We start from the raw sequence: 60,948 nt of genomic DNA on the forward strand, positions 1-60,948 counted from the left end.
TCTTTGTCCTTGCTCTTGTCACACTAACCCAGGTGTGTTATCAGACCTGGTGCTGTAGAAGCTCTGTGAGTTGACTGCACAGTGTTTCGCTCAGTTGATCTGTGTGATGTGAATGCTAGAGGCCTGTTCTTCGCAGGCAGCAGTGCTGGTGGCTGTCTGAAGTGAATAGAGAGATGAACTAACCAAGGCCCACAGGCTTCATCCTGTGCTTCTGTATTTGTGTGTCTCTGTGCAGTGATAGGAGAGAATCAGAGGAGGATGCTGGAGGCTGTCAGCTACTCTTGCCGCTACGCACTTGGACTCTTCTACAAAGCCGACACACGAATCGACATCCCTTGGGCAGCCAAGTACGTCTCCAGTAATCCCTGTATTCGCTTCATCGCCATAGATGATAAAAAGCGCAATTTAGGTCAGTGCCTTCATATTTTCCTCCTCTCATCTCCAACTCCCGCTCTGACATGTTTCATTCTGTTTCTCTACAATTTCTGTTTCTTTCACTGTGTTTCATGTACCAGGATCTGTTCTGATTCGTTTTTTAAATCCAATGTTGTTTTTTTTAATCCAATTTCCAAACTGATGCCAATTGACTTAAACATAATTGGTTTAAGACACTGACAGCAATGAATTAGTTTAGATGGTGACACTGTTTGCACATTTTTGGTTTATTTATTTTTTTATTTTTTGGTTGACAGCCCTAAAGACATTTCTGCTACCCTTGCATTCCACACTGTTCCTGCCGTTGTCTGTCCTTTTCTGTCCTTTCTTTGAATGACATTACTGTCTAATTGAGTTCGTCTGCCTTGAGGTGCCATAAAAGGGTTGTCTTAAAATTATGCTAAATTCTCATATGTGTATTGTGTGTATAATATGTGCATAATTTTGTGTTCATGTTTGAACATGCATGTTATGTAAGAAATAAAAGATGACAGACTGCTGAATAATTGAAAACCACTTGCACATGTGTTTATCTTAAGGTATTTGTAGGCTTTTTTCAGACACATTTTTGTGTGAATTTACTTACACTCTGATTACTTGTTAGTCAGGTTAAATCAACCTTACTTACTCAAAAGTGTCGATTATTCTGTTCCAGAGGCCGTTCCAAACATTAGACGGCTAAATTATGCTTTATAATGTACCTTGTTCTGGCTAGAGCAGCATCACATTTATCCTTCACAGAAGAGATAATCTCAGAGCACAATGTGATGATTTTTTAGATGGAGTCCAGGGAATTGCTGGTTGTATTTATTTAGCACTGGAAAGTACTGATAATAACTACTGAACTATTTTCGCAAAACTCTGTTAATGTGTACAATGACTTCACCCGTAGCCAGTAAAACTGGCTATTGTGTATTGTGCATTTTTTACCAAAGAATTGTCTTGCCCTTTCTCTTTCGGTTTGCTCTGTTTTTTCAAACACTGAACATCAAAGTCTTCAGTGCCACTTAGTTCATTCTTAAAGTGAACTTTTGCCTGTTTGGTGGTGGTGTGCGATATCTGTGAGTTGGTATAGCTGCAGTGTGATGTGGCACTGTCCTTCTCATCCAATATGCAGACCCCTTTAGAAGGTAGCCAACAGCAGCAGACTGTGAGGCAGCTCACTAGATTTGGAAACATAGCTCATAGTGTATTCTAGGTGTGTGTGTCTTTTGCTTTGGAAGAATTTAGATGTGATTGTGTCTGTGAGTTTTATCTCGCCAAGCCTGTCAGTTCATGACCATGTATCTGCAGGAGCTCAAAGGAAATAGTCTTGTGAAAACAGCCTCTGCACCTGTCACCTTTCATCCACTCCAGTGTTTCCGAGGGCAACATCATAATTAGGCGAACTGTTCAATTTTGCATTCTGCTGCACTGTTCTTTTAGGCCGTCACGCTCCTTCCAGCCTCCTCAGCCTTCACGCAGCCATGCTTTAATCTTCATTTTCATTTCTGTAATGTGTTTTGCTTGTAGTTCCAGTAAAGTAGGTCTGAGCCTGATCTCACAGAGCACCCCAAGCACTCTTTGAAAACTTTTTGGCAGGCCGCTAATGATAAGCTATTACTGTATTCCTGAACGTCTGGCGAGAACCCATTTGTGCCGTTCAGTTAATGTGGAATGAGCTAGATCGGTGCTGGGTGATGGTTTCCCAAAAACAGAATTGGTTCATAATTAATATGAATTTGATTGCATATGAAGTCTGAAACTTTCATTCTAAAATGTCAAAGAATAAGAACTATTCAGAAAAGATTCTTTTATAAAAAAGGAGTTTATGTTATAGTTACATTTCATGTACTGGACCATACTGGGATCGCTGTAGTTAACACTAATGTGTCTGGATGTGGGCGTTACAGATGTTAATGTTCTCTGGATGTGATTAATTGTCTGATAAATCATTATGTATGTAATTAAAGGAGGAAATTGAAGGAATAGTTCACTCAGTAATGAAAATTTTTTTATTTTTACTCACCATCCTAACCGGTCTGACTTCCTTTCGCCTGTGGAACACAAAAAGAGAATTGTGCCGATTTCTTTTTTCATTTTGCTGCGGATAGTCCCCATGGGAACTGAGTCTTTCAAGCTTCAAAAAGGATGTAAAACCCCAGAAAGGTGTAGTAAAAGTGGTCCATATGACTTGTGTGCTATATTCTTATATTCTATTAAGTGTTCTGAAATCCTATGAAAGTTTTGTTGTTGTTGTTGAGAACTTACTATACTCAATGATAATCCTTCCCTCTAGTAAACTGCTGCGAGTCATTAAGTTGCACTCGAGAACCAGATCAGTCAAATTTGTGAAAGAATCATTCAAGCTTGATATGTGAACTGTATTCAGTGAAAAGATTGGACTTTTCAAGGACGACCAGGCCTAAATGCATGGTCTACTTTTATTATACTTTGATAGTGCTTTTGATCTTTTTGTAGCAAAATTTGAAGCATATTCAATAAAAATGAAGGAGAAGAGCTTTTATCCTACAACATGTCTTCATTTGTGTTCAGTCTAAGTCAAAAAATGTCAATCAGGTTTAGAATTACATAATATAATCATGAGTAAATTGTGTAGGTGTGTTGAAGAATCTTTAAAAAAAAAGATGTGGTTTATTCAATCAGACATGATAAATTCATTCCACGAGCGAAGGGATTACCAAGTTAGTATTTGGCTGATGTTCTTGACACACTCCGTGTCTTATTTTCATGAACATATTTATCAAAAGTACCATTAAATTCTGTAGGGGTAAAAAGTTTGAATGAGAATAAATAACAAACTCCACTTTTAATAAATATGTAATGCATTTTCTTAACAGATTACATTTAATGATTACATGCATTACGTTTAACAGACAAAAAAAAATCCCCTTTTACCTTCTGAACTTTGTGACAAGATCTTCCCCCACCAAGAAATAAGTGACTCAACCAACGGGCACAATGCCAGCCCTCTACCCACGCTCCATGACCTTTCTCTCATGCACAGTCACATTCTGGCACATGCACACTTACAAATAAACACGTTTTTATAAAGGCAGTTCTCTCTCTCTCTCATGCTTCTTCTTTTCCCCCTCCTCTCTGCCTGGCACTCTGCCAAACGCGTAGATAGTCTGACTTCTCTGTAAATGGAAAATGACCATGCCTCTGTGTTTCAGGCCAGTACTCATATTCATACTGGTCAGCCAAAGTCAACCTTGACTGGTAAGAACAATAATTTCAGCTCTTATCACTTCGGATACTAAGCACTTTTTACAGAAACGACACTCCATAATTGTGATGTTAATCCTTGATAAATTTGGCTGATTTAAAGTGAAATGAGAATGTTATGTGGAGCTCTCTTTTAGGTTTAGCTAAAAGAGGCTTGTAAACTCTAAATATAAGCAAGTAAATACACTGAAAAAAATAATAATAATCATTTTCCCTCACTTGAACTATGCCAGCTTTGGAGCTAATATCTGAAATCTTTTCCTGCATTCTCAAACAGAATGTTCTTATTGTGCATGATTTCATATTAAGTATTTAATTCATTTTAAGAAATAATAAAAATATATAGGCTGTTAAGCCATTTGAATGGGATCAAACATCTAATTAAGTAATCTAAAAAAACAAGTAAAATTTTTAAAGAAAATAATATTTTTATTGAACAAGAATATCCTAAATTGATATAAAGTGGAAGGCTTTTGTTAACAAAAAAATATGTCTGAAATAAAACCTGTTCTTTTGAACTTCCTATTTTTGTTTTCTACAAAAATATTAAGCAGCACAACTTTTATAAACACTGATAATAATAATAAAAGTTTTTGGAAAAGCAAACCAGCATATTAGAATGATATCTGAAGGATTATATGACACAAAACTAACTGCTTTGTATCACAGGAATACAATTAATAAAAATATATATTAAATTAGAATATAATATTATTGTTTAACTGTAATTCTATTTTTAAAAATACGTACGCCACCAATTTTTTATGCCACCAAAAATCGCACCATCCCCAAACATTTAAATGATAGTGTACTTGCACTATGTATATATAAATTTGGTAACACTTTAGAATATGGAATGCATATTCACTATTAACTAAGAATTTTCCCTGAACAAACTCCTAATTTGTTGCTTATTAGTAGTTAGTATTGTAGTTGATAAATTTAGGTATGGCGTAGGGTTAAGGAATCTAAAATATGGTCAGCTTTTTGTACTTGCTTTTCACTTGAAAAATATATTTATCATATATTTATCTAACTTTATCTCAGACTCATAAGATAATAAGATAATCTTAATTTATTATTCCTTGAAGCATTTTATCAGCATCAATATTTTCAGGAATACTCAATTTATTTATTAGTCTAATATTATACAGGCATGAGCATAACATGTGAATGTGATTTGCCTGACCTTTCCACATTTATTCAAACATGTTTGCCATTTATGCCAGTGGTCATGATTTAAATGGCTGATCGTTCTCTGTTGGTCCATAAAACTTTACTAAACAGAATAGATCTTACTGGAGTATAAAGCCCCTCCCCACAGGTGATCCATAAAGTCAATGTGTTACCATGTGAATCTGCCAGAGGCTTTAATATTAAGTTTTAGCCAGTCTCTGTGGTCTTATTCAGACCTAGCCCTCATTCCTCAAGTGTTGATCAGTGATGGCTTTCAGCATCTTCATCCCTACTTCGAGTCATTGGACCAAATTACTCCAGCTGCTCAAACACAGTCCATGTTTATAGAGCCCAATAAAGCATGATTTCCTCCAATCATATAAAATATGTGTTTTAAAACACTGTCATTAGAGAAATGACTACACTATGTGCAAGGCTAATGTATAAAGCCTGGTCTCAGTCACGGGTCATGTCTCTGGCAATGAGCTTGGCCCAAAAAGCATTAGATCATGGGGTTTGGTGTGCCCATAGATGATATCACTGAGGAACCATTGTTACAGAGAAGGCTGGATACTGTTACTTAACACTATTCATGCTAACCTGCTACGATTAACAAATAAAGCTGGTCATGTCATTTCGCAGTGAATATGAAACAGCTAGCTTGATTTGTTAAAGGGGTATTTCACCTAAACTTTTTAAGTCGGTATGAATTTTTTTTTTTTTTTTTTGATTCATTTGTGTATGTGATTTATGGGGGGGGGGGGCATATTGTTTTTTTATACTGTACAGACTGTATTTTCTATCCCCTTACACTAACCCTACCCCTAAAACTAACATCACACAAAACCTTCTACACTTTTTGACACAAACATTAGTGTTATCGGCCGATAGGCATTGGCAAAAGCTCATAAATAGGCGTGTAGCTATAGCGCTTTTGACAAAAGTGTGAAGGGGTTAGTTTTTCCTAAAGTCACCAAACTTGGTACGTATGTTGTTCTCATAAAACCCAGCATCTTTTTAATTTACATTCATCAGCTATAAGGAAGTTGGCTATTTTTATTTCATGTGGAATTTTAGAAAAATATGGTTGATGCATTATTGCATACTCCTCCTCTGGGATTTAGCAATTCAAAACAAACTTTGTCAGCATGATGCCAAGATATTGAAGATGTTAAACTGCAAATGTTTTTTTGGATGTTTTGAACAGTGTTGTCATGGTAATTTATTAAAATAACAATTAAAAAGAAAACAGTAATTTTCTTATATCTTTTAAGTGCATTGTCTTAACTTCTCAAAATATTTTACATACCAAGAACAAGTAATTCTGAGGAAAAATCCTTTCATGAATTTCTGATGCTCTGGGGCATGACAGTCTATTAAAAACTATCAGACATTTCAGAAGACAGATGAAGTCTGTGATAATAAGGTTGTCCACTAGACAGAATCATAGGATAAGAAATATTTTAAACCTGCTCTTTCTCCTGTCTGTTTCCATTCATTAGAATGACAAATAAATGCATAGAATCATCTCTAGGTTACGTATGTAACCCTAGTTCCTTTGAGGGAATGAGACACTGCGTCAAACAATGCTTTGGGGCATAGGTCTTCAACCCAGCTCCTGGGGACCCACTGTCCTGCAGAGATCAGCTCCAACCCTAATCAAACAAACCTGAAGAAGATAATCAAGGTCTTCAGTATCACTTGTAAAGTCACAGGCCAGGTGTGCTGAAGCAGGTTGGAAGTACAGTAAACTTTGCAGGACAGTGGGTTCCCAGGAGTAGGGTTGAAGACCTATGCTTTGGGGAATGTGCTTAGCGTGAGCCCTCAGGGGCCACACCCACAGCTTCCACAACTCCGGGCGAGGGTGAATTATCGTGCCCTGCGCCTGTGAGAGTAGGCCTGTCCTGATCGGTATCTCCCATGGAGAGCCATCGAGGAGCAAGACCGGGTCTGTGAACCATACTCTGCCCGGCCAAAACGGGGCTACTAATAACAGACGGACCCCGTCCCAGCGTACTCTCGCCAGAACTCCCGGGAGTAGAGCAATAGGGGGAAAGGTGTACAGACGAAGCCTCGGCCAGGTCTGTACCATAGCGTCCAGTCCCAGAGGAACTAGAGAGAACCAAAGGGGACATTGTGATGTCTCTTCAATCGCAAAAAGGTCAAAAACTCTCCATATCTGCTTCACAACCTCGGGGTGAAGCCTCCGTTCCCCAGGCCTCTGCCTCAACAGTATTTCTGCTCCCATGTTTAGTTTCCCAAGAATATATACTGCTCTTAACAAGAGGAGTTTTATCTGGGACCACACAAGGATCTGGAGCTCCAGCATGTACAAGGGGCACGAACGCAGACCTCCCTGATGGCTGATGTAAGAGACCACCGATGTGTTGTCGGTGCGCACCAACATATGGTGACACCTTAGGTCTGGGAGGAAGTGCTTGAGTGCACGATAAACTGTTACCATATCTAGACAATTGATATGCCATGTCAGATGGCAACCATTCCACTGCACCCCAGCCAGTGAGGGATGCATCCGTCGCTAGTATTACACGGTGACAAGGAACTCCCAGCACCGGGCCCTGATTTAAGAACCAAGGTTTCTTCCACATGTCTAAGGCACGGAGTCGGCGCTGTGTGACCTTGATAGTTTGAAATGGATTGCCCCTCGTGGAAAATCCCTTGGTCTTGAGCCACCACTGTAGGGTTCTCGTGTACAGCAGGCCAAGAGGTTCACATTGGACGCAGCTGCCATCAAACCCAACAATCTCTGAAAATTGTTTGACAGTGAGTGACTGGATTTCTATGACTCTCTCGACTGAGATGAGGATCGACTCGATATGAGCAGGGGACAATCGTGCCTGCACCGTGGTCGAATCCCATACTACGCCTAGATAGGTGGTTCTCTGAACCGGAGAAAGTACACTCTTCTTGGCTTTCAGTCTCAAACCCAGCTCCCCCATATGTGCGAGAATGACATATTGATGCCGAGCCGCAACCTGCTCTGACTGAGAGTGCAATGCTGAAGGGAAGTACTCAATATTTGTAGGCTTCGCCACCGAAAGCGAACCTCAGAAACTTCCTGTGTTGTGGAAGGATGGATATGTGGAGGTATGCATCTTTAAGATCTATTGTGACAAACCAGTCCTCGGACCTGATCTGACCTCCAACATGCTTGATCGTGGGCATTTTGAACTTCAATCTCACAACTGAACGATTTAAGACCCTCAAGTCTATAATCGGACGCAGCCCCCCATCCTTCTTTGGAACTATGAAATACCGGCTGTAGAACCTGGACTCCCTGTCTTGAGGAAGGACCACCTTGATGGCCTCCTTCTCTAATAGGGTTTTCACTTCAGAGGCTGCCCTCTGAAACCCTGAGCTTCTGGCGTCAGGGCTTCTTGGCCGAGGACTTCTTAGCTTCAATAACTGCCCTCAGATCTTGCTTGGGCTTAGAAGACCTCGGCCGAGAACGTTTTTGGGTCTCGCGGTACGAGGAGCTAGGGTGCGGCTGGGGCATCTCCCGCCCAGATGCCCCGGAAGAGCGATGAGGGAGGAACTTATGGAACGCCGCCGCTTGTTTGCGGGCCTCCTGAAACCTGTCGACGACAGAACTGACTGCATCACCGAACAGGCCAGAAGGCTGAATTGGGCCGTCCATGAGGCAGACCCTGTCCCGCTCTTTCATCTCGTACAGAGCCAACCATAAGTGCCTCTCCGCAGACACCATCACTGCCATGGACCGCCGAATCGCTCGGGCGGTCTCCTTGGTGGTGTGGAGGGAGAGATCAGCGTTCCTTCTAAGTTCTGATATATCCTGGGACTTGATCTCCTCTCCCTCGTCTAGCTCTTTCAGCAGGTCGGCTTGGTATGCCTGTAACACCGCCATGGTGTGCAGACATGCACCAGCCTGACCTGCAGCCGGATACCCTTTGCCCAACCAAAGCTGACGTTGTTCTGAGCGGCTTGGACGGCAATGCCGGGGCCTTCAGAGATGATGCAGCACTGGGGGACTGATAGCTCACAAGCGTCTGTTCCACCCGGGGCATCACTCTATAGCCTTGCTTATGGAACGCCGCCGCTTGTTTGCGGGCCTCCTGAAACCTGTCGACGACAGAACTGACTGCATCACCGAACAGGCCAGAAGGCTGAATTGGGCCGTCCATGAGGCAGACCCTGTCCCGCTCTTTCATCTCGTACAGAGCCAACCATAAGTGCCTCTCCGCAGACACCATCGCTGCCATGGACCGCCGAATCGCTCGGGCGGTCTCCTTGGTGGTGCGGAGGGAGAGATCAGCGTTCCTTCTAAGTTCTGATATATCCTGGGACTTGATCTCCTCTCCCTCGTCTAGCTCTTTCAGCAGGTCAGCCGCATACCCTTTGCCCAACCAAAGCTGACGTTGTTCTGAGCGGCTTGGACGGCAATCCCGGGGCCTTTGGAGATGATGCAGCACTGGGGGACTGATAGCTCACAAGCGTCTGTTCCACCCGGGGCATCGCTCTATAGCCTTGCTCTCCCATCCCCACTATGTTGCCATAATAATCAGACGAGGGGATGTAGAGGCGGGCTGAGAACGGGCGTTTCCACGACTTGGCGATCTCTTCATGCAGGTCGGGAAAGAATGGAAGGCCCCGTCTAGGAGGTGGTTGACTCGCGCGCAGGAAGCGTTCTTCAAGCTTGCTTCGCTGCGGTTCGGTTGTTTTCTCGGCGGCCCAATCAATACTCAACCTGGCCTCTGCGCGAGTCACCACCTCCAAGAGCTCCTCATACTGTGGCGTGTGGGGTGGCGAATTTCTGTCAACAGACTCCACATCTACCTCCTCGGAGGAAGAGAGGCGGAGTGTCGATCCCTCTCCCTGGGTGGAAAGAACCGTAGAGCGTGCTACCGACTCCAGAGATTGGACACCGGATCTGGTGGAAGTGGAAGGAGATAGGGACTCGCCCGTCTCCATTCCCTCTGCCAAATCCACTTGCGAACCCTACGGGTGCAGCCACCGTTCTGCCTTGGCAGAAGCGGGACCAGCATTGCGGGAAACGCTGGCGAAGGCCCCCTCCTCGAAGAGGGCCCTCCGGGAACAAAGCAGCCGCACTGACATTCTCTCACACGGACAGCACTCCCAGGCTCCGTTCCCAGGCAGACCACGCATAGGCTGTGTATATCCCCGCTCGTTATACATCATGGGCAGGGAGGAACACATCACCTTCAATATGCTTTGATTTAGCCTTGCTCTTCAACATGACTTGGAGCTCTACTGGACAGACAACAGTAAATAAGACTCACAAGACAAACAAATGACATTTCATAGATCCTTCAAAGTTTTATATATCCTTTCTTTTCTGTGAGTGTATATGTTTCACACTCTTGATATTCTAGAGTAACCCTTACACAGTTGTGACTCGACAACCAGACTGTCAGAGGGTTAAATGCATGTGCCCACCATGTACTGTTTTCTTAATGCCATGGTGGGTGGTGGTGGCACCAAGGTTTGTGCCTTGCATCACTGCTTGCAGCTATATTTAAACTTTATAATTACTTGACTTTGAACTTTGACATCAGAAAGCTTGATAGAGAGGTTCACAGAATTTTAAAGTGGGGAACTGAAAGCACTACTATAATAAAAACTTTATTTAGTTATTTTTTTATCATCTCCCATTCCATTTCATCCTGGGTCAGTCCTTTATAATTCATGAATTATGACACATATAGTATTTTTATATTTGATTTATATTTAATTTATTTTACTTATTTTATGATCTGCTACATTTTGAATTATCTTTGTAAGAGTCCACTGTAATCTGTGTAATGATATATAACTAGAGTGAAATAGAGATGTTTGGCTTATTCAGGCAACTGCTAGTAATAGAAGCCTCCCCATTATGCAGCAGAAGCAATTCATTTTTAATTAAGCCAAGCTGATGGTGTCTTCAAACCGCTCCATTGAAACGAGATATTAATCAGTGATATTAAAACTTGTTTTCAAATATTAAGACCGGTTTTATTTTTCTTGTACCTTTGACAAATATTTAGTTCGTTTTATGCACAAGCCTCACTACATTTTGTTACATGTCTCCTTAAAACAAGAATAAACTACATTTAAGACACATTCCCTGTTTTACTATCTTGTCTAGTTTTGCTTCAAGTAAATAAAAAATATATTTTTTACTGAAAAACAGACAAAATACAGATTAAGAAAAAACTAGTTTAACTTTTTCAAAAGAGTCTTGATTGATTCACACACATAGAAATCCATATTCTCCCCCACTCACTTGGCTCACACACACACACACACACACACAAACGATCTTACAGTAGTACTTTATGCATTCACACACTGTGTGGGACTGTGCCCTTTCTCGCACAGTTGCATTCTCTTTCACACACACACAGACGTTCTCTTTCGAAGCCCCCACACTCTCTGCTCCTCTGTGACACACAGCACTGGGCCTCAGTTTGAGGTCAGAGGACATAGAACATCTGTGTGGGAGCACTGAGCTTGCTGAGTGCCAGAAAGTGCCTTTGCATTTAGACTGCAAAGGCAGGAACACACTTACTCACATACAGTATACACACACAGCTATGCACATGCCAGTTACCGGTCAAACATACAGAAAGCATGGAGCAGGAGTCGGTCTTACAGTCATTTGCCACATCACTATTTGCTGAGCATAAACTAACAACACACATTTGCACTCACCACCACATGTCAAAGTCATTGACTTCTCTGGACTCTAATGGTTGGAAAGACTCTTCATGAGTCATGACTTTCAATCTACTGTAAATGCAGACTGCTTTTTTTTTTAACAGACACTACATTGTTGGAGCAAAGAACATGTACATTGCTTTTTTATCACTCATGCTTAATAATACAGATCTTAAATTCAGAATTAAAAGTCAAAGTGGATAATGCACACACCACCTCAGTCATTACATCTGGTGTCGTCTAGATGTATCATTAAAGCTGCGGTAGGGAACTTTTGACGCTCTAGCGGTTAATAAACAGAACTGCTTGCATCTTGCGGAAGAACATTGTAGCCGGAACTACTTCTCTCTGTTTATGTCTATGAAGAATCACAAAGGTACTGGGTTACTCCGCCGCGGTACCCCCGAAGCAATCTAAAATAGTCTGAATATAAACACTTATTATAGATGTACCCTAGTGATTCAGGAAAAGCTAAAAACACAGTTTGGAAAACTGATTCATGGTGTACTCGCTTATTATATAAATTTTTCTACATTTTGAACACAAACAAAGTTACGGACCGCAGCTCTGATTGGTTGTTTATTACCGGGAGCGGATGACTTTCTGCAAATGGCAATAGGAGCACTGGAGGAGCCAGAGGAGCTTGATTTTTTCACAGATTATCTGTCTCATATTCTACTGTTAGGACATAATGACAGGTTTAACAAATATGTAAAAAATATATTTTTACAAAAGTTACCTACTGGATCTTTAATGTCATTAAAAAATGTGTAGGATTTAGGGCTGCCAGTTGAATGTGTTGACTGTAGTGTGATTAGTAAAAAAAACACAATAAGTAATGTACAATTAAAAATCTTTATATTTAAAGACATTATTTAGAAATAATAATGTGTTAAGAAATAAGTGTTAAAAATAATAAATAAAAAAGGACTAAAATAATAAAAAGTAACATAATTACACAAGTGACAAAAGTACTGTATCAGCAAAATAAATAATCATAAGACATTTTATTTTAAACATCAAGTAGCGACTTTACATGTACAACTCATTCAATGTAGTTTGGATTGTATTTTCTTGTACATCTTGTAGTTTTGTTCATAAAAGTGAGGGCCTTATTTGGCTTCTACCAATGGATGAATTTGTGCCTTCTCCCTTTTAAAATTGATTAGCTTATTTATTTTTCTACTGTAAATGGTTTATTATACATTTAGCCCATTAACATTTATCATTTTTAACAGATGTACAGACCCATTTTTGGGTCACTGCTATAAAAAAAAGTTTGCATGACTATTTCATAACGTTATGGTTATGTACGTGAAGTGTTTGTTCTACAACTTGTTGCAACAAACCTCTTAACTTTCCCTAATAGCTAATAATTGTTTACTTAAAGAGATAGTCCACACAAAAATGTACATTTTGCCATCATTTACTCTTCTAAATGGAATTCCAAAGCTTTTTTAACAGGCCTTTCATTTAGGGGTGAACTATCCTTTTAAAGAGTTTGTTGCAACCAGGACCTGCAGTTTGATGCACCAAAGTTCTGACACACTGGATCTTTAATGTGAATGAATGTACACCAGAGGAATGTGGAGTAAAGCAGATTTAAGGAGGTTAAGGAGTTCAGCCTTACTTACTTCAGCGTACCTCTGAAATAAACCAAACAATTTGTTCTTGGCCATGTTTCAGGCCAAATGTTTATCAATTGATTTACACACAGATTACCATTTAAAGATACAAGAGGGGAGGGGGAGTTTGGACAGAATGATGATAGTGCTCGGTCTGTAAGATGCCTAGTGAAAACTCCAGGAAATGGACACTATTTCCTTGACTCTAGTACATTGCACCTTGATGTTTATCTGTTGGAGAGTTGGGGCTGGCCGAAGCCTTTGTAATGGGCCATGCAGGGAATGTGTTTACTCTCAGTAGTCATTTACATGCTGCATTTCTACTTTTAAACATTGCACAGAGACTGTTCTAGCTGTGGCTCTTTTTGAGTTATCTGCAAATGTAGGTCGGATTTACAATGAGGATCTGTATCGTTAACTGCTGAATGTAGAATACATATATAATTTTAATGCATTATAGAGGCAGTTTATAAAGTAGATCAACCCAGATATTTAGTTTGGAGTGCAACATGTCTGTCTTCTGTAAATATTAATATATAAAAGCTACAGAGTTACAGCATATTCAAAATATACTGAGCAGCCACAAATTTTCTAATGCTTCACATTCAAAAAAAAAACTTTCAAGTGCTCAACTTTCAAAAAGTAACTTTAAAATGCTTAACTTTCAAAAATAACTTTCAGGTGCTTCACTTTCAAAAAGTACTTTTCAAATGCTTAACTTTCAGGTGCTTAACTTTTTAAACTATTTTTTAAGTTTAACTTTAAAAAACTAGCTTTCAAATACTTAACTTTTAAAATCTAATATTCAAATTCATAACTTTCAAAAAGTACTTTTCAAATGCTTGTATATAAATAACATATATTTATACTTTAACCAAGGGCTTTGACAAACTTTGCTTTTCTAGCTATAATTTGGGTAATGTGCAGGTCACACATACCATGTACTTTTTAAAACCAATCCACAGAGACAGCTAATATCATCCAAATTCGGCTCATTTGACCATCAAATCTATTCTTGACTCTGGTTGACCCAATGAAGGCGCCTACACTGCTATTAAAAGCTCTATATTTAACCAAATATATTAACAGTCCTCTCCCTCCCCCATCTCTTGTAAGAATCTCTCTTATGAGGAAACCAAGCTACAGAACAACCAAGGTCGTCATGCGCCTAGAACTGTGACTCCTGATAGTCTAGTGGTAACAGGATATTATATACATGTTATACTATTTATAATGACACAAGCAAAATTGCAACTGAACTCAACTGACAGCAATCTACTTGTAGATTAATGAACAGAAAAAAGCAGAACTGACATTTGATAACACTGTTTATGTTTCACTGAAAAAATAAAATAAAAAGAACTATTATTACTTCAAATAAAACTTTACTTGAGCTTTCACTGTAATAATTAATATAATTTCTTTAGGCTCAATACTTTTGAATTATGAACAGAAGCATTATTAATGCCTTTGCTGTCTCTATAACAGAATAGTAAGAATATTAGTCCTTTAAGTCCTGCATGAGTTTAAACCATCAGCATGGGACACCGCAAGTTTGGACGACTGGCAAAAGTCATTTTCACAAAACGTTGACATTGAAATGGATATATAATCTCATTCAATTCTAAAAGTCTTTGGTGGTGTTGTGCTGACAAATTCATGACATGTGGATAGATAGCCTGACAGCCATCCTCTCCTGTTGTGTCTTATAGATAAATGAAACTATTTGCACTTCAGGTAAAATAATATTGCCACAATATTTTCTGCTGTTGTTGAATAAGAGCCTGGAGTCATAAAGCCACAGTGCTGTTTTCCTGATATTGAGCTAACCACCAATAAAGGAAGACTTTGTCCATCTAAAGATATTTTGCTATGATAAGTTTTACATTTTCCACAAGCCACATTCAGTTGTCAAACAGGTCTGTTAGGCAGCATTCAGAAGTGTGCGGTATTTTAGTACAGTCATGCACTCAAACCGACTTGTAGTCCAATCGTTGATATCTATGATCTCTTGAGATTATTCACAACATCACTACTGACTCCACCCTCACAGTCACTGCCCAGATACATAGTAATATTTCTGTTGTAAATGAAGAAAGAGATAAAAGACACTAAACACTTTCAAAAATTATTGGTTTCAGTACATAAATTTCTTTTTGCCTAAGGTGCTTAGTTCATTTCTTTAAAATTTGCATGTGTGCGTGTGTGTGTTTATATGTGTACTGTATATGTGTATATAGCCCCTTTCACACTGTACGTTGTACCCGGAAAATTGACGGAACATTGCCGGGTCGCCTTCTGTGTGAAACCAAACAGTTTCTTTGATTCTGGGATTGGTCCTGGGTCGGGGACATAGTAACATTGCCAGGTTCAGTGCCGGAACGAGCTCTGTGTGAACAAAAGCCAGAACTAATGTCGTAAAGGGTGTGTCGTAGTGATGACGCACGTTATCACGCGACTCTTTTACCGGGTGTTTTGAAGACAGATTAATGTTTGCAACAAAAAAAATATGTGCAAACTGTAATGAAGCAGAGATCAGTTAGTTCCTCACTTTCCGCGCTGAATCTGAGATCGTTCACCAGCTTAAGTGAATTTTAGCGTGCCTAGCATTTTTGACTCGTACATTACACGTCACATCCTAATTTCACGTGTCTTTACGGGACCTTTACGGCTTGTGTGTGAACGCACGCACATATTCCGGGTAATCACTGGCAGTGTGAAAGTGCAAAAACTAGCGACCAGGGAACAATTGCTGCGACATATTACCCGTGTGTTTTCGCAGTTCGAATTGCAGTGTGTAAGGGGCTTCTGTCTATCTGAAAACAAAAGTAAATAAAAGTCCAATAATCATATCCAGTTTTATGCTGTGCATCACCCATAGAAATGTTCATAGTGATATAAACACAATACTTTCAATGTGCATTTATTTGCATTCCTACACACATCCCCACTCAAAGTCAAGTCAAGTCACCTTTATTTATATAGGGCTTTAAACAAAATACATTGCGTCAAAGCAACTGAACAACATTTATTAGGAAAACAGTGTGTCAATAATGCAAAATGATAGTTAAAGGCAGTTCATCATTGAATTCAGTGATGTCATCTCTGTTCAGTTAAATAGTGTCTGTGCATTTATTTGCAATCAAAGACAGCAGGCCCCTGTTCACATTTTTTAGGAGACTAAGGGTTAACAGCTCTGCTTAATATCAGAATAAAAAATGAGGTTGCATCAGTTATTGGACACTCAATCACTCAATTTTGTTTTTCTCTAATTAGGTGACAAGATTGGTGGCTGATTGCCCAGGGCAGATGATACTGCACTCCCAGCCTCTGCTGGTGTGTGGGTGGGTGCATCGAGTCTTCCCTGAAGGTCTGTGAGGTTCTGAAGTCTTCTCTCTGAAAGGGGGTTGGGAAAGTACGCCTTTATTTAGGGTTTTTGTTATGGTGTATGGCACATTGATTTAGATTTAAGGCCCTCCCCACAGGAAGATATATGTACTGCACAAAGCACAGTAGAACTGTCTAGCCTGTGTCTGCAGACATACATTTTGTTACAAAAACCAATTATACCATCTGTGCTGGATGCTGAGGATTAGAGGATAACAGAGCACTGTGCAAGTTCAGTTGTGACAGAGGCAGATGCCTCATACTGGCTTTGACACAGTGTTTTGAACTTCGGTTTTCTGTGTAGAAAATCGTATGTACAGTATGTGTTCAGGTTCTCTCAACCTTCACCTGTGATAGTCTCAGATTGATAAAGTAATTGAAACATGTTTAAGTATGTCTCTGTATGTGGGTAGTTGACGTACTGTGATGTAGCATGGTATATTCCATTTAAAACTTATGGTATTATGCTTTTATAACTAAAATTCATAATTATAATAATATATTAACTAATTATTAAATGATTAAGTTTTATTTGAAATACTACCCTAGTGAAAAAAGCCTATTTGTTTAAAATAAATGTATTTTATACTGAGTATGCTTCACATTTACATATTTATTGACATATCACTTTAACTTACTGATATAAAATTATAATTAAACTTTATCTTGAGTATTTCTTTATTGCAAAATGCAGGTTTCTTAATATTATGCCTAAAACGTGTAAGTGTAATATCACTATTAACAAGGATTGTATGATCTCAGTCTTTAAATGCAGGATATTTAAAGTGTACCTGAAGTATACTTGCAATAGTTCCACTTTAGCACAATCAAATATACGTGAGTATATCTTTAGATGCACCTCAGTACTACATTCGCACAAATTGCACAGAGCACAAAATTAGACGTTCCAAACTAGCAGACTTTAAGTATACAAGTTTAGCATACCAAAAGTACAATTGCAGGTTATTTTAATTAAACACATAAATATGTACTGGTAGATGTCTTTGTAGCACAAAGTAAATGTATTTCAAATAAGTGAAAGTGACGTGTAGCAATACTTGGAATTTCTTCTCTGCATTTATAAAATCATTTTGTAGAGAAAAGGTTGCAACTGTGAGAAATAAAGTAATTATGAAGTATAAAGTTGAAATTTAGAGAAATTAATTAACAATCATGGAAATTAGTAGCAGATGTGAAATATAAAGTCATATTTTTATTTTAATATTTTTTTATTTTTTTATTCTGAGGCAAGAATGGGTTTATATACATTCATAAAAGTTTTAACCGACAATTTTGATGTTTATAAATATATGTCATACATTAACCACCCTTGAGTAAGTGTGTATTTGCTCTGTTTTTGACTGCATAGCACAGGAAGAGCTCAGAGATACCTTGTGCAAAATCAGACCCATCTTGCATTTGTTTTTTGAGCGCAGAAGTGGGAGGAAAGTTGGCCCTACTGCTCAGTGTGCTGTAATTCTGTTGATCGAGAGCAGCCATTGACCAACATGTGCAGCTTAGTACTGTTGCATCTGGGCCATAATCTGGGACAAAATGTTTGGCAGGCAGTGTAGAGAGAGAGTCGCTCGTAATCCAGCAGTGATTACAGTGGGTGCTCTGCACAACTGGGCCTATCTTTCGCACGTCCTGATTTTGCCAAGTCCGATGTGTTCCTAGGTCAACATATTTTGTTGACCCTGGAACAACATTTTACTCCAAAAATATATTCTTAACCATATCCCTACACCTAAACCTAACCTTAACCATGAGTAATCCCTAAAATCAGAGGAAATGATAGATGAATGACACTGATGTACAAGCACCAAACACTGATTTTAAGCATAAACTTCACAAAATCTATAAACTGGTTCTTCAAATCTGATTGGTTAATCACAATGTTGTTCCAGGGTCAACAACGATGTTGTCCCAGGAACATGTCTCACTTGGTAAAATCAGGTTAGGCCTATCTTTCTTGGCATCTCCCTTTCTCTCTTTCTTTATCAGTTACTCCCCCACTTCAAACTTCTCTTCCCACTACTAATATTAGCCTCTGTGACCTTATCAGGATTATATTACTCCCCTCCTGACATCCAATCACTAAGCGTGCTTTCTCTGTTCTCTAAAGGTGCGGCCACATTTACCATAATTCTTTTTATAGGCCAAATTATTTTAATAGGAAGCCATGTGATCAGGAATTTTGTGTGAGGTTGAAAGATTTTCCCTTGCGGAGTTTGCAGCGGTTTCACAAATTCAGTGCATTGGCACATAGAAAGCTGATTGGTTTAAAAGTGACTTCTGTGTGTCACTGTACTATTAAAACTAGAAAATGGAACCTTTTTTGTGGGCTCAATTTTCACTTTCACTTTTCAGATGATCTAATACTTTAAGACTTACTGTATATTTGAGTATAATCTCTGAATATCTTTTATTTGTGTCCTGCTTTGAAGAAATTGACCATGTGCCACTGTGATTTTCTTTTATATAAATCAACCGTTCACATCTGCCATGTTAAACAAATATTAATGCCAGGCTTCAGCAAGCCTTTTATGTGGTAGTGTGCCAATACTTACAAGTTGTCAAGAACAACATATTGGAAAGGCAAGTCTCCATCTTGCTCTGATTTAAAGGAATTAAAAAGCAAAGGTTACACTCATCCTTTCCGCTTTATTGTATATGAATAAAGGCCTTGTGTATGTCTTCCTCTTTCTCTAGCTGTGCTAGTCTGATCTGCTAGAGAGAAACAGAGAGCAGGAGAGAAAAAGAGCAAGGCTTTACTCTAATGGATACATTATTCATACAAGTCATCCTGCAAGGAATAGAGCTCAGCTGCCGGGGTTTTAAAATGCTTGCCACAATGTTGCATCAGCCAACTCGCTTTCATTAATACGCACATTACCGTCTAGGGGTCTATGTTCTTTTTTTAGCAGTTGATAAAAAAGAATGGGCTATGGTTGAACACTCCATTGCAGGGTTGAAATGGTTAGTGATTTGATTTGGGTTTGGGATGGTTGTTCTAACAGACTGATGGGCAGGCATCAGGTAATTGTGTTGTGCCACGCTTGTGCACCTGGTAGATGACACAGTCAGGCAAAGCCTTTGTTTTGCTGCCAATTCTCATTTCAAATTTCCCCCGACTCCTTTTGCTTCTTACTTTCATCCCTGTCTGAAATCTCCTTGCTCTCTTTTTATTTTACCCTCTTTCTCCATCCCTGGTGACATTGCACCTGCTCAGGAGGGTCCCTCCAGACTCTTTCTCTTCCACACTGACTGTTCATCAGTCCTTCCTTTCTAAACGGTCGTGCCATAAAGCCCCAGAACACATTGCCGCAGACACAAGGATCATAGCTCCACTGACCTATTTTTATAGGCTATTCTGATGGAGCGTGGCTGCTGTGCATTGTGGGTGTCTGATTTGCATTTTTGCTAAGTCACTGGCAGATGGCACCAGAGCTTGGCGAGATAGCGGTAGGCTAATCCCTACCCAATTGACACAGACACACACATACAATCCTCCTCGGCATCATATACAATACCTTCCCCCACTCTGAGGCAGATGAATGGCGGTCATGTGTGTCCTCTTTAGGTAGACCCCCACTAGAGCCGGATGAAAAGTGCTGGCATCATATCAGAAGCGCTTAGTTCCTCACTCACACTGAGAATGGAAAGACATTTGTAGCTGGATTCAAGGGCATTGCTAATAAGATTTTTCCCCTTTCATATTTGGTTAGAGGGAGAGATGTTTTCTGGGAGGAAATGAAAGGAGAGTGTGCCTGGGTTTAGGGATATGAGTATCCAGCTTGTGTGTGTGTGTGTGTGTGTCTAAGAGGCAGACAGTAGATTGGGATGTTTAGACTTCTCTCGTTCTCTCACATCTCTAGGGAGCTCAGGCTTGTATAATTATAGGGGTGGTGCCACGGGTAATGGGTGCTGACGTCATTGGTCCCGCTTCCCCTTACAGGCCCAACAGCATGGCTTTCTCAGCAGTCAATATACCCAAAAGCTCTCTATTGATCTGGGAGGGATGGCTTCACTCACATGGCAGCAAACTACCATTAGCAAAAGGCTGGAATACACTACATGACTTTTGTACAGATTTTTGCCTTGACTTACAGTCTGGAGGAGTCATCACTAGTCTGCAGAGGCAGTTTGCATCAGTCAGAGTTTACATTTAGCAGACGTTTTTATCCAAAGCGACTTACAGTGCATTCAGGCAATACATTTGTTCATTTTTTTTAATCAGTATATGTGTTCCCTGGGAATTGAACCCACAACCTTTTGTGCTGCTAACACAATGCTCTACCACTGAGCCACAGGAACACAGGAACAGAGTTGACACATTTTGCAGGATATTGCATAGTGTATAATGGGCACAGACTTTAAAGTTAATCGTTTAGTATTTTTCTGTAACCATTTAAAAAGTCGGCAAATGTATGATGCCTATTGTTTTTTTTTTTAATCAGTTGAGAAAAGCCATGTCGTGTATTTCAGCTTTATATCAAGCAAACTAGGCTCACTGGAAATACATGTTTGTGGTGACATTTCTGCAAAATTATATTTCCATGTTTATTGCACTTTTTGCGACACTTTCAAAGTGTGTGTTCAGTTTTCCAAAACATGAATCTGGTAACATTTTATGTTTGCTTGTTGTAAAGTTCCACCCACACTGGCTAAACCCTACCCTAAACCTAACCGATAGCATACACAAAAGCAGACATGAGATAAAAACATAGCTGCTGAAGCAACCATGCTGTTTTTTTCTTTGCTTGTCCAAGTCTTTGAGCTCTTTTACCATGTTTCACAGGTCTCGTACCTGAGCGCTTCACATCACTACTGCAAAACTGTAACAAAATATATTAGTTTACAATACATTGAGCTTTTTGAGGTCATAGCATAGTATTGTGCATGGAACCATGTGGAAATTAGTTTCATTAATCGATAACCAGACCTTGTAATCATGGTTTTTGTGAAAAAGAATAAAAGTTGTTTAGTGTTTAATTGCCGCAAGTGTTCATTTTAGTTCATTTAAAATATACAGTAAGTAAAAGTTTATACTTAACTGTAAGGCTTTACTCTTCATCCACAAACATAGGCAACTCTAATTAGCCTAGCATACCACTTGTGCTGTGATTCTGTTGGATACTTTACTATCCCATGAGGCCACAGGATAGGAGTTATGAATGGCAGTGAGTCAGGATTTAATTCATACTACACATATTTGTACTATTTAGAACATAGTTTTTTAATAGTCACAGTTTTTATTTACTCAAACTGTATTTATCTGGCTTAAATTTTTAAAACCCAGTTGTGAACAGCAGCATTTTAATAAATATTAGCCTATAACACACACTAATATGTGTGTATAATATTTGTGAATTTGTTCAATTATGTGAAGAATCTCACTTTACTCAAATGAATCGGACCCCCCAGTGCTTCTTTTGATGGAGACAGTTTATCGTCTGTAAGACTGTGCCTGAGTGGTATTGTACATAAATAGCGATAAAAAATAATAATATATGTATATACACACCACTGTTTGTCAATTAATTTGAATAATTACTATTCATTTTAAAAGCTATCACTCTGCTAAAAAAAAGCGGTTAAATTAGTAGCTTTGCAACTTCTCAGTATTGATAGCAGCATGCTATCTTTCAATCTAGTATCAGCAACTGCACATTAAACTCTAATTTCTGTCTCTGAACTAGACATCAAGGTGACTTGAGCTCAACCCGTTCACCTAGTGCAAGCCTCTTGCCTGGGGTCTTCTCAGGAATAGTTTTGTGAGTGCAGAGAGTCATTGACAACACTTATGCTTTGCACAACACTAGCAGGATCCGTGCCATCTGTAGCTTGTGAAATGGTGCCACACCACAAAGTAGACCTTGTTAGGTAAATGTGCGTCCCCATAAGATGGAAAAATCACAAATAAGATATTTTTAATATATTAATTGTTTTAGCAGCAAGAAGAGCAATGCAATTGCTCCATACTCTTACAAGTTATTTTTTTTATTTCATTTTTTTTATCTTTCTTAATCATGGTCCAACAACTTTTTTGTTGCACTTTTGTAAAAATCAATATTATTTTGCAATTAAGTTATTGGTCAACCTGCATTTTATTATGCCAAAGCCAGTTTTTTCTTTCATTTAGCACCTTTTGAACCCAAGATATTTTAGGAGAAACTTCTGAGACATGATAATGATAATAATATCTGAGAACTCCATTATAACTATAGAATAGCAACCTCTGAGCATACAATTTTCCTCTGGGTCCTTGTTTTCCCTTCTTTGTATCATCACTAAATCCTCTCTGTCTTGACACCAAGTCCAGAAATGCATATTTGAGTCTATGAAATGGTGAACATTTCTGTTCTGTCTGGTTGTGTTGTCGTAACAGAAACATTCTCAGATCAGAGCGCATAAAGCCCTCATAAAGCCTTCATAAAGATCTCCTTTAAGTGACAACAGGAGCATCTAGTGCTACGTTTGGGCAGATGCTGAATCAGTGGTTTGTATGAAACCTTGAAAAGGGTTTTGCAGTTAAAATAGGTTGTGCTGGAGGCTGTGTTTGAGGCCACATGCATGGTATGCACTAATTCGTGCATTTGAATTGGACTCAGACATTATGTTAGATCATATGTGTCTTGTATGAACTCAGTGACAAGTTAAGTGTGTGTTTGCCTAATTGTCTAACCTCTCGTGAGAGGAGAGGAGTACTGAGAGGACTGGTTGTACATGTACTGTGGCAGTGGCACACCCTAACCCTTAACTTCTAGGGGAAGTGTGCACACTCACACTCTCATGGGAGTGTAGTCAAGTAACACACACACACACTCACACACACACACACACACAAATTAATGTCTGTGAGCCTGTACCACATGTCTCTCCTACTGACTGCATTCAGACAGATTTTCTCATAAAAGTTGTTTTGTTTTGCTTTATTTTTTCCAGGGTAATCTAAGGTTATAGTTCCGTTTTCCATTTATTAACTTTATAAATATTGTATTAACTTTAGTTTGTTAAAGTTTTTGTTATGAACTTATGATTTTTGAATACACCTCTAAAATAAAGAAAAATCAGCGTGATATTATAAATGATAAATGCTCATTTAGGTTATAAAATGTCATATGATTCAAAAATTTTTTGAGAGTATAAATTAATAACTCTTTAATAATTGTAAATACCTTTAAAAAAAAAAAAAAAAAATATATATATATATATATATATATATATATATATATATATATATATATATATATATATATATATATATATTATTATTATTATTATTATTATTATTATTAAAATAAAAAATGGAGGAGTTCATTACTGGAGCTTTTTTGTCCTTTTTTTGCCCATATGAATTTCTGACCCTAGTAAGGACCTAATTTAACTTCCTCAAAGTAAAAATAAGTTGGCCTACCAATGTGGTCTGAGTGCTATCTGCGCAGATATTTAACAGTCTTTCTCTCATTAATCAACTTTATTTAGTTAAGCCTGTCTATAGAAGAAAGAGTACATTATTTGGCCAAAGCCATGAACACGACAATGTAACACTTGGCTTAAGCCTTTTCAGCTCAGATTAGACCAGTGCTGTGTATTATACACAATAGCCCTTCCCTACATGTAAATCTGTTGTAGCTTTGGACTTTAGACTGCAGAAAAGAGGGCAGAAATCTGGGAGAGCTGGTGCGAGCACTTCTGCTCATTTTGGGGCTGAGTGGGGGAAGGGAGATCGAGCGAGAGCCTGGGAGGCACAGCCAATCAGATGTGAGGAAACATCTATAGCTTTGTTGTGACTGGTCACATACATTTCCCATCATTTTACTCTGTTCAATGCCATAGAAACATTTAATATTCTCAGCCTGGTCTCATATGCAGTGTATTATTCATTTAGATGTTCAAAGGTATATTGCTTTCAATAGAATGGAGCATGCATATTGCATTTCAGACAGCCTTGAGTAGCTTATATTAAACAGATGGAGTCTATGGAGGAGAATTCAATAGCTTCTGTTCAGTCTTCTAAAGTTTTCTGGCACTGTCTGAACTTATTTGAACCCGACTAGAATTCTGATGTACTTGTTTTGGTCTTTGATGAGACCTTAGTCTTAAACCTTAGTCTGAAAATGAAACACATTCATCAAGTACATTTTATTATGTGTACCAAGTATTCACTCAGTATATTAGGCAATAAAGAATTATTGTTGTTGGGGTTTTTTTTTTTTTGGGGGGGGGGGGGGGGGGGGTATCATTTACTTTAAATTTACCCTTAAGTTGTTACAGACTTTCTTTATTAGGCTGAACACAAAAGAAAATATTTTGAAATATGTTGGTAACCAGTTGATAGCCAGTGACATCCAAGGAAAATAAATCCTTGGAAGTCAATAACTACTGTATCAGCAGCTGCCTGGTTACCATCAATCTTTAATAAAATATCTTCTTTTGTGTTCAACAAAATGAAGAAATTAATACATGTTTGGAACAACAGGAGGGTGAGTAAATGATGACAAATAAAGTAAATGATGTGTGAACTATTTCTCCAATACAATGATGGCATAAAGGTAAAAGGGTGATATATGATTGGCCTTGATACGGTAAGGAAGAAAAAAGTTTTAAGTTCTAAGTTAATAATTTGTCATATTTTTTTAACACACCACTGTTTTTTAAAGTTTTTTTTTTTTAAATCATATGAAACTTGGTTCTTGTGTTTTAAACTAGAATTCATTCACCAAATTAAAGCAGGCACATTTAGACCACTGTTGGATAAACAGCATTTTGCTCAAACTCTGTTTGTTGTCTTTCTTTTTTCATCAGTAATGTTGTCATAGATACGGATGTTTTTGATTAGTCAACGGATGGACAACTCATAGTGGATTTTTGGTAATGGGCCTTCTCTCGATTTCTAAAGTAAAGTAAAGTAATTAGGACATGTAAGGAGATTGGGGGTTAGAAAAGGAAAGAATGCAACAGCATGGGAGGGAGAGAGACAGATAGAGGGACTGTCTCATGGTTTATCCGCTGCAGTGGCAGGCTGTGGCCTGCAGACTCTGGGGTTTTTATGGCTGTGGGAAAGGCCAGGAGGTCACCCAAATTTCGTCAAACATAATCTTTTTTTTAGAGAAAGCGATTTCAGCATATTTTTCCCTCCACATGCCGTGTTTACTTTCATCCACTTCCCACTGTGTGGCTCCACTGCAGTCTGGGGAATATGCGCTCCACATTCATACACCCCTTCCCTGCCTCTGCCTTTTGCTTGAGTGGGACAGCATCCATCAATATGGTACTTCAGGAGCTACATTCACACAGAAATAGGCTTGTTGGTTCTTTTTTTTTTTTTTTTTGGAATGACAAATACATTTATGTTCACACATAGCATGGTTATGAATGTCCTGTTCCTTACGAAAGGAAAATATATTTACCAATATATTTCTTAAAATATATTGTGATATATTGTAATATATTATTATCCTTTTTTATTTTCTAATATTTTATATATTTGAATACATTTAATAATATATTGATGATACATATATTATATAATATATAGCAAAATATACAAATGATTGCCGCTTTAAATATATTGCAATATATTGGAAAAAAATAAATATATATAAGAATACATGCCTAATATATTACATGATATTTTCCAATATACTGCAATATATTTTGTTTCATAAGGGGTAAATGAACTCAAAACTGAATTGAGAGTGAATTCAGGTCATAATCTTCATTTGAACAGTTGTGCTATCGATACTTGTTATCACGAAAGCAATCTTTTACTTTGTGTCTAATACGGTCAATACGGACTCTTATCAGCTAGTTATTTTTAGTGGATCAAAAACATACAGCGTGATAAGTATAGTCTGATTCATGACCAAATGTCTCTTATGAGTCAGATGATGCTTTGACACAATCTGTATCGTATAAAGCGCTTTAGAGATAAAGGGAACTTGACTAGCTCTATAAGCTGAAGTGTCCCGCTCTTGCAGATGGTTTTGGTAGAATCCTTCCTCTCTGGTGTAATGATGGGACTGGGAGATAGACTAATGGCATCCTGCTGCCTTTTTTTGGAAAAGACAAGAAGAAGTGGTCTTAAGTTTCATAAGACGGGACATGGCTTCAAATTGACTGGAAATCTCATTAGCAAACAGCTCAGGAATAATAATGTGGTTGCTGGACTGTAAAACTCAGGAGAGAATCAAAGAGACTCTTCTCACTCCACTCACCACAGTCTCTGATCAGAGTGCCAAAGCAGCTACGTTTCTAATTTCACATCCCCCACAGACATTAATATTAAAACAATCTCCCTCTCCAAGAAGTAATTAACCGGCAAAGTAATTATCCTTACAACAAAATACAATCTCGACTTTCTCAACTCATGCGACCCAGGCAATGGTCATGCTTAGAAAACCCGTGTAGCGCTTTGATCAGCACCGACTTCCTGTGATGATGAATCTCTCATTTGCTCTTGTCCCGCGTCGAGGACTGGATGGAAGCCTTTGGGGGCGTTAGACAAACATTGGTTCAAGTGGTGGTGGGGGTTGAGGAGTTGCTGAGTTTGGAGAGTGAGCGCGTGAATCTCCGCAGCTGTTTGGATGGCTTACACAGATGTTTGCCATCCCTAAAGAGTGGAGGCTTTCCCACCTCTGCCCCTGCACCTCTCACAGGCTCTTGCACCTGAGAGCGAGTGTGTTCATGTGTGAGAATAAAAGAAAGAGGATAGGATTGGCCATTGAGCTGTGACTGATGGCAACATGGGGGAAAACAGCCACAGGGCATCTGGAAAAGTGGGTTAACCTGTGTCTGGCCCCACTGCCTCTGCTGGGATAATTCGCACAGACCATCATTATCAGATACACACAAAAACTCAGAAACATATGCTTACATACATGTGCTGTTTTGTTACTTATAATCAGGCTGTTCTAAAAGGCAACTAAAATTTATTTTTTTCAATTTAAGTACTTAAATTTTGGAATTTACGGAAGTTCTAAGCGGCCATGCATTATAATATTTTTTCTTCTTGTTTTCACGTTATAACGACTTAATTTTCTCGTTATCTCGACATAACGAAGTTCGTTTTCTCGTTATAACAACTTCATTTTCTTGTTTTTTCGACATAACAAAGTTTGTTTTCTCAACATAACAAAGTTCTTTTTCTCGTTATAACGACTTAATTTTCTCGAAGAAGTTACAAAACTGCGCCAGCAGGTGGCACTATAGACCTGAATATAACTGATGGGGTGTTATACACTATCCACTTTACTGTACGCGGACCTTCCTCGTGATCGCTATAATTTGTGCAGTCTTCATTACTGACATTTAATTAATTCATAAATGTTAAATGCTTGAATCAATATGAATATTTTGTGTATTAAGTTCCTGCTAGATGCATGAGTTTCACCAACGCGTTCTGTGTCATAAAATAACTGCTTATCAAAACCAAGGTTGACATCACTGTATTCTGTTTATCTACAGTAGGACGGGATTTAACGATGTAGGCTGATGTGCTTCTTTTCCTTTTTACTAATCTTTATTGTTAACCATATTGATGAGAAATGTGATGTAGCCTATATGTAAAATCCATAGGCTAATTTAATTCAGTTTTGTTCTATAATGTTGTAGTCGTTTTTTCTCCTACACACACACTACACGTACACATGGACGCTCTTTTCAAACAGAAGCTTGTAACACACATGATATCTGCTACATCATATAATGACTACTACAAATTACAAATTATATATAATTTTATTTCAAATAAAGGGAAAATGAAAAGTGAGTTTAATCCAAGCAGCTCTAATTTCGCAGTGTTGCCATTTAAACATGTTAATTACAAAAACAAAACGTTCGTTGTACTGTCTCTGGAAAAATCAACAGTGATTGATCAGCCTTTATTTATGTACAGTATTGTAGACGTTATTACCTAGACGAAGCTAAATTTGCTGAAATATAGGCTACAGTATAGCCCCTGCATGGTTGTCCATCAGATGCCTGTCAAAGTTGAGTGCGTTACTATAGCAACAGTAAAACTGTCATGTCGTTATAACGAGAAAATTAACTTTCGTTATGTCGAGATAACGAGAAAAATAAGTCGTTATAACGAGAAAACGAACTTCGTTATGTCGAGATAACGAGAAAAATAAGTCGTTAAAACGAGAAAACGACTTTCGTTATGTCGAGATAACGAGAAAATTAAGTCCTTATAATGAGAAAACAAAAAGGAAAAAAAATATAATGCATGGCCGCTTAGAACTTCCGTAGGAATTAGCATCTCCTGATTCATAGTGTATGATTTATTTTCTTCTTCTTCTTTTGTCAAATTAATTTCATGTTATGAACCACTAATGCCAATGTACGTACTATTATTAAATGAAATATTTTTATATATTTAAAGATTTTAAAATATATTTGCTAAATTTTATTTTATTTTTAAAGATAAACTTTAAGTGAGTGATAGAATCTAAATTAAGCAGCACAATAAATATTCAGTATTCTTATTTATTTAGCCATTTATTGCATCACTCAGATGTGGTGGAGATCAGATGGGGACTTATGTATTGATCTAACAGATGTGACGCTGCTAAACCAGAAATCAATAAAGAGCTGTAGTATAGCACCATGTGTTGTGTCATTTTAAATGCATAATACAATATTTTTACTTGAACTGATAATGTGAATCAAATTTGAACTACATCAAAAGGATTTATTTTCAGCTATCCGTGTTATATTTAGTCTGAAACACACTGTGAACACACATTAAATAAAGATGTGGATAGTAAAATTTCAAAAGAGGGATGTTTGGCTTGCATTATTTGCACATTATCAAATTATTCAAAAGCATCAACAGAGCTTGCTGCATTATGTTGCAATTGGCAGATCTTCAGTGTACTTTCTCATCCCAAAAACATAACATATTTTTAGTGCCTAGGGTAAGATGAATGCAGCACTATGAAACAAATAGTTTTGACTCTAAATTCTGATTGGATAACCCATGTTTGAAGCTGCTGCAAAATGCTGATGGTTATGCTTCTGTGCCAAGTTGCTTGGTTGCATGGCAATTGTAAGCAGCCTACGTGTACAGCATCAAGTAACGTGTCTGTCCACAGTCAAAATGAAGAAAAATGGGATTTGTTGTAATAACTGCCAATCAGAACATATTTGGTGTTTAATAAACATCAGAATTTTTCATCATTATTTATTTTTCAAAATAAACCAATCCAAACAAATGAACCAGTTTTTGTATTTCCTGCTATGGCCGTGTCTAGGATTAAAAATTAAACAGAGATATATGTTGCTTTATGCATCTGATTAATATTAGGCAATATTAGGCTAATAAGATCAATTGTAGAAAGATTGTTTAATTTGATTATTAATATGAATAATTGTAACTATCATAAATAAATAAAAACATATAGCCATTGCCATCTATTTTGTGGCTCCATTATTAGTATGCTTTAACCTTTAAATTTTTTTTTACATAAATCACTTTTGTGAAATAGATTGACTGTTTCTTTAAATCTTTTCTTTCTTCCCCCTCCAGCCACCTCTCGCTCTCCCACACTAAATGACACGCTCTCTGAAGCCAGGGGGTCTGGTCAGCGGCCCAACAGATGGTAGTTAACAGGCTGGTGGTAAAGATACTTATTATTTTGTTTCGGGGCTGAAAGGTTCCATCTCGCTGGTTGTTAATGTGGGTTATCTGAACTAAATCCGTGGTATTGTTCAACTGACCATTTAATCTGGGGTTGCTCTCCCTGTTTAAAACCTTTAACCCTTTCACACATTCATGTATGTGAGTAAAACCCCCTCTGACATGCTCATTAACCCCTACCACCACCCTCCACCCCCTGCACACTTGACCTTCAGAGCCAATCTAATATCTCCTCAAAGAAAGCTATATAAACCATAGAGACTATGGAAATAAAAGTCTGTTATGTTTAGTTGTTGTTATCCTCTAAATGAATTGAAGAAATAGCTGTTGTCATTATTTAATCACCCCATGTTGTTCCAAACCCACACACTTGTTATTATTTCCGTTAGTTCTGTTCTAAACATGTGAACACCAGTGATGCAAAGTGAGGTAAAGGAACATGTGTATATGTACTAGCATGTTAGCATCCTTTAAATTATGAACAGCTTTTGTATGAAAACGCCTTCAAAGAAAATCGTTTTCATATGGTTGATCCTGAGACCTACATGCTGTTTCTTTGTATTTTTAGTGCACTTGCACTGAACTTTGAAAAACACACATGGATCGGGGGAGGATGTATGAATTGTCAGGGGATTGCTGGACGCGAGTTTTTTCTGCTCGTCCTGGCTTTAAGGGCACAGAGTGATGCAAAGATCTGTCTCTGTTAATCTTAAACTACTAGTGCTGGGTGGATGTGCAGCTCATCTAGACAAAAGATAGTTTATTCTAATGTTTACAAGCGGAAAGACCATGCATTATTATAAGACAATCATCTAATATTTAAAAATTAGAGAGCTTTTTTGCCAGTTATTCACCCTTTTGTAAGTATATTTGTGCTCAAATGCCATCAGTTGTTTTTTTTTTTTTTTTTTTTTTTTTTCTTCAGTGTTAACTCAATAAGTTTATTTTAAATCATTTAAAATCTTAAAAATAGAATTCATTTTATAATTAAAATTGTTTTTGAGAACTCATCGGCCCCCCAAAGAACATTCTAGGAAAAGGGTATTTACAATAACAGCACTATTTGGGAGTTTGAAGATAAACAGAAGTTCTGGCCCATTACATCTGTAACAGTTGAACTCTCTTGTTCCTGATGGTCCCTTATGGTCTTAAGCAGACTACAACACAAACACACACATCTTTCCATCATGACTTTTGTGTGGTATTTATCCACCTGCAGAGGCTGTAAAGGTCTTCCGCATTGCTTCTATGCGTTGCCTTCATGTGCGACTCATCCCATGCCTTCTGATAACACAGAGACGGACAGAACAAGAGAGAGAGTGTTGGAAAACATCTCACTGGCATGAGCCGAGAGCACACGAGTATACAGGCCTCCTTCGGCCTTGTGGGGGGAAAAGATCCTTTTCCTTCAGCAATAGTCAGGCCAAAGCAAACAGAGCAAATTAATAGAATAAGAGGAACACACTGAATGCACATTACCAGGTCGAACTACTGGATTTAGAATATCCTCTTAATATCTTATACTATTAAGTTGGCTTGAGAAAGCCAATTTACTGAAATGCTAGTTTTTCCTATTATGCCTCATTTTTGCATCTGAAGAAATAATCTAGCCATCCAGCAGCTGAGCTCTGTGAAAGAGTCATGTTTAGATGTAAACATGCTTCAGTTTTGATTGATGAAGTCTTTTAACGTTACGTTCTCTTTTTTTGCAGTTGTTTCCAGAGGTCAGTGCGTCAGACATGACCTCCTTGGTCATAGGATGAAAGCAAAGAGATTCTGTCTGTATTTTTGGAATCTGCATACAATCACGACTTATGTGGGACAAATTTTTTCCCCATTTGAATGTCAAACAGCAGTGTGGGGAAATGATAAAAGCAGGTTAACATTTCATTTTGTCCTTTTTGTTAAATGAAGATCAAATTATTGTCAATGCATAATAAAAAAAAAATAAGATAATGCTTAGAAAAAAATGTGGTTTGCTAGTTTTTTGCTATTTTTCAAATGTCCTACTAAAATATCCTGAATCATAAGTCACATGTAAATCAAGGTAAATGTTACTTGTAAATAGAATATTTGTATTGTGCAATGTGTTTTACATTTCTCCAATCTAGATGTATTTGTCAAACCAAAAAATAAAAGTTAGACGATCATTATGTATTTAGGATACATCAGATCCTAGCTATGAATATAGTAATTAGACATTAATTATTGGACAATGTTAGGAGACAAATTTAAAACTAGCATAACTGTACAAATCTACAAGAAACATCTTCTGATGGGATACAAAAGTAGCAGTGTAGTGAAAGATTAAAGCCATCGCTTCTCTGTTTTCTGTTATAATTTTCATAGATAAAAACTTTGATGTCCCACCCACTCCATGGGTTGTTGGATTTCTCCATCCTTGATGACTTTAATGATCAGCGTTGTTTTCCCTCTCTGTGCCCTTGTTTAATTTCCACTTCCTGCTTTATTCTTGGCTTAAACCAAACGAAAGACAGCTGTGCGGCGGAGCGAGGGGGCAGGTTATATGAGAGTCCTGTTTTAACTGGTTGTGGGAACCAGAGTGTGCGGTGGTGTGTAGCACTATCAATGTAAAGAGGCATGGCAGAGACAGCCTTGTTTCCGGCCTTCTGTATTTCTGGCCAGGTAAAAACTCTCCGGCCCAGGCTGCAGGCTCTAGACCACATCAAGTATTGTTTGGCAATTTAAATAATTACAAACTGCAAACTATATTAAAGCACAGCTCTATATAAACTACTATATATATACATTTTTACCTGCATACTTACAGTACTACATACTCATGTAAAGCAATATATACTATAAAGCAAATCTCAACTGCTTGATTGCTTGTATCATTGCAAAATATAAATGATTATATAACCCAGCTCTAATCTGCTACATGTGACTACAAGACATAAATATGTTAAGGTATTGTAAACATTAACATCATGATTTTCTGTGAAGCTGCTTTGAAACTGTGTAAAGAGCGCTTTAAAAAATAAATTGTAATTATACCCTGTAGCCAAAGTGTTACTAAATTTGACCATGAGCAGAATTTGTACCACTACATGTATAACATGAGAGAAAGTTTGTTTTTTATGCCTTTAAGGGTGATGCAGAAGTGTTGCTATTTGTTTACCGCACTTTTGACATCGAAGGAAGTGACTAAACTTTTATAAGGCAACAGGACCTGAAAAAATAAAAGGAGCTTGAGTAAATATAGATTTAGCACACATGCACTGGGAAGAAGTGAATTTCTAAAGACTTGGGGGCGAGGAAAAGAAAACAGCTGACTCATTGAGGGTTCAGTGAACTTCATATTTAAATATGGATCCTTTGTCTCTTTTTCATCTTCCTTTTCTTTCTTTTATTTTCGTCCACTTACAGAGTTTTTGATCAAATGCTCCAGCAAGGTCATTCCTTTATAAAAAGAGAAAGAAGAAGAAATATTTTGACATCCTCAGTTTATGTTGTCCATAGTGCAGTCTTGTGGAGAACTTGAAAGACTTTGTTACGGCTCCCCAGGGGAAGCTTCGACTCTGTGTCTGCTCTCTTCTGGCTTCTTAAAGGGGGGGTAAATGTGACTTGCGTGTCCCCTCACCTCCACAGGGTCACTGAGTTCAGGGCACAGGGTGAGCCCTAAACAGACTGACCCAGACAGGACATCTATCTCTACCAGAAGGTTCTGGAGACCGCAGGGACCTTCTCCCAGATGGGCCGAAGAAGAATCCACTCCCATAGCAGATGTTACAATAATGTAGCTGGATGTGGACGTTCAGTCTTTACAGGGTCTGAGCAGCTGTTTTTGAGAATAGTTACTTTATAGATCCTGGTCACCGATATTTTCAATATTCAGAAAGATGAATTTAGATTTAACCGTTCAGAGAAGCCATGAGAGGGGATTTGGAATGGCAGTGATGTCGCATTATTACACACATTCATACTTAATACTTTTTAGGGTCTAATTCAATTATTTATTTAAAAGAAGTACCTATTTAGAAAGTATGCGATTTTGGACGCACTCCTAGTATGAATGATTTGTTCGTCAGTTTTCTCAATGATCCTTTGCCCTTAGAGAGGAAAATTGTAATTAATTCTGACAACTCTCAGCCTGATTCTATCATAGCTATTATACTTTTGGATGAATTATCACTTTTTTAATAGGTTCGTTTTCCATTTCCTCTACAGTTAAACAGTTGGGTTTTACCTTTTTCGAATCCATTCAGCCATTCTCTGGGTCTGGCGATAGCACTTTTAGCTTAGCTTAGCATAGATCAAAGCATAGATCATTGAATCTGATTAGACCGTTGGCATGTATTTTTTCCTATTTAAAACTTTACTCTTCTGTAGTTACGTAGTGTAATAAGACCAACAGAAAATGAAAAGTTAGGAACTATACTCTCATTCTGGCGTAATAATCAAGGAAGTGAAGTGAAGTGACATTCAGCCAAGTATGGTGACCCATACTCAGAATTTGTGCTCTGCATTTAACCCATCCGAAATGCACACACACAGAGCAGTGAACACACACACACACACTGTGAGCACACACCCGGAGCAGTGGGCAGCCATTTATGCTGCGGCGCCCAGGGAGCAGTTGGGGGTTCGTTGCCTTGCTCAAGGGCACCTAAGTCGTGGTATTGAAGGTGGAGAGAGAGCTGTTCATGCACTACCCCCACCCACAATTCCGTCCGGCCCGAGACTAGAACCCACAACCCTTCGATTGGGAGTCCAACCCTCTAACCATTAGGCCTAGACTTCCCGAACTTTGCTGAAATACCGTTTCAGACTATTTTCAGGCCCTGCGTAATATCACTGCGCCTGCTGCACCCATGGTACGGCAGCAAAGTTCCTTGATTATTACGCAAAGCTAAAAGCGCTAGCACCAGACCCGGAGATAGGCTGAATGGATTCGAAAACTGTAAAAAAAACAACCAACTGTTTAACTCTAGGGGAGTTGGAAAATGAGCCTATTTAAAAAAAAAAAAAAAAAAAAAAGTAGAGTGTTTCTTTAATTTCCCATAAGAAATTTTTCAAACTAATGCTCAAAAGGAACAAAAAAAAGTGTATTGTATGCAATTATAATTTCTAATGTCTTGCTTTATTAATAACTGGATATGTTGTACATTGGTTTCATAAGATTCATCCAACATCTGAGAATTTCTCAACTTTTCGCAAGAATAATTCATTATTCATTAGCACAATTCTTTTTACTATGTAAAATGTCTTCCTTAATCTTCAGTATTGCTATATTTTACGTTACTGTTTAGAATGGAATATATTTTAAAGATTTTTTTTTTATTATTATTTATGATTCTGAAGTTTCTTAAGTTCACCCAAGGTTGGAATTATTTGATTAAAAGAAAAAGTATCTTTATCCAAATGAATGCATTCCTGCTTAATAAGTCATCATGTCTCTTAAAAAAAATAGTTTGCTGTGTTTGATTTTTTAAAACTGGTGTAGCTAGACACTATTGCTGTCTTGCACTGTTATGCATCACGATTATCAGCATGTGTGTGTGTTTGTTTACCCATACAACTGTTTACACCAATCATAGATAAAATGGAGATTAGTTCTCATTACCCATGACCCTTTGTAATGACAGAGGTGCCAGACAGACTGAGAGGTCTCCATATTTCTGTCTCTCTGAACTGTGGACGTACTGAAGACAATGCAATGTCTTGGCTGGAGACGGAGAGGAACAAGGCCCACCTGTCTGTCTGTCAGCAGACCCTCAGCTCCTGCCATCCAGCCAGCCAAGACACAGTCCATTACACTCAGACCAGAGGCTTCTATATATCTTCTGTCTCATGCCTGTGTCCAGTTCTGTGGATGAGATTCCAGATCTCATTATTGCCCTCTTTTTCCAGTCTTCCACTCAAAACTAAGGTGTCATATGTTCACAGCATCATATGTCATAGATGAATGTGTGGTTTATAAAAAAAAAAAAAAAGATATATACACACATAGAGCGGGGATCGAAAGTTTGGGCACCCCTTGCAGAATCTGTGAAAATATGAGTAATTTTCAAAAAAATAAGAGAGATCATACTAAATGCATGTTATTTTTTATTTAGTACTGTCCTGAGTAGGATATTGTACATAAAATATATTAACATTTAGTCCACAAGACAAAAAAACTGCTGAAATTATTAAAATAACCCCACTCAAAAGTTTGGGAACCCTTGGTTCTTAATACTGTGTGCTGTTACCTGATGATCCTCGACTGTCTTTCTGTTTTGTGATGGTTGTGCATGAGTCCCTTGTTTGTTCTGAACAGTTAAACTGAGCAGCGTTCTTCAGAAAAATCTTTAAGGTCCTGCAGATTCTTCAGTTTTCCAGCATCTTTGTATATTTGAACCCTTTCCAGCAGTGACTTTATGATTTTGAGATACACCTTATCACACTGAGGACATTTGAGGGACTCAAACACAACTATTTAAAAAGATTCAAACATTCACTGATGCTCCAGAAGGAAACAAGATGCATTAAGAGCTGGGGGTGAAAACTTTTGGAATTTGAAGATCAAGGTAAATTGTACTTAATTTGTGTACCGGGAAACATACAAGTATCTTCTGTTGCTTACGAAGGGCAGAACTAAATGGAAAAAAAATTATATTTCAACAAAATAAGACAAATTTGGCCATCTTCATCATGTTCAAAAGTTCTCACCCTCAGCTCTTAATGCATCTTGTTTCCTTCTGGAGCATCAGTGAATGTTTGAATCTTTTTAAATAGTTGTGTTTGAGTCTCTCAAATGTCCTTAGAGTGAAAAGATGTATCTCAAAATCATAAAGTCACTGCTGGAATGGGTTCAAATATGCAAAGATGCTGGAAAACTGAAGAATCTGCAGGACCTTAAAGATTTTTCTGAAGAACGCTGCTCAGTTTAACTGTTCAGAACAAACAAGGGACTCATGCACAACCATCACAAAACAGAAAGACAGTCGAGGATCATCAGGTAACAGAACACAGTATTAAGAACCAAGGGTTCCCAAACTTTTGAGTGGGGTTATTTTAATAATTTCAGCATTTTTTTTGTCTTGTGGACTAAATGTTAATATATTTTATGTACAATATCTTACTCAGGACAGTACTATATAAAATATAACATGCATTTAGTATGATCTCTCTTATTTTTTGAAAAATCACTCATATTTTCACAGATTCTGCAAGGGGTGCCCAAACTGTCGATCCCCACTGTGTGTATATATATATATATATATATATATATATATATATATATATATATATATATATATATATATATATATATATATATATATATATATATATATATATCAAAAATCTAAAATAAATAATACAAGATGCATGTACTTTAGAATTTTTTATTTAAATATTTGAAATTACAAACGATAACTATAATTATTTAAAAAAAAATTAGAATATATTTTATTCTATATATTATGCTACTACTTACAATAGCAATAATAATAATTTATTATTATTATTTTAAAATAATTTATTATTATTATGTTTAAAACAGTGGGATTAAGACACATGAACTTAAGATACATAAGGTACATTTTCTAAAAACAAGCATATTGTGCAAAATATTTTGAGGGGAAAAAATGATCTCGCTTTAGGAATGTTTAGATGTTTTGAAACTGAAAACCAGAAAAAAAATACTGATCAAGAAAAAAAAATTGCAGTGTGCTGGAGTATTCAGAATAGAAGGTTTTGTGTTGGTACGTCACAGTTTTATCATGTTTGTGAGACCCACAGACACAGTCTGATGCTGGTCTTCGTGCTGGAAGACACTGAAGTAAATATGGATTATGCAAGACCGCCGACAACATGTCTCACAATGAGACGCTTGTGACAGACTGGAAACAGTCAGTTCTGTTGCCTCCTTTTATTTGCACCCATCTTTTCCCCCTAACTCCAAGAAAGGCCATGATTTTTCACACAAAATTACTTTCAAAGAAGAAAGCACTTTTTTTTTTTTTTAAGCAAACTTTCCCCAGTTTGTCCCTCTCTGTAGTTACTAAGGCAGGAGCGTGTGGGAGGCGGTTCTGTCATGCTCCTCTTGCTGCTGGTGTTGTTAGGTACCTGCGGCACAGCCCTGAGCTTCACTCAACTTCACTGCAAAGAAAAGCAGAACTTCAAATCCATCTGTTACTTACATCTGATGATCAGGGCCCTGACATCAGGTCTGCCTGTTTCACCCTGTAGCATCTCGATCAAGTCTTGAATATTTGATGTCAAATTGATATCAAGTTGACCCCTGGGGTATTCAGAATTGGAGAGTTGAGGGTTGTGTATTGAAAGAATAGTACATTGATTTTGTAATTGTATTATTATTATTATTATTAAACCAACACAAAACCAATTAGCTAATGGCGTAAGACAAATAAAGTTAGTACATGCTAATAATGTTATATATCTCAGAGTAGCAGCTTATTTGAGTGACACGTCCCAAACAGGGTGAAAACCTCTCATTAATACATTTTTTAAATAATCTACTTAACATAGCACTTAATCTCAGCCAAAGAACTGAAAAATATAAACCGATGAAAACCTTGACCTTGAATAATAAAATCCTAAATTCAAATGATTTCTTCTTAAAGGCGTTTGTCATGCCACATTCATATCAAACAGCGGACATGGTGCTATCAGAGTTCAGAGGTGAAGAGGACAAGCTCATCAGTCTGTACATTAAACCAATTTCTCTTTGAAACGAGAGAGATTCATGCACGCAGGTTATATAAGCGGTTCCTCCACGGCTCCTGTAGGCCTGACACAGAGGCCTTTATTAATAGATAACAGGATAGGAGGGGAAATCAGAGGTCATTAACAGATCAAGTGTGCTTTGGGGTTTTTACTTGGATCTCCTTTTAAACTTAACAGAGATATATTTAAAATCAAGATTATTTTCTGGGCACAAATTAGTCTCCCATAAGGCAGTTTATTTACAGAAGATTATAAACATTTCTTCATTCTGTTGAGAAAATCTAAATAGTCCCCAAGAGCAGTTTTAGAGAAGTTAAAATAAGAGAGAGAGAGAGAAAACAGAACTGCATTCGTTTTCCTGTATTTCTTCTCAGCTGACATGAAAAGCACCTTCGGCATGAGACTGAAATCATGAGTTCAGCCTGTACTAGAGCGCTAATGGGCAGCTGCAAAAAACCTATACCCTACTCAAGAAAAACAGGCATCACACTGATGTATTTGGCCAGGAAAAGCAAGACTAGATTACCCAATGGTATTTTCATATGAGTGAGACAATCATTTCATCAGTATACATGTACTTCAGTGAATAGTGATGATTTGTGTTCATGAACGTACACTTCAATGTAGGGTTCCTTGATGGAATATTCCAAGTTCAATACGTTTACCGATTAGCAGCAATTCTTAAACATCTGTTACACTGAGACAGTGGAAATGAATGGGGCCAACTTTAATTGTGTAAAAGTAAACACAGCTTCTATAGTTTAAACAAGACATAATATGATAACATGATTTTAGTGTGAAAACATCACTTACTAAACTTACTAAAGCTTTAAAACTCAAAAAATTCATACAAGAATTTGAAGAATACATTGCAAGTTCAACCTAACCTTGATCATTGCTTCTCGTAAGCTTGAGAATGAGGAAGCCAAATTAATTCTTGTGGTAATTGACAAATGCTGGGGGGGGGGGTGAAAAATTCTATACTATGCAACTACGAATTCAGATTCGCAAATATCGAATGCTGTCAAAAACAACGAACGGACAAGATTGAGACTTTATTGGATTTATGTGGAGTTTATAACACTAAGATAAAGGGCAGTTTACACATACAATTACAAACAAACGTGATTTGTAGGAGCAACATGATTACCTGTACAATATTTCATACATGGTTGGTTTGTGTATTCTCAGTGCATAGGCATTACACACAGAGCAACTGTTGCACAGCACAATAGTATCTGAACAGGCTGAAACGGAGTAAGGCTGTTTTCTTAAGAGACTTGAAAATATACCGCGTTTACGTGAACGTAAAAAACCCTCTGGGGAGAAGAATGATTTCTAATGGAGCACGGCTGAAGTCCAAAGGGCCCCCTGCTGCAGGTCTAGCTGGACGATTTAGTGCACAGTACCACCCCATCTATCCGCTCACATGACGTGATGTCCTAACAGTCTTTAAAGCAACTTTCAACTATTAACGAGAGGCACTTTGTGGCAATCACAGGCATCATAACATATTGCACAAATCAGCTAAGAAAGTGTGATGTGAAACATATCCACTGGCACCTTCGATGACGTTTTGTTTTTCATGAAAGCTGAAAATACATTTTTCATGCTGCCTGTGAGCTCCACACACCCGTGCCACGTACAAGATGTCTGAAGGTCTGCGCAAGGTACTGTGGCTAAATTATCAAAATGTCTAGGGATGCATCTCATGTCGAAGAGACAATCTGAGGATTAAAAGGATAGTTTGCTAAAAAAAAATGAACATTCGTCATTTACTCACCCCTTCTGTGCTAAAAATCTCTTAAGCAATTTCACAAATAACTACTAAGAAACAGCATGTAACACAATGAATTAGATGTGAAATTAAGACTGAAATAGTATTTTGTCAAATATTCTTCAATGATTTTTATAGCATCATTCCAAACCTGTACGTCAAACTTCTATTTCTGTTGTCCATTTAATAGTGAATAGAGGAACTCAACTGACTTTCATTGTGAGGACAAAATCAGTTGAAACATTCTTCAAAATATCTTCTTTTCTGATCATACAGGTTCAGAAAGACACAAGGGTGAGTAAATGACAGAATATTTGATTTGAGTTCTTTCAATTGAAGTTCATCATGTGACACATTAAACCACTAAACATCCAAAACATCTCAGCATATGTTTAGACTGGGGAATACCTGCAGAGGGTCTTTGCCAGAATGTGAATGAACACTTTCGTAAATAGAAAAATTTGATTCTATCGGGATGCAGAGACAATATTACTGTCTTTTCATTTCAACTCTATTCTACTACTATTGATTGCTGTGAAGCATTTCCAAAAAAAAAACACTGGACCGCTGACTGAAACCCTGCAAAGACCTGTAACAGTGCAAATGTCTAGTACAATATGTTGCTCTATTATAGTAGCTTTAAATAAGTCAGTGCTTGGGCAGAATGGTAGGTATCAAAGCAGTAGAAGAGTAAGCATTGTCAACTTCAAGTAAGGCAAAGAATACCTCCCGTGGGCCCCGCCTCCTCCTCGGAACACAAAGAAAACAATATAAAAAAAAAATGAAGCTTAATTTTGGCAGGTTTTCAGTGATGTGATAAAATGTAAACAAAATGCGAATCCTTGATAGGCTTGCTTTTATTCCTGGATTGGTTAGTGTACAATCTCATAAAGGAAGGCCCAGTCTCCTCTTCATGTCAGGGAAACGTTTTCTTTCTCTAAAGGAAGGCGAGATGTACGGTGTGTATAGTGGGCTGGTGAGAAGAGTGAAGCCTGAACGTTAACAGTACGAGAAAGGCAGCTTACTCACTACCTTTAGTGAAGATTCTTGCCCAAGAGACTGAGAAAGGTTTTTTTTTTTCCCTCTCTGTTTTTAGTCTGGCCACAGCCAGATGTTTAAAAAAAAAATTTGGCATGCTTAAAAGAAAATTATACATTTAAATATTCTCATATATAGGGCTTTAATATTTCTGAAGCAAGCACAAGACTGTGTAAAATCCGTAGCTGCACTATGCTCATTCCAAATGGAACAAGGCCTGTTCAAGAATAAGAAAAGAAAAAAAAAAGATCTCTAGCTAGTGAGGGACATCAAATTGTTGGAAACTAATTATGCACATCAAAGTGCGACTAACAGTTACGACACGCACCGAAGTGCGTTTGAATGCTTGCACCATGAGGTTCTTTGCTCCGAAATGACTGCACTATACATTGAGTTTACAGTTTAGCAAGCACCATTGCTGGATAAATGATCCAGATTTCATTAGATCATGCACGATAAGGCTACAAATATGTTATAGGGAGCCAAAGATCTGATGTCTGACACAGCCAGGAAGAAAGACAAACTATGTAAATGCTGTTGAAATGTAATCAAAACTTGCATCCAAGGTTGATACATTCAGAAAAGGGCTTCTCCATGTTGACATGCATTACACGAGATGCTGTACACCATCAAACCCGATCTGTCCAGAGATCGCTGTAGTGAACCACAGAGCCTTCGAGCAAGATTGATCCGTATCCCAAAAACATACTGAAGAAGAATTTGACCACTGACGCTACCTTGAGCCTTCAAGAAGTGAAACAGACAACAAAATCATCCTGTGAGAGCTGATTTAAACAAGTGCCAATTTTGAAAGGGAAACATATGAATTATATAAATGAAGTGTCACTGAATGACTGTTTTTATAGATTAAAATCCCATCTGCAGAAGAAAGAGTGATGGCAATATCTCCTTCCCAAATACAATCAAATTGTAAATGACTTTAGAAACCCTTTTTTTTTTTTTTTAGAAAAACATTGTATACTATTTATTTAACAACATGGAAACTGATTCCAATAACATGCACACCTTCGATCAACATTATTGCAACACTGGTTTCCCTGTTGTGTTGTGTGTATATTTGCATTAAAAAAAATTATAATAATACATGGTGGAGCTAAATATTGTGTTTTCTGCCAAGGTGTCATGTAGTTTAGTAGAATCATTACCACCTCCATTCTAGTAGTGGTACTGATGAAAGCAGACTAAGGGCTAGTTTCCACTGCACAACAGAGCCAGACTGACACATGGCGGCCTTCCAGCAGCATGAGAAGGGTTTCACAGTAGGTAGGACAGACTAGAGAAGGACTGACATGGAGACATGAATGCTGATTAAAGCACTGGCCTAGGGTTCAACGGGTTGATGAAGCAGCGAATTATGATCTCCACTGAATTTCTCCCATAACGAATCCCCCATCCTGAGTGGGTTTCCTTTCTTGTGTTACGGCATGAACATGTATTTACATAATCGCTACTGACGCGGTTTTCCACAAAACATCAGTGTTGATACTTCATGGAGGGGGGTGAATGAACAAAAGAAAAATTTGGTCAGCATTTTTGTCCCTACATCTGGTGCATATGTGTGACGTGTGTCCTAATTCAGCTTGAAGAAAAAAAAAAAAAGTACTTGCTTTCAGTTCATATTCAAGTTTTCTCCTTTATACAACTCTATTACATATGGTTTCTTTTTTCTTCCCATAAAAATATTTCAAACTTTAGTAATCTGTTCTTCATCATACTGATCATTTTCAGGGTCCGAGTCTGTTGTGTCCGAATACCGGTAAAGGTCCGGTTCATTATCGCTAACATCCGGGGTTACAGACGTAGAAGTGCTGGCTTCCGAGTTGGATGGTTCCTCCACTGTTTTTGTGAAGTACAGATTTACCTAATGGGAGAGAAAAAAAATAAATAAAAAAAGCGCACATTTTAGTCATTTGAATACTTGTAGCTTTGAACATTTGACCTTTGAATGAGCATACCACCAGTTTAACACTTTAAAGGGTTAGTTCACCCAAATACTAAAATTATGTAATTAATTACTCACCCTTATGTCGTTCAAAACCCGTAAGACCACCGTTCAGCTTCAGAACACAGTTTAAGATATTCTAGATTTAGTCCAAGAGCTTTCTGTCCCTCCATTGAAAACATATGTACGGTATACTGTCCATGGTTAGAAAGGTAAGAAAAGCATCTTCAGAGGGTCCGTAAGAATTTTTTGAAAGCATCGAAAATACATTTTGGTCCAAAAATAGCAAAAACTACGACTATATTCAGCATTGTCTTCTCTTCCGGGTCTGTGTGAGCGCGTTCACTACAGTGTACTGATATCCGGTTCGCGAATTAATCACTCGATGTAACCGGATCTTTTTGAACCAGTTCACGAAATCGAACTGAATCGTTTTAAACTGTTCACGTCTCCAATAAGCATTAATCCGCAAATGACTTTAGGTGCTAACTTTTTTAATGTGGCGAACACTCCCTCTGAGTTCAAACAAACCAATATCCCGGAGTAATTCATTTACTCAAACAGTACACTGACTGAACTGCTGTGAAGAGAGAACTCAAGATGAACACCAAGCCGAGCCAGATAACGAACAAAGGATTGACTCGTTCTTGAGTCAAGACAGGTTGCATCGGTTTTCGGATCACCAGTAGTGATGGGAAGTTCGATTCTTTTCTGGGAACCAGTTCTTTTGGACAGTTCGATTCAATAAACCTGTTGAAAAAAACGGTTAACTGATTCTTTTGCGCTCAACGTAATGACGTAATTTGTCATGACTCAATTACGTTGAGCGCAAAAGAATCAAGCCTTTGGTTTACCTGGGCTCATAACACTAGCACAGAATCAGTTCAGAATCAATCACCAAAAGAATCAGTTCAGTTCAGACGCCCTGTGTGTCAGTCTGCTTCACGCTGAATCACACATGCACAGTATCATCAGCTCCTCGGTTCTCGAATCGGACGCGTCGGACAGAAACGGTGCTTTACTCGAGAACGAGTTAATCTTTTGTTCGCTTTCTGTCTCAGCTCGGTGTTCATCTTCAGTTCTCCTTTCACAGCAGTTCAGTCAGTGTACTGTTTGAGTAAATGAATTACTCCGGGATATTGGTTTGTTTGAGCTCAGAGGGAGTGTCAGCCACATTAAAAAAAGGATCCATTTAAAACCATTCAGTTAGATTTGGTGAACTAGTTCAAGAAGATCCGGTTACATCGAATGATTCGTTCGCGAACCGGATATCACTAAACTGCAGTGTTTTGAATGCGCTCACAACAGACACGGAAGAGAAGACAATGCTGAATAAAGTCGTAGTTTTTGCTATTTTTGGACCAAAATGCATTTTCGATGCAGTTCTAACGGACCCTCTGACATCACATGGACTTTTTTGAAGATGTTTTTTTCTTACCTTTCTGGACATGGACACTATACCGTATCTAAAATATCTTAAACTGTGTTCTGAAGATGAATGGAGGTCTTACGGGTTTGGAACAACATGAGGGTGAGTTATTAATAACATAATTGTGTGAACTAACCCTTTAAATGAACAGCAATTGGAAGGCGGTGAGCAAAATTGCTTAACACACCTTGAAGTTTGGAGAGAAGTATCTGTTGGCTTTATCCTTATTGGCTTTATCCAAGTTGTTCTTGGCTAAAGTCAGGATTAGATAATCCTTATCATTCTCTCCCCGTTCTGTGGTTTGGTTTCCATCCAGTTCCTTCACTAAACCTCCATTTTCAACCTTCTCTGAGCTCTCATCTGGTCCAGGGACGAAGAAGGTGTTCACCCAGAAGTGAAACATCTTATCCTGGTTAACAAAAACATATAAAAATAAGCTAAGATTGAGGAGTGTAATACAAAAGAAAACAAATCATATTATAAGATAAGGCTTCTAGGCATGCTCATTTCGGTAAATTTTTCCGACCAACAACCGCTCCTTGTTATCCAAACATTAACTATTAACTATTACGATTAAAAAAAATAAATTTGCATTAAATAAAAATACAAATAGACGAGATTGTGAATTGTGACACATACGTTAAATTTAACATGCAAAATTTTAAGTGTTGCCCTGGGTTGATTTTTTTTCCCATGGGTTAATAAATATGTAGGATATAGCATACCTTATACATACAGCAAGCATTAAATAAAATACTTTTAATACTTTTTAAACCATTTAAACTAATCTGTCAAGATCTTTACTTTCGGTTAAGAAATAAACTGTCATTAGAGCATCCCTAAAGGCTTCATTTAAAAAAGTTTTTATTTGTATCTCTCTTTCACAATACAATTATTTCAAAACAGCTTTTCAGAAATTCATAATGTTATCGTTTAGAACAGCCTTATAGTCCATACTGAGCAATTTGGTGTTGAGCAATAGGACAGTTTACAAGGAAATAAACAATTAGTCAGTTGAGATTTGCCTTGTAGTGTCTGTACTGATGCCAGACTTAAAGACATAATTAAGAATCTCAGATACAGCTTGTGGTTTACACCCAACCCTTTCATTAAAGTATTTAAGTCACTATATAGTTTTATATATAGAGAGAGTGAGAGAGAGAGAGAGAGAGAGAGAGAGAGAGAGAGAGAGAGAGAGAGAGAGAGAGAGAGTGAGAGTGAGAGTGAGAGTGAAATTACTATATGGTTATGTAACATTAAGCTCAATGTCCAAAAAAAAAAATAACTACATAATTATACACCATTACTGTGCTACATAATTACTCAACCTATGATAAGATTTTTGTCATACAGCCCAACCCTGTAAGAAGTCATTCTGGCACGGATTCCAGACTCATTTGTTATGAATAATCTTATCTTTTGCTTTAATCAAGTTCAAAATAAAAGTTATAATAAACTGATATTAAGTACTCATTTGTATTCATTCATTTTCATTTCACTCCATTTGTAGCATTAAGAGCACTTTTATCACTAAATATGATTATATTATTTCTAAAAAAAATGATAAACCATAACATTCCATATATTAAAACAACATTTGGGTTGAATTTCAAGTAGGAGCAGTATATTGTGATCTATACTGATACCATGATATAAATTCTTTAAACTTTAATAAGATTTAGGACATACCACCCAACTCTTAGTATAAAATTTTATAACAAAACTGCATGAAATTCTGAAGTAAACATGCATCTTAATCTTCACTCTTAACTAACATAAAAACATTACATTGACTACTAGATGCAGCAATAAAGTAAAGAGGATCAATGATGATCTAGAAGAACACTTTAGGCTGTTTGGGAACTCACACGTACCTTTTTCAGCATCTTGTTTTGCTTGTGGAAGAACTCCACCTTGATGTCTCCGCACACAGGCAGTGGCTGTGGAAAATCAAAGTACATGTACTTCTCCTCTCGCCTTGTGTGCACTGGATTAGATGTGTGGATTTTCACTTTCAGTTGGTACACAACAAACTGAGGATCTGCAAGATAAATCAATGTGTAATTGCTCTACCAGCTTTGTGCAACAGAACCAAAATTTTTCAATGAGCTTATGCATATCTGTTAACATAAAACAAAAAAGCATAGAGGAAAACAACAGGATAGAAACAGCAGAAATGTTGATACAGAAAAGACAAAATAACAGTGCCACGCTAAGGGCCCTATTCTGAGAACAGCTGACCCTGGACCACGCTTCCCATCTCCCTCAAACGAGGCTTTACGAACGACCACCAAAAGTGGAGTTAGGGGCATTTACTTCTACAAGGCAAACACATTTTACAGAGCAACACTGGCTAGGCTAACAGAACTGAAAATGAGAAACATTTTAGAAAAAGCTGATGTTACCCCAATGCCAATTGGTTTTTCTGAACCCATGTGGAATCTGCTCACTCTTGCTTTTTACAGCAGAATCCCCTTGGAGAAAAAGAAGGAGATTAAAAACTGTCCAGTGGCCTGGCCAGAGCAAGAGCAAGAGAGGGCACTATAAGGGGAAGAAACATTTAAACAGAGCTAAAACACAACACACACACTCATGCAACACAGCTTTTACAGAGCTGGACTGGGCTGGACTAAAATATTAATGGCCACTTAGGACTATGTTGGAAACCATAAGTGCAACACCACCGGGAAGCCCTTTAGTTGTGAGGTACACTCTAAAATCACACATCACAGACATTACAGATGTCTTGGTCAGTGTCACCAAGAATGTGTTCAGAATAGGGCCCGGAGGAGGTACAGTCAGAGACAGAGAGACATGGATGCTGCAGCACCACTGGACAAACTCGCACTCCAAAGTAAAGACTCTTAACATGTTCCTGCCACTTTTCTTTAAAGATGTCAAAGTTATTTGGCTAAAGCACATAGAATACCCCTGGTAGTACATTAGGTACATCTGGATAAAGGTTAAATGTCTAGGTGCAGAGGAAAAGACAGGAGTGTGAATTTGCAGGAATTGAAGCAAAAAGGAAAGCCACGAGCAGCTGTGAACCCTGCCTATTAAAGCAGCCTCTCGGCAGTTATTATACAGGAGAAGGAAGTGTGTGTGTGTGTGGGGGGGGGGGGGGGGGGGCTGGGGGTGTGTTAATGTCGGAGCTGATCTGACCTCAAGTGGATGCCACAAAATCACACGTATAAATGAGGGGAAAATATTTTTCAATGAAACCACAATGACTTGTTATAAATCTACAAGGTTGTTCATTTATGGTATATGCATCTGTTGATGACATCTGCAATATTATTCCAAATACATTTTAAAGCAGTGGCGTAGCCAGGGGAGGGGCCATGGGGGCACTGGCCCCTCCTGAAAACTGATTGGCCCCCCAGTGTGCCCCCACATTTCTACTTGTCTGTCACTCACAAATTCAAATTATAATCTTTCAGTTTAGTAAATAACTCATCTGTACTTTTACTTCGTTACTGTGAGCGACGCCCCTCTCGTTACTTTATCTTAATGCAATAAATGTTATAAATGCTTCAGTTTATTCCAAACGCGCCGTCTACTTTTCTCTGGGCAATGAGCGATGCCCATTCGCCAATGATTCATTCTTTTGAGTCAATTCTGTTCAAAGGCTTGATCAAACCAATTGGCAAACGAGTGAATTGGTTCATGAATCAGTTTGAATGATTCGTTCAGTTCCCTGCCTCACGCACTGAGCGTCTGAAGCGGTTCACTCAGAGTTGTAACGTTTAGCATCAACAGCGTTGAAAACGGGACTATGGAACTGCACTGAATTGAAAGCAAATCTGCAAAGGCTATTATTTGCTTGCGATGGAGATCCTTATTAGATGAACACCGCGTGTGCTGTCTACTGTTTAACAGGTAATAACTTGGGCTACATTCGATTACAGTACACGATACCACTATGACAGTAGTTTGTTGTACGTGTGTGGCTTATAACAGAGGGGAGTCAAGTTGAATGCAGCTTCCAAAAGACAAAAAATAGCCGATTAAGATTGTATTAATTTTAATTCAATCACACCGGTGCGAGTACGTTCAGCAAGTCATATCATCAGCTGTTAAATTCAGATCTGTGATCGCTTGCTGGCGCTGAGCCAGAGATAGATGCGTTTTACAGCGTTGCGCATTATAACCAATCACACACGGTTCGTTTGAATGCATTGGCCAATCAGAGGTGTTCCGATGAGTCATCGCTGAAATGCCGGTGCTTCCTTCACTCGCTCGCTGACTGAATACCTCTTTCTGGCGAATTCTCTCGTCAGAAACAACAAAGTGCAGATGTGTGTACGAATCTATAATTAAGATATTGATTTCACAGTGTTAACAGTTTCAGTGATTTTAATGGGAGTTTCTGAGAGTGATTGAAATCTAGACTGTCAGTGAAAATGATCTTTAATAATGTTAATGTTATTTGCTCTCTTTCTGAACAATGAAAGATTAGTAGCAATATTTATATCACATTAACTTTCAATGTTAAATTCACATTTAATATAAAGTCAGTCGTATTAAAAATATGTTATGGCATGAAACCTATATCTGTTACTTAAGTAAACAGACAGGGTTTTATAATAAATTGCAGTAAAGGCTGATGAAATATATACATTTACACACGCACACACACATTACATACATTTATCTATATATCTAAATAAAAATAGGCTCCGTATATATGACCCAAAGTAACTAACTACTTGAGTAGATTTTTTATCCGATACTCTTTTACTCTTACTCAAGTAACTATTCAAGACTAGTACTTTTACTTTTACTTGAGTAAAGTTTTTGGGTACTCTACCCACCTCTGGACACATGCAAAAACATCGTTTTTTTTACTGGTCAATTTTGAGATTTGGGCCTGTTTGTCTTCAGTAACATATCTTCTTTCAGACTTGTGGTGAAAAAAAAGTCCAAAATACACATATAGGTCTTTATTTTTCTACACCTTTAGTCTATTTGCATCTGTAGATTCCTAATAAATTCAGTTGGCGTTCTAAATCACCATGGTGCTCCGCGATTGCTGTTTTATAGGATCCACATATTTTACATGTTAAACTAAAGCTACCTTTTTGAACAAGTAGCTTTCTAACAAAGTATGGATATATGATATTTTTAAATCAATATGCTCAAGATTAATTAGCCTTGACATAAGTAGATTTTGTTTATTCGTCAATGCAAATTTACTGCAACTGCTGCTATGCAAATTGAATGGGACGTGGATAATAAACAAAAACATATTATGAAATTATATTAAATTTATAGTAGTTATATTAATTAATTAATTGTGTATTTATTTCTATGAATTATTAATGTTATTCTGATTATTATTATTTGTGAGTTGTACACTATTCATACATTGGATTCTTTTATTTATTACAGTTTTTCTTTCACTTTTGTAAAGTGAAAAGTTAATACAATTTGTATTTGATTTTTTTTTTTTAAGAGCAGTGAATAACTGCTATTAAAATATAATAGGGTATCACTGTTTATTACTGATTTTAAAGGTTACTGAACTCTTGAAATGATTTGGATATACAGTTCAAACAACACAAGATTGGCCCCTCTGTATTAATCGTGGCCCCTCTTGTGCCCCCCAGTTGAAAAAATCCTAGAATCGCCCCTGTTTTAAAGTAATCATTTAACACAATTCTTGGTTAAAAAAAATACATATACATATACATATACACGTATATATATATATTACGTATATATACACACATATTGTGTGTGTGGGGGTGTTAATGTCGGAGCTGATCTGACCTCAAGTGGATGCCACAAAATCACACGTATAAATGAGGGGAAAATATTTTTCAATGAAACCACAATGAATGGTAAGGCCAAGTTACACAGGATGTTAAATTAAAATAAATGTTTGTTTTTTATTGTTTTTTACACATTACAAAATGCTGGTCTTTCGAATCAATTTCTATTCATTAAAGGATCTTGAAAATAAAATAAGTTATATAAAGCAGCACAACTGTCTTCAACATTGAAAATGAGAGATGTTTCCTGAGCTCCACAGACTTCTTAGAGTGTACTCTGAAGGATCATGTGACACTAAAGCACATTTCATAATTCAGTTATAAAACAGCTACAGAAAGTGATGATGTTAATGTTAGGAATACCTTAATGCCTAACTGTCTACATTTAGAAGTTCAGAGCTGGGCAACAGAATAGAGATCGATTGAATTGGGTGTGATTTACCATGTGCATCTCATTGAAACACACTCCTTTTTGACTGGCACATCCTATGTGAAACTGCCAGCAGTTAGAAATGCATGTGCTCATGTCGCATCTGTATGGGAACCAATAATGCTTACGAGGGCCTCCAATTCACCCATCCACCATGTACCAAGTTAAAACGAGAGTTTTAAACATTGCCAGTTACATATAATTTTAGAAGAAAATAAATCACAAAAGGTCAAAAAGTCCATATTTTTCAGAGCAGACACATGCAAGATGCAAGTAATACCTGGTGTAAACACTAATGTGTCTCACCTGAGCACGTGAGATCAAATAGCCCGCAACGGATGACAATACAAAGCATAAACAACACTGCTAGAAAGGAAAAAAAAATATATAAGAAAGAGCTCACTTACTGCAAGTCCCTCCACTGAACATAGGCACGGTCTCAAACACCATCTTGTGAAAGAGCAAGGCCACAGGTTTGTACTCCAGCTTATTCTTCAGAAGGTAGCTATAGTAGTACACATATCGCCTCTGGCTGGGAATAGTTACTCCCTGTGATAAAGCAAACCTGTAGTGTTAATGCAAACATCTTCTCTGCGGCCTCAACACAACACAACACATTATTAACAAACCCTTTAAAGACTTGTTATAAATCTACAAGGTTGTTCATTTATGGTATATGCATCTGTTGATGACATCTGCAATATTATTCCAAATACATTTTAAAGTAATCATTTAACACAATTCTTGGTTAAAAAAAACCCACATATACATATATATATATACACACACACACATATATATATATATATATATATATATATATGCAGTTAAAGTAAAATATTGTTTCTATAAATCAACATCTTTAAAATCATTCATTTTATTTTTCGCCATTGCTTTTCATTTCAGTAGGTCATTTGCAATGCTTCATAGGATTGTAGATCTTTCCCTTAATAAAGTACACAGTCTTGTATGGTACCTTTGCCTTTTTGATTGATATTAGAAAATTTTTTTTTTGCTTCAAATCCAAGTTTGTAAGGTTGTGATTCATCTCGTAGCTGCTTGGTTTGATTCTTGGTATACAACTCTTTAACAAAGACTTTATTTAATTCTTTATGAGAAAAATACTGTCGGAACAAAGGCCAGTAAAAAAGTGGATGGGCACTGAATACTCGGGGGGAAATGATGTAGGTCAGTAGATCTTTATCCACCAGGACTTACATTTTCTTATCATCGCCGTAATAACACATATGCCCACCTACATAAGTACACATCAGCATGGACTTTAAAAATGTATCAAAACTTTAAACCTTGTGATTTACATTTCTATACAAAAATATATACGTCACCTTCTTGTCTCTGGTTCTAACTTCACCATAGAAGTCCAGAGCCTCTTGTGCTTTTTTGAATTTGCCTCGGTGTAACAAGTATGCACATATCATGACACCCGTACGTCCCTTTCCAGCTTTGCAGTGAATGGCAGCCACATGATTGTCATTTTCACTGAGCCACTTATCCAAATCTTCACAGAAAGGTTTAATAAGTTCTAACTGAGGAGGATTGTGATCCTCAAATGGATACTGTGCAACTGCAAGAGAAAATAAAGGGTTCATCAAGACTTTCATTACAACATTTCAAAATCATCTATAAATGGCAGATTTAAGCAATTCAAGTAGCTTACCTCTGCAGTTAAATTTGGCAGTATCATAATGTCTTTCCGCACATCTAAACAATACAAAAGAAACAGATGAGTACAGAAGTTCAACACAACACATTTCTGCATAAGAACTTTGAAACAATGCAAAAACCAACAGAACATTCACAGCTAAATAAGAGACCTATGTGCAATGACAATGCCCTCCATTCACAATGTTTAAACAGCTTGTTTTTCTTTAATATTAAATTTAACAAGATTGCAGCTTGTCTGATTTTAACAGCAAAATGGAAGAAATGTTCTAGCATGTTCTAAATGGCATTTTACAGAACTAAAGTTATTTAAATACACTTACAGATTATATATCTTGTAATGATTTTTATGCTTCAAATCCAAGAATCTGCAGAAAGAGCACAACAATTACTTTCTCAGACAATCCTCAGACAATCAAGGTTGATTTTGGTTAAAGGAAGAGTTCACCCAAAAATGAAAGTCTTGTTCATTTTCAAAACACAAAGATATAAATCAAGAAACCAGACATTTCTGTCACTCCATTGAAAATCCATTCCACCAAATGTTTGATGCTTCAAGAGATTCTGCACCAAAATTGAGAAGTTCAATACAAATTTATATTCACACAGAAATATTGATCAATGCACACGGTTATTGCGGTCACAAATCACGGTTATGAAATTTGGCTGATGGTTAATTGTCTAAAAAGTCACGGTTATTGAGATTAATTGTTTGTTTTATGGATTTGGCGAATTAGAGAATCGGCTGATCCAACACCAGCGCTTTTGTTTTTTTTTACACCACTATAGAATATCAAAACTGTGTGGAACTAATGATCATTCTTTTTTTAAAACTCTTTGTTAATCATAACCCATTAAATACTATCTAGCTCATTACAGAGAAAACTAAATTTGAATAAAAATATATAAACTATGAAATGAAACTAGCTGACTTTTAGAATTTAGCAGCAAAAATAATATTGTGAAAAAATCTTTGGTGCTGCACATTATACAATTTAATCATGTTTATTCTGTTAACTATTTGTATTCTTACAAAATACATCCATGAAAATAAGATAGAAATAATGAGAAAAAGAAAGGCTTAAAATAATCTTTCGGTCTGCAAAACTTTGATCATGTGAAATGCTTCAAACAGAGGGCACAAAGCTCTTATGCACATCCAGGGTGCAGAAAGGTGCACTTGAAGCAGAAATGGAGTCGCAGTGCGCTGCACTCCACACGGTACAAACAAAGAGAAGAGAAATGAGAGCGCAATGAACTCCAGCAAGATGTCTTTTTGTGCGAATCAGAAACCAGACCTTTATCTACACATCAAGTATTATAATGGGAACATATAATTTTGGAGAGAGTTCTCCTGTGCTGATGGTCATAACTGAACGAGACAAGCTGTTTGAATACTGAGTGGAGAATAACTGACAGCTGCAGCAGAAGGAAGATCAATTTCTGTAAACTTAAATTTAACAATGTAAATACAATTCTGTCCCTCACATAAAGATATGGAATGGCTTCAGATGATATAGGCTATACAGTGCATGAAAACCAAACTGGTGCTCATCTATTTCTTTTGGTGTATGACTCCCCATTGTGCCGTATAAAAAGCACAATAATCACAGTTGTTAGATCAAATAATCGCGATTTGACTTATTTAATTATCGCGACAGGCCTAATAATAATCAGCCGTACCTGCTTCAAATGTGAGAACAAACCAGACTGGTTCTTGCAGTAGATCAAATGTGCTTGCCTGACATGTGAGAACCTCATTGCTTCTTCCATTTACAATATTTGATGTGCTTTATCCATTAGCATTGATCAATGTTTATATATGAATAAAAATCAAAAATTAAACCTTTCAATGTAAAAATTAATAAATCATTATAAAATCATATTATAAAGTGATTATGTCTCAGAAAATTTTTATAGATTTTTTTCATATACATACATATATTTTTTTTTCCCACAATAACACTCTGAACTTTTAGATGTGTCAATTTTGGTGGAATGGCAGGATGATGATCTCACAGGTTCTGTGTTTAGAAGATGAACTGATGTCTTATAGGTTTTTTTACATAGATTGTAAAAAAAATGTTAATGACCACCCTTGTGCACACATCTGTTCATTTAGAACAAGGTTAATAATTTCATGTGTATACTAGGGCTGCAATAAATTATTTTGATAAACGATTAATCAAACGATTATTAGAATGATAAGCCATTTCAACCATTAATCTTTGATCGATTATTCAAGTTTTGAAATTAGTTAAAATATTGAGTTCTACATATTCTAACTGAAAAAAACTAAAATTAATCACTTCAGCTCATGAAAATGTCAAACAATTATATTACTATCATTCAATTACAATTATTACAATAGAAATAAATGTATATGGCTCACAAAATCAGATTATAGATATTCTCATTTACCATTTAATTAACTGTATGAAAAAGGAACTGACCAATTCATCATTTTGACTTCTTTTTTAAGTTATATGAATATGGAAAAAAATAAAAGGCAAGAGATAAGTTTTATTTTTGGTCAACTATTTTATACAGACCTTAATCTCTCTTAAAACACTTTATAGTGTTACAATAATCAAAGCAGTCCATAGCTAGATTACGCTTTAATTAAAAAAATTATTTAAAGTAGTAATGCTAACTGAAACTGTGACACTGACTCAGTTTTATCATGTTTAATTCTGCAAAGCTGCTTGGTTTAAAACAATCTAATGTATAATGTGCTATGCACATAAATGTGACGTGACTGGACTTTACTGAAGTGCAGAACTGCAGAGCTGGTGCAAACCTCCACATCGCTATGATCAGATGCTTGTCGATAACGTCAGCTAATCATTTCAGCCCTTCTGTATAGGCATGTGTTGTGAATTAGGTGAAACGTTTTTGAGAAGTTTGAATGTGCATGTAAACACAACTCGTATGTGCAATTATTAGTGCTTGTCACTTAGGACCTAATGTCTAAACAAAATGTGAGAACTGTGATTGGAACATAAAACCATTATTTTAAACATTTTCTGCACAATCAAGGCTAATATTTAAAGTAAAGCAATTGAAATCACAAAAGCATTTATTCATATGACTGTGAAATGGCATACTGAATGACACAGTCTAACATTAGTTACACATTTCACTGCAAACTGATAAAGCTGTGCAACAGGTCATTTCAGAGGTTTTAAATACAGTGTGAAAAGCCTATAGCTGTAAATATCACAGCAGATTTGTTCGTTTTTTTTTTTTTGCCACAACCTGGGTTGTAAAGGTTAAAAGAGACTCACAGATCCAAGTTATACTGACAAAATTTCTAAAGAATATAAAAAGCAAATACTTACCGCACTACATCATCTATGTTGTTTCTGTAGACACCTTCAAGTCTTTCAGCTGGAAAGCCCATAGCTATGATGTTCGGATAAATATCTAGACAGCAGAGTTAAGGAAATCTAGAGACTCTTTTTAGGGAAACTGATATGGACGAGAAAGGAAAAAACAACAACACTACAATCATCTGATTAAATATGAACCCATTTAGAAAGTCCACTGGCTCCTGGCCTTACACAATTGTAACAACTAGTAAAACACATTTCCAAAACGCTGAGGCAAGGTTGTTGAACAATGCAGAGCATTTAAATGATGGCACAAGGAGCAGGAAAAGAAAGAAACACCAAGCCCCGGTTTAAGTGGAGAAAATTAGCGCTTTACTTTTTAGTTGTGCAATGAGAGCTCAGATAACAGGATTCTGGTTAATATAGAACAGATGGCTCTCGCTGTAAGAGACCAATGCATAGACCTCTAACCCAAAGGGCCACACAGGGGCACTAAATAAATCACACTGTGCCTCAGCCCAGTCTGGAATTACTTTCCTTCCTCACCTTTCCATAACGAGTGCATCACTTCTTCAGTCCGACATACATATGCAGGCCTTTATAATCAAAGATGATCTAATCAGACCCTGAAGTGGCAGACAAACTGTTGGCAAAGCAATTATATCACAAAGAGACTCACAACTGTTTAAATCAAGTCTGGAAAATACAACAAAATATTAGATGTTAAATCTACCTTGTTAACTTGATGAAAAATGCTCTTTAAAAAAAAAAAAAAAAACATATTGGTTAGATGACGGTAAGCAACGTCGTCTTGTGTTCTCAGATGGTGTAGCATGTGGTTCTCACTTCTGGAAAACTTGACATTTCAGCAAAGAAGAAAAAAAAAAATTTTTGACCGCTATATGGATACGAGCTCAGAAATTATGTGATTCTGATAAGCCATAAAAGGTCTTTAAATGTTTACCATCTAAAGCGGTCTAAGAAGTCTAATAAAGTAGATTTTTCACTAATTTCCCATGACAATCATAGTTTAAATTATTTTTAAATGTCTAAAAATATCCACATCTCCATGAAACAGTAAATATGCATGTAAAAAATATATATATATTTGGTCTTTAATTTTAATGGTTCAGTGGCAAGAAAAATTATTTGATCCTTAAAGTCTGAAACACATTGACAAATTTACTTGCATCCAGTAAACACAGATCATAGTGATCTGGTCAAACTCAATCAATCCAGATATTTTATCAATAACACAGATGCATTACTCTTTTAAAAATGCCATACACAAGCAAACAACTAGATATAAATGTGATGCACTGACACTGAGACAGTCTCATGTTATCAGTAACGTGAAAAAGAGTCTGAAAGAATGAAATCATTCTCCATATTTATCCTTTGAAACTTAAAGAATAGAGTCCTACATTCTACTTCAACACAGTGTGTTTTAAATACAATGAGTCCATGGCATTTCGCAATGCATGAACCCACACACCATCGAAGCCCCTGCAATCAATATCCATGCAATCAATTCATTCACAGGCCACTCATGTAATACACTAGATTTAAAGCAAAACTGCATCCTTGTTTAGTGTAAATACACTTTACATTTCAAAATTCTTCATGAAACATCCACCAAGGCCTACCAGATTCCTAAAGCCATTGTTATAGTGCTATACAGAGAAATAAATGCACCTCTTCAATGATTTGATCCTGCCCTCTAACTGTCCTTCCAGCCCTGTATCTTAGTGTTTGGTAAACCTGCCTTTTTGTATATTACAGGACAACGAACATGACAGTGAGGTGAACTGGACTACATCTAAACGTCAGGTTTGGTTTTAATGTTTCATCAGGAGCATCTCCAATAACACTGAATACTGCTGAAATAAAACAAGCAATCAAATCTCTTATTCTTTGCACTTCATCTGCAATGATATAATGCACCTGAATAAAAGCAATCACAAAACCATCAATGCACATGCATACAATACCGGTGCTTGAAAAACACAAATGACGTTGACACATTGCACATAACTGTGAGCAGGCATCAGTGACGTTTCTAAAATACAGCGCTACAGAGGGAGTCATTCTTAACAGGACTGCACGAATACCTTCCTGCGAATACGAAAAAGACACAGCCTACTTCAGATATTAAAGCATTTCCTTTTGTACGCAAGCGTGTGAACCGAATCATTTATCGTCAATCAAAACTACACCAAATTGAGCACGAGATGTATGTTCTGCGAGCAGCTGATGCAATTGCTCTTTGTGTGACACTGCTTGTGCATTTCATCTAATCCATCGCATTACATAAGACAGCGAGACCTCTACGCGACGAACCTTTGTTTTAAATCCCCAAAATGCAGTTTTTGTGCAAAAAGCCTCAAGTGGAAATGAACGCGTCTTGTGTGCTAGATTACGATTAGCAGTCAGTCGATGGACCAGATTACATAAGGGAAAATAATGACATTTTACAAACTAAATGGAGCTACTTGAGTTGTAGACTGCACATGCAACTTGCCCAGAACAACTGAAATAAATGCGCGTGCGGGCTGTTGATCCACTGTATGTTCGTTAACCTGGTTAAATTGAGAAATGATATGAATCTAAACGGCGCTGGCTACGACTTGATCCAGCCACAAATAATAATAATAGATCTAGATCACGTCAAGCTCCAGTCGCCGACTAGGTGCCAGTGACAATAGTTTCTGCATCAAAAATATTATATATATATATATATATATATATATATATATATATATATATATATATATATATATAAACCTTTGTATTCTCTGATGAAACGTCAGAGATATCCCGATTTAGAACAAGATACAAAGCATTACCTTCACTGCAGACATTGGTTTCTACACAATAGACAGAACAGGGACATTTGATTGATCAAAGAGGATACAGGTCAAGTCCAAGTCGAATCCATCTTCCTGGTATCTATTTTTGTTTCGACTGACAATTTCTTTTATGATCGCAGCCATGGCTGTGACAGGAGTTTTTAAGGTTTTTAGTGTGTGAGAGAGTATTGTTGCTTTCGGTCGATTAATACCCTATTCGTTTCGCAGTCCCCCTGCTAGCTAGAATGGAGTCTGCTGTGGCTCTCTCATCAAGGGCCTCGCTCCAAACCACCACAGGCCCGGCTTCCAAAATGCCCTCCTCAGCTCAGACGAGCCCCGGTTTAAAAGAGAAGCAAGGTCCCACGTCTCGAACTGCAGAATTTCTAGAGCACGACAAGTCTCTGGTCGCACCGTAGCCGCCGTGGTTGAACGGAAAAGCGGAGAGAGGGTCCTCTCCGTGCACTTCCACCTCAAGAACGGTTGTCAAAGCCCCGCTCGCTGGCGCTCAGCTCGCGTTCCGTCTAGCCGCTAGCTTCAACGGCTAGCGCGCTAGCTCGTCTACCCATCCTTAAAAAAATAAAAGCCATCGAACATTGCAACAATCCGCGATGTCCAAATTCCAACACATGAAATTAAAGGTGACAGCCTCCACCAAGAAATTAAAAACTCGATATTTAAATATCACGTAGGAGCGGTATCCAGTCGGATCTTTTTCCGTCGCTTCTCCTCTGTTACAGTCTCAAACTTCCATCATGGCTTCCCATTGAAAAAAAAGGTGACGTTCAGTCAACATATTCATACGCTGTGTCAAGTAGTTCCACGAATGAAGTATTGTATGAATATACCAATGCTTTTTCTGTATTTCAGTATATAGATACACACATTATTAAATATAAATATTTAACTGTTTGGACGTTAAATTAAAACATTAAATATTAAACTTTTTTAGGTACAGCCAGCGGAAGAATACAGTCAGAGCACAAACGACTACTTTTGGTTCCAGGGTCACGTGTGTACAGAAATGAGGGAAGTATCCAATATTTTATATCAGATTTCAAGTCAGTATGTAGGTATTACAGACCAGAGTTCTCGTTTCTTTATTTTTTCTTTCTTTTTTTTTCTTTTTTTTTTTTTTTTGAAAGAATTGTTTACTGGTCTGAACCATGGTGACTTCAAATAACAACCTGGAATGTATATATTTGAAACACTACTGTATACGATGAAAAATATCAGAATGCGTGTACTAGTTACCCCCCTCAGCAATGCCTCAACTAGCCTGCAATAGAAGGCAGGAAATTGCTAAAATGCTTACGCAAGCAGAAAAGTAAGTTACTGCATAAAGGCGCAAGCACATCATTTGGTAATTATAAAGAAATGACATAAATTAATTGCGCCAGCGATTACGCAAATTTATTTAACCATGTATTAATGCAATATGCGTGTTCTGTACCATTAAGGACGGCAATAGGGTAGAAAGATCTAGCTGCGTTTGGAAAAATCTTTATTGCACAGCGCCATCTGTCAGAATAGGATTGTAGATATTACAATTATATTTTCTCCTGTCCTTTTTTTCAGTACAACCCTTTTGTAAATGTTTTGACTTTTTATTTAATTTCAATTATTTATTTTTATTTTGTTTATTTTTTATTTGTAACATTATTTAGGGGATAGGAGTTTTTTGTGTATTTTTTATTGTTTTGTGCTTTGTGTATGAGCTAATTTGTGCCTAAATTATAAGTTATTTATGATTTATTAGTATGTTAGATATTTGTGTTTTT

At 37.3% G+C, this 60,948-nt stretch overlaps 1 protein-coding gene and 1 long non-coding RNA gene across 3 annotated transcripts; one reads left to right on the forward strand and one right to left on the reverse strand.

Annotated features, from left to right (window-relative positions):
• Positions 1 to 3,416: 3,416 nt before the first annotated feature.
• On the forward strand, positions 3,417 to 33,571 carry LOC128025129 (uncharacterized). The gene is made up of 3 exons (XR_008186097.1): positions 3,417 to 3,657; positions 30,088 to 30,178; positions 31,911 to 33,571. It is a non-coding gene; the product is annotated as an uncharacterized LOC128025129 (long non-coding RNA).
• A 6,366-nt stretch (positions 33,572 to 39,937) lies between these two features.
• On the reverse strand, positions 39,938 to 59,949 carry LOC128025117 (phosphatidylinositol 3,4,5-trisphosphate 3-phosphatase and dual-specificity protein phosphatase PTEN). Of its 2 annotated transcripts, XM_052611155.1 has the most exons (10): positions 59,236 to 59,949; positions 56,331 to 56,415; positions 53,313 to 53,357; positions 52,985 to 53,028; positions 52,653 to 52,891; positions 51,714 to 51,855; positions 47,508 to 47,576; positions 46,977 to 47,143; positions 45,290 to 45,511; positions 39,938 to 43,592 (listed from the first exon to the last, which is right to left on the reverse strand). In XM_052611155.1, the coding sequence occupies exons 1-10, from the start codon at positions 59,312 to 59,314 to the stop codon at positions 43,416 to 43,418; spliced, it is 1,269 nt and encodes a 422-aa protein (XP_052467115.1). In that variant the 5' UTR covers positions 59,315 to 59,949; the 3' UTR covers positions 39,938 to 43,415. The 2 variants fall into 2 exon arrangements, with proteins under 2 accessions (XP_052467115.1, XP_052467116.1); XM_052611156.1 differs by lacking the exon at positions 47,508 to 47,576 and having other exon boundaries at positions 59,236 to 59,948.
• Between the last annotated feature and the right edge of the window lie 999 nt (positions 59,950 to 60,948).

Source organism: Carassius gibelio, chromosome A12, assembly GCF_023724105.1.
Source record: "Carassius gibelio isolate Cgi1373 ecotype wild population from Czech Republic chromosome A12, carGib1.2-hapl.c, whole genome shotgun sequence".
In the NCBI taxonomy this organism is placed as follows: domain Eukaryota; kingdom Metazoa; phylum Chordata; class Actinopteri; order Cypriniformes; family Cyprinidae; genus Carassius; species Carassius gibelio.

What these genes read in the sequence shown, in the direction of transcription:
- LOC128025117 (XM_052611155.1), bottom strand. Translation starts at nt 59,314, where the DNA reads ATGGCTGCGATCATAAAAGAAATTGTCAGTCGAAACAAAAATAGATAC. An exon ending in AAAAACCAATTGGCATTGGG is followed by an intron (nt 47,144 to 47,507) that starts GTAACATCAGCT and finishes TTTATCTTGCAG; the next exon opens with ATCCTCAGTTTGTTGTGTAC. An exon ending in ACTTCTCTCCAAACTTCAAG is followed by an intron (nt 43,593 to 45,289) that starts GTGTGTTAAGCA and finishes CTCTCCCATTAG; the next exon opens with GTAAATCTGTACTTCACAAA.